The sequence below is a fragment of the Saccostrea cucullata genome, unplaced genomic scaffold (genome assembly GCF_032062105.1).
Source record: "Saccostrea cucullata isolate Sc308-1 unplaced genomic scaffold, CSIRO_AGI_Scuc_v1 ctg864, whole genome shotgun sequence".
Taxonomy (NCBI): Eukaryota; Metazoa; Mollusca; class Bivalvia; order Ostreida; family Ostreidae; genus Saccostrea; species Saccostrea cuccullata.
In genome coordinates, this window is record NW_026941528.1 from 60,352 (window position 1) to 132,440 (window position 72,089).

Genomic DNA, 72,089 nt, shown 5'->3' on the forward strand with positions numbered 1-72,089 from the left:
TAAAATATATCTGTAGTATTTGAACACATTATAATATACTGTGGAATCATCATTGTTCGTGGGGGACCAATGTTCGTGGCTTTCGTGGGTAACCCTGACCCACGAATTTACATCCCCACGAACGTATATACAAACTTATGTTTTTATTATTTGTAAAAACTGATATCGTAAATAACAGTTACCCTTGTGTCCGTGTGATCGCACACAAAGAAGACAATCTGTATGGGGTTATTGACACAAAACCAAAATAAAAAAAAACAAAAAAAGCATTTAGTATCAAAGACATCGTTAACTATATACAATAAGTAATAGAATGATGAATACAAATGTAAAATTTAAGTAGTGTTTACATTATAGTCCAACACGCTCAAATGCCCCTTTTGATGAGGTCAATTTTCAGTGCGATTTTGAAGTGGGTGTTAATTAGCCAATTAGCATGAATTGGTTTAGAGACTTCAAAACATGTTCAGTGTACCACTGGTGTTCTTAATTATCATAATATACTGTGACATCACGTCTGTAATTTGTCGGTGCAAGCCGCCAGTATGTTTTTGTAACTTAAATAACCAACATTGACGGGTTTACCCTTTGTTTTAACTTTGGAGGAAAAAAAACGAAATAGAACTTGTTACCAACGAAATTACGTCCCCACGAACCAGGAAATTTTTGGCTACCCACGAACATTGACCCCCACGAACAAAAATGATTCCACAGTAATATGCATTTTTTTAATTAAATAATCTTTGGTACATGCACTTTTATTTCCAAATGAAATCTCGATATTAATTTAAAAATGCTAATGGTAAACCTAAAATGGCATTGTTATTGATAAAGTTCAGAGCAGCACTATGTGAAGTAATTTAAACAGTTAAAAATAATGTTTCTAATAATGGGTCACTAATATTTTTTTTATTCAGATATTTTAAGAATTTAACAGCATTTTTTAGCATGTTTCATGGTAACAACACCTTAAGTAGGTTAGGATAGAAATAGATGTATATATACCGGTAGTTACATGTAACACGGTTCTAGATCTTTTTTTCATTCAATTAATAGATGGGATCCTGAGGATTAATGAATTAGATTTAATTTGGTTGTAACAGAATTTTTTTTTAACTATCATTAGCACATACAATAATATCTAAATCAATCTTTGTTTTTATATATATTTGAATTTATAGTATTTATATTATGATATCCTAATAATTTTTCAAATGGGTAGTGGTGATTTCAAACAGTCAAAAATAATTTTAAAAAAAAATCGATATGAAAATTATTGAAAATCCTTTTTACTACTTATTCTAAAATTGTCTCAAAATGCTCAACACAGGTGAAGTTTGACATCTTGGTATTATACTGTGTATTAAATCACTTCCTGTGTATAGGAATTAGGAGACAGATGACCACAGGTAGAAACATGTAGCTACATGTATCCCCCAAGGCATTCACCCCTGTATAACATAATCCCTCCTTCACCTGGAATTTACCAGCCGGTAAAAAAACTCCGCCTTTAACTGCTGATGCATTGCATCACAATGACTACAAATCATGGCATAACTGAGCTATAAGTGCAAGAAGTGTGTTATAAACGATATGTCTTTATACGGAAATAGAATACAGTATATTTCAAACAAGAAGGATATGGATATAACAAGCAGTATTCAATACAGTACCGACCAGACCCAACCTGACACAAAGTAGTCCCAGAGCAGTCCCGGGGACTGCTTTCTGGGACTGCTAAAGCAGTCCCACAGCGGTCCCGCAGCAGTCCCACAGCGGTCCCAGCAGTTCCAGCGGTCCCAGAGAGCAGTCCCAGCAGTCCCAGTGGGCGGGGTTTATTAATATAATGGGCGGAGCTAACTCAGAAATGAGAATTCCAATAAACAATGGAACTATAAAAGGTAGTAGAAATTGATTCTGGGTAGTATGCCAGAAATCCTTATATGTACACGAAGGTCATTTATGAACAGAACATGTACGCACATAAAAATTAAAATAATTATTAATAATATTTATTGGAGGAAGAAGGCTTTCACACTTATATATACATATGTGAATTACACTGAACATGAATATTTAATCACAATTTTTGGATATAGTAATAAATAAATTCTTTTGTGATTGATATTGGTTCTCATGTTTATTTTTTATACAGAAAATTAAAAGTGAATTAAATATTTTCCACCAGAAGAAGCTTTAAATAGATCTTATCATTTTATGGCCAATTTAGACTATTGGGATACTCTAACGTTAGAGTTTTCTTAGGTATTGGGGCTTTAAAAAATCTTTGTTAATTTATTATTTTTCAGTCATGATTATTTTTACTGCCATGTCAATTTAATTATTGTTAATGCCTAGTTCTATAAAACTCAGTTTTAAGTGTTTACAATTGCATTCTTAAATGTTAGAGTGTACATCTGTAAATCACCAGAATGGAAGCTTCAGATTATGTTCAAAATTAATTAATCCCGAAAGAAATTTATGCATTTTTATTTATCACATTTTTTCGCATTAAATAAATTGAAATTAGGGTCATTGTTTACCAGCATGTTCAATGATGTGTAACACTGATACAAATACCCAAATAACATGTACTGATTTTTCTGCCCAAAGTCGATTGAAACAATGGGTGTTGATACCATCTTATAAACATTAATCGGCCAGGTAAACACTAGCAAAAACAAAAAAGAAATAAAACACATTTCCCGGTATTTTCATTCTTAAAAAAATAAATATACATGTATTCTTTTAATAACTTGTTTATTAATTAAAAGCTACCGGTAATTCATTAATTCCCCAATGATTATTCACATAGTTTATGTTACGGGAGAATAGTAGCATAATTTTATTTCATGGTCATTTAATAAATTGTTGGGTTTTAATTGAGAGCTACATGGAATACTCTTTTTTAGCGTCGTCCTTATAAAATATGTAGCATTTTAATAAAAAAAATCTTATATCTAACTGTAATGATTATTTTTAAATAGTACCAATGCAAAGTTTGAGTACATGTTATAATTTAACATTTAATAATTAAGAAAGGCCCACATGAAGCTATTTTTTCTCATAAACTTGTAGTTTATTTTTAGGGATAAAAATTTTCTCACGAATTCCTTATTTATCAACTTTATTATTTTAAAATTTATTCTAAATACACATTAATTCGTGTAAATAAACAGTCCCTGAAAATATCAATTAACTATAATAATCTCTACTTATTAAAAGAATGTTAGAAATCCTTGCTTATTAAACAGTTTAAACTCCTCTCTGCTGCAAGTAAACAATACAACAGGGAGCCTGTAAATTCAGAATACACAAGGGGGCGGAACTATCATGTCACTCAGAACCTTTTTCACACATGAGTGAACAAAGCAGTCCCAGAAAGCAGTCCCAGGGGCAGCTGGGACTGCTTTTTATAGCAGTCCCAGAGCAGTCCCATAGCGGTCCCAGAGCAGTCCCATAGCGGTCCCAGAGCAGTCCCACAGCCGTCCCAGAGCAGTCCCACAGCGGTTCCAAAGCAGTTCCGGGGACTGCTTTCTGGGACTGCTTTGGTGTCAGGTTGGGTCTGGTCGGTACTGTATCACCGACCTCCGAAACATCAGAGGTGGGATAAGGTATCATGGAGAAGTGAGCATCTCCTGCTGACCGGTCACCACCGCCATGTGCTCCTTGTCATATGATCATATGATCGGAAAATAACGGGAAAATGCATCGTCAATTCAATGTATAAATAATGGACTAGCAATAAGTAAGAAAAAAACGTCAGTCAGCATTTGACTAAAAGCTGTTTTTGTGAACAAGGTCATTGTATTGACCGTAGAACTTACGAAATGATGACTTTCAACGAGATAATTCATATTCTTGTTTCATAAACTTGCTTGCAAATAATTTACCTCGTTTAAGAAATTGTCCTTTACGTAGAATGCTTTTGCGTATCAAATCAACTGAGATATATACACTCCGTATGCAGGTGATATATTGCTGCATAAGTAAGGAAAAGTGACGATAGAAAAGTTAAAGTTATCATGTCTTTCATATAGCATGGTTATTAGATTACGATTAACGCGCAAGGAATAATTTTCATGAAGTGTAGATCACATTTCCTGTTTTACATCATAAAAAGTTTTAATAGGCAATTCGGAAAACAATCTAATCATGACAACCAAAAAAGGTGGAAGTCGTTTTCATTTAAAATATGGAGATAACGAACAGTATTCAAGATCAAAAGTCCATAAAATAATACCAAACAGGAGCTTACATTTTTCAGGGACTCCACATGTTTTAGTATTTCCCTTCTAAGTGTTAACATAACTTATTATAATGTTTATTCAGTTATTAAGTTAACCCAATTGACAGATCAATTAGCCGCCTAAGAAATGGGAGTCCTGGACTGACTACTGAACAGGCGAAGTTTAACAGACCTATTATAGACTGTAACTCTTGTAATGTTATACATTTTTTAGATTGATGACTTTGTATTACGTGTCTAGCTTTTAGTTTACTTGTCTTGTGGTAAACGTTTTTCCATCAAAATAGAATCCAACTCAATACCCAAAAATATAAGCGAAGTGCAGGGAAGGACGGTTTTTGATTTCTTAATTGGAATACCAATATCCTTGAACAAAAACATTATTTTGTTGAGATCTCTATAACAAATTTTTCTATCTTCTGGGCCAACACCTAAAAAATCATTTAGCAGATGAACTAGCCTTCCACTTAAACTTAACTAGTTTTCACATACCCAATGTACTGCAGTACTGAGTTCTTCAAATAACTGACAAGAAAAACTAAGTCTCATTAGGAGAGTTTTGTCAAAATAGTATTCATGGTCTATAGTAATACCCAACAAATCCCAAACTGCACAATGAATTGGAACAATTTTATATGCATTCTAAATATATCCAGTTTAAACAACCCGCAATTTTCCCATATGTGCACATTAAACCTACTGCATCTTCTACCTCCTGATATTGAACAGATATGAATTTATTCTTAATACCATCATTGACCGAACTGCCCTCAGGATAAGAGAGGTGATGTATAACTCTATAATCAACAATAGTCTCCCCTGACTTTTTGGGAACTAGACCTAGCGGTGAACTCTGAAAATTTTGTAATGGTATTTCCTTAATTGGAGCTGCTACCCAATTGTTGTCTATCTCAATTTGAATCTTTTGTTTCAAAATGTCCAAATTATCCTAAGCTGGTTTTAAATTATCAATCTCTCTAAAAATTCTTTGACCTTCAAAAGGAATTTTAAACCCAACTTTAAGACCTTCCACTAAATATTTCTGCTTGTTTCTATCATAACCCTTCAACCAATAGTCTAGCCTGTCTTCTTTAATTGGGGTAACAGCACTATTTTTCATTAGCAGATTTGAAGATACCTGTAGTTTTTCTTGAGTGCTTGGGCTTTCCCAGAGTTACACTGCTTTTTTGTGTGTGTTCCTCCACACTTTTGACAGGCATGTGTGTAAGGGCAGCGTTCTTTACTGCAGAAACCCCTATTGTTGAAACTATAGCAGGGGTATTTTGGTGTTGTGGAGCCTCGAAAGGATTGAGATGCTTGAGGTGAGGATGAAGTAAACCTTTCATTTCAAACAAAACTAGAATTTATACCCTCTTTGGATTTACCCAAACTGATAGCCAAGGCCTCACTATGGATTTCTGAAATTTAACTTGTCCCAGGGGAAAGATCCCGGGTTAGTTGCTCGCCACTCCCTAAAGTTCTTATCATAATATATTGCTGCTTCATCCGCTACCTTCTTCCGTAATTTTTGTACCATATCCCCATATTTCATTAATGCTGGGGCTTACTGTGTAGACTTTTCAGTATAAATACCCACGAAAACAAAGAAGTCCTGATCCCATTGGGGAATTGCTCTTATTTCATAAGTTTGCTTTTTGGACTTGATTTCACATTCCCCATCCAAGTTTTCATTGATTTCAAAACCTTTATAATTATTCTTATTTTTCAACCCTAACAAATTTCCAAAATCAACAAATTTATTTCCCCAGATTTTGTTTTTCATCTTAGAATCTACACCGAGACCCAATGGCCTTGTGATACTGAGATTCTTAACTTCAGCGTTAAGTGATATCTCCTTAATGCTGTTTGTTCATTAGTACCTGAGTAACTTGGTAAATTGCCATCTCCTGATTGGCTTGAATGATTATTTGCTTGTTGGAGTGTCACTGGGGACTTCCTCTTGTTGTGGATTAACTGGCTTTGGAACTATACCCAAAGCCCGTAGAGCTGTTAATTCTGGGACTTACTAACTCTTTATGTTCATCCTTGGTACTACTTGCATCTCTTTTTCTTTTCCTTGCTGGCCTCTAACCGGTACTCATCTCTGTAAATGGATGATAGCGTGTATGCCTAATTTATACAAATCATATCAAGAATTCAACCTATCTATGACTGATAAAATAATCAGCTTTTATTTAATGTGGCAAAAATATTGTTAATTTTCTCATACAATGTTATGTAATGTAATGTCATGTTAGCCCACAACAGGCAATAGGGTAAAATTACCCACAGGACCTCTATGGTAATTCTTTATACAAATTATTGTTTACATCTTTAAAAAAAATCTGTATTATTACAGTGCACTGGTGACATATAGCTATCGCGAAACCATTGCATCATCACTAATTGCCCTACTGAAGCATAGCGATAGAATTATCGCATTTGTAACTTAATCAAACTGTCAAGATTCAGCACTAATCAAGACGTGTTAAAATTATCACTAATTGCCCAAGTGAAGCACGGCGATAGAATTATCACATTTGCAACTTGATAAAATTATCAAGATTCATTAATACTTTAAAATACCACTAATTGTTCAGTAATGTGCCAAAATTACTACTAATACTTGAACGTACATGTATGGCAAAATATCACTGACTATTCTGCAACTTATGCATAGAAAAGTTTCCAGACTTGCTCTTCTAAGTAGAAATAAAAGCCTGATCACAAGGGTCTCTTGCTTTATTTCCCTCTTTTGGACTGGCTCTCTACAATGCATCTAATATATAAATTAAACAGATAACTGCTAAAGGTATAAAGTATAAAAATGCGTCATATATGAATAATAAGGTTTTTTTGTTTTGTTTTTTTTTATTATTCATACCAGGGTACTTAGGCTAAAGTACATATACATGTAATGCCTGTTTTATAAACTTATTAATAAGATGTAAATTAACTGTAATTGTTATATGAATAAATGACATACAAAATATTTATCTAGCTATCACTTGTGCCATGTATCACAGCACCCCTGATTGCCCTGTAATATTTCACATAGCCAATATGGTTCATATGTACACCATCACAAAAGTTATTCACTACAGAATTCTTCAAGCCCTTCAACTTCCAGTACAAAACCTTCCTTCTGTTTTTAACTTCTTCTTTTAAAAGTTTATTTGCTAAGACTATTAACTTATTATATAAAACAACTCGGCAGTGTCTAATGAAATATCTTGGTAACAACTGACACACATATATCTTATTTAATTGATACTGGTTGAAAAACAAGTCACATGTCGCCATTATTTTTGAAACAATCTCCCTCACCAAGACCTCGTCATGCATCCTGCGGCTGGAAGATACCGTTTTTTGCAATATGTAAAATTAGCTTCTGTGGTCGGTTCCTTTGAATATCCTCTTCTAGCACACTTATGTCCATACTTCCACCTATTCTGACCCCACTTATCCCAATGAGGGAAATCGTTACATTTTGTACATTAAATATATTGTTTAAATGTTGTCTCTGATTCCTCGCATTATGATATAAGTGTCGAACGTGTGAATCACCAAATATTAATACAGGCATTTTAATGAGGGAAGAACACAGTATAAAACAATGATCGTTTCGACAACACAGGTTACGGCTGAAGAAAAATTGGCACGTAGGCCGACCACGTGTGCCACGACCGAATTTCAAGTCTCGTCTTTGAACACTTACAAATGCGCTGAAACCCTTGGAAATCCAAACGATCACTCCACGAGAAATCCACCAAGTGTATTAACTGTGCACTGGACACGCCGTAAGCCAACTTACTTGTTCAAAATTAAAATTGTATTTTCATACAAATATGGCGCCGACACAGTTTAAACTCAATCTGATACTGAGGATTATCCAGAAAAAAAAGGCACAAAAATATTAGAGTTATCTCGCTTGTCTCACTTTCAATACACAAGAAATGGGCATAAAATTATTTATGAACATAAATAGCATATACGCAACTAGGTTATAGTCCCTGAAACGTTCTACTTTCCCATTTTTCCGTTCGTTCACCGTTCGTTCAGCGTGCGTTCACCGTTCGCTCTCCGTTCACAGTATTGCGTTCACCGTTCACCGTGCGATCGCGTTCACCGTTCACTAAACTTTCACCGTTCGCTCTTTGTTCCGTTTACTTTGCCTTCACCTTGCGTTCACCGTTCACTTATCGTTCAGTCTTTATTGTCATTCGGAACTCCGAAGTGAAAGGACTTTTTCTTTTTGATGGTAAGGATTTACGCGTTTTTTAATTAAATAAATATCGTGTTTGAAGAATAATTATTTCATTGCAAAAATTATCTACGGTATTTATATTTTTATTGTCATAACTCAGCTGTTATTTTATTCATGAAATTTCCCTGGAAAATAATACATTAAGTACATGTACCTACTGTACATGTATGTAGAACGATGCTAAAATATTAAATTTTAAGAAAGGCAATGTACAAATATTTTACGCACGGCAAGGATTTGTTGTAATGTTAAAGACGACAAATCACCAATGGATGTATAATAATTAATGCAAATCTTTTACAAGACATGAATACACATAAAAATTATTCCTACAGTAAAACGTGTTTCAAACTACACGTAGGTCTTAGAATTATGAACAGTACTGCAAATATTCAGTTAATGAAATATTTTTAGAGCTAATTAAATTGATAGTGTGGTTTCAAATTTTAGAAAACACCAACTTTTTAAAATAATCTTTCATTAGAGATGGAAAATTCCTTCCTTCACCGTACCAAAATATATGTTTGCCATTCAGTATAATTAAGCTCCCCCCCCCCCCCCCCCCCCCCCCCCGGTGCCTTTTCTCCCGAAATAAAATTCTTAGTATTTTCAGTACATTTTACTTAATATCAAATGTGTATTGTTCAGGATATTTTAATCAATATTTAATTTGCATTGTAACACAAGAAAATCAGTCTTAAAACCAATATCAAACAGTCATTAAACAATATTATTTAAGAATAAATTTGCTAAATACATGTAAGACTTATTTTAATATTTTAGATTATAAATTATTATTTTAGTTAATTCTCAGACTTAAGAAAACGGATTTGTTTTTTATATCAGAAGGTGTACATGTAGGTGGACCGTAAAATTTGATTGAATTGGATTTCATAAAATGCAGAAAGTGGAATACGATTGGGAAAAAAACGCAGCATGAAATGACTTAAATTACAAGTTATATCCATGTTTCTATTGATTCAATGCTTGCAAATCTCTAAAAATGATTTTACCGATTATTTATCAATTTTTCATTTGCAGAAATTTTAAAAATTAAGCTCCAGAGCTAAATACTGATAAACTAATTCCCGAAAATTATGTCGTGTGCATGTACATTCACCGACGAAATATTTATGTGAAGCTTTAAGAAATGTTTATTTGTAAAAAAAAAAAAAATATATATTTATTTTTGGTGTATTTAAAAATTTTCAAAGTATCTTGACCACAATAAACAGTAAACAAGAATGAACATCAAAGAAAAAAAAAACCCGTTAAACATCTAAAGTACGGTTTATCACAATACGGCACACTATTTGACGAGAACATAATACTGTACGACTTACTATATTGTTTGTATACAAGCGATAATTAGTTCGTTCATGTATGTACCGCGTACAATGTAATTAATTCATTCTATAAATAGTAGTTTTATCTTCTGAAGTCCACATTATTTTATCAGTTAAAAGAATAAGCATATTTACTATATAAATAGATTAATTTTATATTCAAACTACACGCGTTCGGTATATAACAAATACACATGTTTTACGGCAATTAAAATCATGTTATAAAATAAAACATAGGTACAAATATGTACAGAAAAAATGTTTTTATTATTTTTTTTTAATCTATTGTTAATTTTTATATTAAAGCACCTGGAAGTAGAATTATAGAATAATAGAATATTTTCAATGCAAGGAAAAGATCGGAGACATTCCGAATAAATCGTTCATCTTGTGTTCACCGTTCGTTCACCGTTCATTTTGCGCTCGCGCTCCGTTTGCGTTCTGCGTTCACTCACCGTTCACAGTTCACATATCGTTCACCAAGTTGCGTTCAGCGTTCGCACATCGTTCACTCACCGTTCGCTCTGCGTTCGTTCACCGTTCAGGTGGGAAAGTAGAACGTTTCAGGGACTGTAAGGGCTACCCAAGGTAGATCAGTGTTTGCAAAGCCTAGGGAATTCGATTATGAAGTCACGGTGAAATTGTACAAATGAATCTCGGCGAATAAATAATAATTTTCTTTTTCATATACTCTTACATACTTTGATTTCTCATGATAATTGTATATATTAATCAATGTGTAACTTATCTTGTCATTACAACACTATTCGAATGTAAAATCAAAGCCAACTTGATCTCGCTGTACTAACAGATATGACGTCATAGGCTAGTTTGACACGCAGTTTCTCTGTACTTGAGACGCAGATAAAGCTATTAGCTGAACTGATGAAAATTAAATCTAAATAAGCTTGATATCTGACTATAATTGATTCATATTTTTGAATGTGTTTATCAATAGTTCACAGTCTTATTTAATTGATAACTATTAGGTCTCTTATAAAGCCGCAGTCATGCACTTTTATACAATAACGTACTACAATCACATGTACAACACCTCCAAATCTCAAAAGTTCAGCCATATCTGCTTGATTATGAATTATAATATTTTATACACATGTAGCTATTGTCCCTACTATTTTGAAGAGTGCTGGGAGCAAGTTGTGCGCTGTTGAGTTTTTTCCGTAGTTTTACATTTCTTCAATGCGTATAGTGTAAATGCACATAGTTTATCAAAAGTCGGCTAAATTTTATATATTTTCCGGGCATGGAGAAGTTGCTCCCGGCACTTTTCGGGTTAAGAAATTTGTCTTAAAGAAAACACAATCAATTCCATAGTGAAAAATTATCCGTATATCGTTGAACTTTTACGATCTTTGTATCCGTACATATTTTTTCTAATTTTAAACATGTCACGTGACAAACAGCTGATGTACGTGAAGTCGCGTTGGCCGAACCCGGTTGAGACTCCATACATACATATGCATTAGTATAGTTCCCATTAAATTAAAACTCATGCTAATAAAATAATATCAACATTATTTTGATTTTTTCGGAATATTTTAAGGCATATTTCCTATGGGCGGCCTTAACCTAGCTGTGTATTGCATGCCCAATCGTCAGGGACTAATATTTTGCACGACAGATAAATTATTTAGAAAACAAGCTTAAGGAAATATTTCATTTGATTTCGAATAATTTTCAACATATTTAAAATAAACATTGTGTAGAAAAATGGATAATATCTATAAGATGAGTTATTATATAGAAATTGATATCATCTTATTTTGAAATGAAACATGATGCAATTCAATTTCTTGAATGCAGTTTAAACAAAATTATTTTTATTACATTAATAAATGTATTATTTCTATTTTTTAGTATTCTGTTCAATGACTCTTCTTGATTTCCTTCTTTGATAAATAATATGTATTTTTTTAATTATAGTTCACTTTATTTCCCTGCCTACTAATTCGTTTTTTTTTCCTTCTCTGATGTGCAGTTCAGTCACTGATTATCATCATTTCAACTAAGCAGGGTTAGTTATTGCATTGCTGTACCCATGCTAACATGTTTAATCATTTATAAGGGGTGCCAAGAATGGTCGTTCCAGGATGAAAAATATTCAAAAATTTCAAAGTATGGCTTCACTGAGGAAAGGAATTTTCAATCTGACAAAATCACAAGAGTGTGCTTTAGATTTATAGCAATTCAATTCTTACAGGGAATTAAAGGATTTTTCTTCCATATGAATATTTATATAAAATCTTTAAAACACCCGAAGGATAGAACTGATGGTCAATTTGAGTGAACAAAGAGGATAATTTACTTTTGTTTCTTAATAGCTTATTTTGGATCAGGCTTGCTGGTGAGCGTTGGTATGAGACCGAGAGATCACTTTTAAAAGAATAGGTGTGTCAAATTGAAATTTTTGACGGATTTTATATCTTTTGCATAGCATTTCAAAGGATGTTGAGTAGTTAATATGTGTCACACATATGTGCCATCCGTATTTTTTCTGAACAAACATCTTCTGTTTTAACACCAGTTGAATCCTACAAACTGCCCTCTCATTATATTGGTTAAAGTGATCATAGTACTACAATTACATGCATTATAATGTACCTCCATTCCATAACGATAGAGAAAATGATGTTAATCAAGCTAATTCCGTATAACATGTGGTGTATATCCGTAATCAGGAGCATGTACAGGATGAAAAACATCCGTGATGAAATTTCGAAATTGTCACTCTGAGTACGGCAGATTTTGAATAGATAATAGCTCCAATTTGATGTATATCATAAAAGAGACTTCTGTAGTATAACATCCGTAATTAAGATTTTGATTCATTAAATAAGATTTTGGTTTCGATAATATAAGCTACTATTTTGAAACAGCGCGCAAAAATTAAGATATAATTTAAAAACACAAATAATTTTTTTTTTGAAAATTTATTGATATATTGTATCTAATCCATTGATCAAAAACATGTTGATTTAGTTCTTTTCAAAACTGACTTCGAGAATTTTGAGAAACAATTAATGTTTTACAGAAACTTGTAGATCCATTGTTTGTCTTTCAAAACATTTTTATCTTTATTTTTTATCTTTAATATCGTTAAGAAAATACGATTAACTATAACTTCGAAATAATTTTATACTGCTAATATGAAGTGATTTTTTTTTGGGGGGGGGGGGGGATTAAAATTATGGATTCTACAACAATGATAGACTTCATATAAAAAATGAAAATAGTCTAGGTTTGATGTTGACAGGAATAAACAGGACTCAGAAAAAAAACATAAAGATCAGGGACACATTTCTTTATTCTTTTAAATTACTATTCGAAAAAATCCATAATATATTGTTGGAATTAATAAAAAAAAACAATTTTACTCTATGTAAATAATAAATAAATATTTATAGCTATTTACAAAACGTAAAATGTAAAAAACATATTTTTAAAGATTACCTGCAAAAGTTCAAATCAAATTTATGACTTCGATTGGACAAGATTGGAGAGACTGCAGGTTTGATATTAAAGTATTCCTGGGGATATCAATCATTCAAATAATATAACGTGTATTCTTTTTTGACGTTTATAATTTTATAAAGCTTAAAGTGTTCCAGCCCAATTCATACGTGTAATTTCCATAACTTTTTCACTGTAAATCTAAAAGCAATTATTCTATGGAATGTAGTCTTATATCTGTATTATCTTAAAGAGTTAAGGTACTCTTTTTTTCTCTTTTATTGATAACAAAAAATGATATAAATAACACACAGATAGACTACATTACACATTGACATTTGATGTTTCTTTTCACATAGAATAAAGAAAAAAGAAAAGCATTGACATTAAAATTTTGATGATTCTTTTCACATAGAATAAAGAAAAAAAGAAAAGCTGTATATAATATGTACACAGATAAACTGTTTCTTTTCACATAGAATAAAGAAAAAAGAAAAGCTATAATCAATTTGAGACAATAATTAAAATGATAATTATACTAATAATGATGATAATAATAGATAAGATATGAGAAGCTATGACAAATGTGTAAATACTTGGATAATGGAATTATAAAGAATATAGTATGTTCCTATGTTAGCATGATAGGCCACCTTCCCCACTTTCAAGAGTCCATAATGCCCTCATGCTAACACACAGACTCCACAACTGGTTTTGTGGACCTGCTGGTAATTTAACATATATTTACATTTACAAATTAATACAAATTTTTTCAGCAATTTGTGAATCTATACATTTTCATATGAAAATTCTGCAATATACTGATATGTATTTAAAGATGATTTAACAAAATTAAACAGGGAATCTTTGTTACAAGTTGTATCTGTCAATTTACACTTCATCTTATATTTAAAAATTTTTAAGGCAATGTAAGATATCAATGTATTCATGCCGTTGGTAACATCTGTGTTTTCATAAAAACCCATTACAGTATGCTTCCAACTTATTTTGAAACCTAAAATTGTACTTATTTTGTGCCATATAAAATTTGAGTCATTACAGTTAAACTAGTTCTAATTGTAACGGGGACCGTTACAGATGTTCCCCAAACAATCCCCAACTCCCTTTTTGTGCCAATTTCTTTTAGAAAAATTTTAATATGCCCAGTATCGCAGGATTTCATAAAAGAATTTTAAAATTTACAAATTTTAAAATTTATCAACTTTTAGTCATTTAACGCATTGCACGCAAACGCACGTGAATGCACATGCAAGGTGATCATGGCATGTTGTCTAAACCATTAACATATCTTTATATTCCAAGAATCGATAAAAAGTCAGAAAAGTCAGAAAAATAAAAATGTTACCGTTTTTCAAATATTTTGTTCAGTTAACGCATTGCGCTTGCGCAGGTACATGCAAGCGCGTCCTTGCATTCAATTTTGCTAATAGTATCATGTAGGAATCTATTATACCTATTCATATTCTAAATTTCATCCTGTTTTGTTGAAAATTAAGAAAGTTATAGGCATTTAAAGTTTCAGCCAATCAGATTGCAGCACACGTGCATGCGCATGCTTTCATGACTATTCTTATATATCATGCTGTAGATCTTCATAATGTATGACTATGTTCAAAATTTCAAAGGATTATGACAAAAAAACAAGAAAGATATTGAGACTTTAGTTTCAGCCAATCAGAGCGAAGCGCACGTGCATGCGCGTCAGATTTTGCTTTTTTGACCATGTCGTCTTGTTGATACTACTTATATATCCATGCAATGTGAGTTTCAAAGAATTCTATCAAGAAATAGAAAAGTGAAGGCTTAATCCATTATATTGGTAATTTCACGTTGCACGTGCGCGCTCTTGCCAGCACACGTGCATGTAAGAGCTTTCATGATAATTCTTATATATCATGCTGTAGATCTCCCTAACATATGACTATGTTCAAAATTTCAAAGGATTTTATCAAAAAACAAGAAAGATATTGAGACTTTAGTTTCAGCCAATCAGAGCGAAGCGCACGTGCATGCGCGTGAGATCTTGCTATTTTGACCATGTCATCTTGCCTAAGCTACTAATATATACTTATATTATGAGTTTCAACGCATTTCATTAACCAGAAGTCTCTGTCGAGACTGTAGCTCTACTGGTTTGTACTTATCAAAAACCATTGCACTATTTTATGTATCTTTGTGTAGTCTACTTGTGTGCCAACCTATTTTGAAATCAAACTAGAACTGTAGAAGGAGTAGCGTTTTTAAAGAATTTCACAGAAAATTCTATTTTTAGTAACCATGGCAAAACCGTTCATCAAAATTAAAAACTGATGCACTATTCTATGTATCTTTGTGTAGTCTACTTGTGTGCCAAGTTATATTGAATTCAGACCAAAACTGTAGAAGGAGTAGTGTTTTTAAGGAATTTCACAGAAAATTCTATTTTTAGTAACCATGGCAACACCGTTCAACAAAATCAAAAACCGATGCACTATTCTATGTATCTTAGTGTAGTCTACTTGTGTGCCAAGTTATATTGAAATCAGACCAAAACTGTAGAAGGAGTAGCGTTTTAAAGGAATTTCACAGAAAATTCTATTTTTAGTAACCATGGCAACAAAGTTCATCGAAATCAAAAACCGATGCACTATTCTATGTATCTTAGTGTAGTCTACTTGTGTGCCAAGTTATATTGAAATCAGACCAAAACTGTAGAAGGAGTAGTGTTTTTAAAGAATTTCACAGAAAATTCTATTTTTAGTAACCATGCCAACACCGTTCATCAAAATTAGAAACCGATGCAATATTCTATGTTTCTTTGTGTAGTCTACTTGTGTGCCAAGTTATATTGAAATCAGACCAAAACTGTAGAAGGAGTAGCGTTTTTAAGGAATTTCACAGAAAATTCTATTTTTAGTAACCATGGCAACACCATTCATCGAAATCAAAAACTGATGCACTATTCTATGTATCTTAGTGTAGTCTACTTGTGTGCCAAGTTATATTGAAATCAGACCAAAACTGTAGAAGGAGTAGCGTTTTTAAGGAATTTCACAGAAAATTCTATTTTTAGTAACCATGGCAACACCGTTCATCGAAATCAAAAACTGATGCACTATTCTATGTATCGTAGTGTAGTCTACTTGTGTGCCAAGTTATATTGAAAACAGACCAAAACTGTAGAAGGAGTAGTGTTTTTAAGGAATTTCACAGAAAATTCTATTTTTAGTAACCATGGCAACACCGTTCATCGAAATCAAAAACCGATGCACTATTCTATGTATCTTAATGTAGTCTACTTGTGTGCCAAGTAATATTGAAATCAGACTAAAAATGTAGGAGGAGTAGCGTTTTGAAAAATTGTTTACAGACAGACGGACAGACAGACGGACAGACAAACAGACAGACAGACAGACGGACGGACGCCGGACGCATTACTATCACATAAGCTCTTCTGGTCTCTGACCAGTAGAGCTAAAAATTGAAAAAGTTACGGCAATACACATTATATTGGTCATTTCTCGTGTTGCACGTGCACGCTCTTGCAAGCACGTGCTCGCAAAATGACCTTCGTTTGGCAAATCTACACAACATGTCTACTGACCCTAAAAACATTTTACCTTAGTCGGATGTGTAGTTTACTAGATCATTCGTGGACAAAATTTTCCCAGGAAGAAGAAAAATAATAATAATAATAATAAGAAACAGAGTAAAAACAATATGTTCCCCAACTTCGTTTGGGGAACATAATAAAAGATAATAAAAGTATTATAATTTCTACATCTCCACAGTTAGCACAAAATTTTTGCACATTTGGATTCCACTTGCTCACACTCAGGTTATTGTTTAATAATTTATGAAATAATTTATAATTAAGGTGCAATATCTGCAATTATGCGTGCTGCATTTAAAAATTACAAACTGTGAATGCATGTAGTTGCCATGGAAACATGGGAAAAATGAAAATTCTTTTATAAACTGATTTTTACAAAACAAAAAATAGAACCGTGAGGTCTGATACGAGTGGATGGTTGTCCAAGCTTAGCCAATGGGTATTGTTTAGAGAGGTAAAAACGAACGGGGGACATACGCTATTGCTTGCAATAGCACACTTTTTAGTTGTTCTTGATATTGTTAAATTAAACAAAACTTAGAATATTTTTAGTGGATTGATACTCCAAATATATTCATGATCAGGACCTCGTAGAAATAAAACTTACAACATCTTTATGTTCGTCAAGCCAGTAAAACTGCTGGTTTTAATTCTACTAATATCGTTCCTGGCCAGATTCCTAAAAATAGAAAAATTGACCAGTAAATATTAAAAGTAAGGTTTTCTATGCTAAATAAGAGTACCCTAACTTAATTACCTTAATTACCTTAAAGTGAATTTCTTTGTGCTTTCTATATTTATATTTCTTCACTTAGGGCGGTTATGTTAGTTTAAGAGTCCTTGTAAAATGTGCTCTATAGTTAAAACTAATGTCCAAATATCTGTATCTCACTTCAATTCTCAATGACCGTGTAGTGTAGGGCAGCGCCACGAGAATTCCATCGGCATCGAAAGCAAGTTTTTTGACTTGCCTACATAGCCAAGCGGTCTAGCGCACTGTTCCTGCACTGCTACGAATAAGATTCCGAAGGTCGAGAGTTCAACCCCGGGCTGGTGCGGAAGTGGGTCTCTACGTAAATGTGAATTTCTTTGTGCTATATATATATATATATTTGTTGATTTTTTTTAAGAAAAATGGATTTTTTTTTTATTTTAGGAAAATAAATAATTGCAGCTGCCATTCCCTGTTTACATTTTTTTTCAGGGATCTAACTGAAAACAGAATAACCACAACAGATGATGATATGTTCAATGGATTGACGAACTTTGAATATTTGTAAGTTTGTTACCTAGATATATATAATGGAATAAGACTTCTCCAAACTATGATATCCCCTGTTGTTATATATTATATTTTATTCAATTATTTGACAAAGTTATAGAAAACTTTAATATCGATATCATTATGTGATTTATTTGCATATCAATTGTACAACTATAAACTATAAAAAGGTTTTTAAAACGAAGCTTCCCAAACCCATCTTAAATTCCGTTTGACATTTTTAATGTAGAAGGAGTTATTTTCCTGATTATTAACACTTCCTTGTACATTTCTTGAAGAATGTTCGGAAATCGATTGCTTTTGATTGGACGTTGTGCATCTTTTCAGATATTTGGCCAGGAACAGAATTACTACGATGAAGAACAGCATATTTACCGAATTGAGGAAGTTATCTTACTTTTAAGCTTTTTCTTAAACATTTATATCTTTTTGGATTATCAATCCACAAAAGTATAATATTCCGTGGTTGATTCAATAAATCAAAGAACAAAAAATATCGTCTTAAATACTTTTTCGTTAAAAAATTAACGTTCAACCAAACATGAATAAAAAGCATCATGATGGAATGCCATGTAATTCACTTGATATTTTTTTTTTATTTGTGACAAGCATATACATTAAACTTTTGTCAGATTCAAAGCTTTAAGTAAGTCAATGTGAGTTATGTTGTTCAGATTGACGGATAATTAAGTTGAGGCTGACAATGTTAAAGTTTGATATGGATATTTTACAACCAAGCTTTATTATTATCCCTGCGAAATGATCAAGAATAATTCTTGAACTTTAAAGAAAAGTTCATGAATTATATTCTTGAATCAGCTCATGAATTGTTCATGAAGATCCCATGAAGTTAAAATTGGACACTCATGATTTCATGGATTTTATTCATGAAAACCCAGTTCAAGAATATTCAAGAACTATTTGTTGTTCATGAACAAACTTGGATTTTTTAAATGCCTGCAAAATAATCAAGAATAATTCTTAAACTTTCAAGAAAAGTTCATGAATTATATTCTTGAACTTTCAAGAAAAGTTCATGAATGATATTAATAGGTTCAATGCATTTTCATGAACTATTCATGAATGATTTGTAAAAGTTATTTAGGAATGTTCATGAACTATTCATGAATGTTCTTGCTTTTTGTAAACAAAAATGTAATAAGTTATGAAAAATGAAAAACTGTAAAAGAAAATATTTTACTAGCATCTTGAAAGATTTCACAGAATTTTTGTTTTCCAATCATGGTAACGAAATCTTTGTTCAAGTAAACAACTCTGGAAAGTGACAACGATAATAAATAAATTATGTAGTTCATTCCTAGTAAAATTATGAAAAATTTCAATTCAAACTCGACTCTTTGCAGAATCCTTAACCTTAGTGGCTTACTTGGTCAAGAGGAAAGTGGCTTTCTTATTCAGTGTATTTCAAAGTGTATGCCTAAAATGGAATGATTTTTAATCCAAGTCTCACTGTCTGGCAGAAAAGTGTGTTCAGCAATTAGGGCATCAGCTAAAAGGGCTTTCAAGGATTTTGAGCAGAGGTGGTCAAATAAAAAAATCTTATTGGCTTTCCCAGGAGTGTGGAATTTTCAAAATTTCATCACTTGGATCCTTTGATCGATTACGATTCATATTTTCATTCCTTTCTTTTGTTTTTCTTCAAGAGCCTGGATTTTTTATATTCTTTTTTTGGAAGCCAGAGTTTTTTAATCTTCTGATCTCAACTCATAAACATTATCTGTGAACTGCTTCTCTTTTCCCTACAAGAATAAAGATTTTCTGAAAATGCTCATAAATGTGAAAACTTCATACTTAATTGGTTTTTTTTTTTTTTTTTTTTGCATATTTGTTTCATTTAATTTTACATCATAGGCACTGCCATATTTTAAAGCATTCCGAGCGGGAGTTTAGCCTGTTTCCCTTGCCCGCCATGTTCAAGATGTTATAGGTGAACAGGATGAATGTTTCAATCTTTAATTATTAAATCATCATAATGTAACGTAATTTGGTTGGATCCTTACTCATAACAAAGTTTGACAAAATTTTCATTAAAAAGGACATAAGTGAACTCTTACAGATAGACAGTAACATCTTGACAAATATCTCACAGATTCAGCGATTGCCTTTATTTTTTTGTAACTCACCACTAATATCTGCAGTTATGAAGTAAACTGATCCTCTGGATATTCTTTCTTCGTATTCTGTTATTTTCTTCAAAGGTTGACAAAGAATGACTAGATCTACGCTAATAATCATCCAACTCTACCGATTTACTTTCCAACGTCTCGCGCGTTTCAAAGTTTGTGCCTTTTAAAAAGTGTCATGCAGAGCTAATTAAGAAATAGTTTCGAATTGCCAAGATTTTTGTTAAACAAAAAATAACAAACACTATCTGAATGATTGTTCACTGAAATTAATTTTTTTAAATTAATATAAGTTATATCATTTATTGAACTGGATTTTTTTTACATTATACCTGTAGAGCCATAGTTTCGTATTCAAGTATGGCCGCCTCCATATCAGAGGACAACAAATATCTCTTGGAACCACTCGCCCTCAAACTGAGTACCCTGAGCTATGAAAGTGTATAGGAGAATAGACTACAAAATACGAATGTGGTTCATGTCATAGCTTCTTCACAACCATGCAGTCTGTGCTGTATCATTTCATCACGATGGACAGAAAAATGTGACTTTATAACTGCAACAAAATATAAAGCTTTTCGACCCAAGAATGGTACCGTACAGTACGGACAAGAGATATAATTTTTTAGTTGTCAATAAATTTATGTTACATTTTTACGAAGATTATGAAATTTTTCCTAGACTGTTAGTCTGTTTCATTTTCTTACAACTTGTTAAAAGTTTGACAAATAGAGAAAATTCGGTCGAACAAAGTTGTGTCGTGAAAAATGAGATAATTTAAAGCACAATATTAATATAGCTGGCCTGTGAATTTAAATGATGAAGAAACATTAGTAATTCAATATGAGAAAAAAATGTTGTCAATATTGATGCAGTATTTTATAAATTAATCATAATTTAATTACATTCTCCCTTCTAGACAGTTCATAACAGAGTTTATTATCCTGAAGAATCTAAGTTATCAATTACATAGAGTAGAAAATAGTGATTTTAACCTCTTATGATCCCATACTTTCAAAATCAAAACAAAAGCATGTTATTAATCAAATCAGGGGCTTGTTCAACAATTGCATATGCATACAAAAGTTGTATTATGGGAGTAATAAGTGTTTTCTGGCGATCGTTTGTGACAATAATTTTTACATTTTTAGTCTTCATGAAAATTCATGAACATTCATTACCTTGAACTATTAAGTTTTTTCTTTAAACTGAAAATTACCAATATTCATATTTGTTCATCATTTGTTCATGAACTATGAATTATGAATGTTTTCATGAATTTTATTCATGAACTACTTTTATGAACCTGTTAAGAATCCTTTAAGAACCATTCATGAACAATTATGAACAACTCATAAAGGTTCTTAAAATCATGAGTATCATTTCGCAGGGGTAACACCTTCATCACCTATATGTGGGGTCTTTCTGTCATTTAATTCGATACGCAAGCTATACTGATGAACAATGTCTAGAAAGAGGTAAATTGGTAACAAACTACATGTAGTTGTTAAAACAAGAAAATAAGCAGTCCCCGTTTACATTCATCTTTTCGTTAGTTTTACGGTTGATACAATATCCTTGTGAGGAGTTAAATGCTGACTAGTGTCTTCAAACTAATTGTTGGGCCATCATTTACATACTTAATTGTTTCCGGATTTTACCGCTATTTCCCAATCATGGCAAGTAGGCTATAAAAAAAATGGAAAAAAGAAGGCATTTTCATTTCATTTCTGTAATACTTCTGAATACAAACTTCAAATGTATGTAGGAATAAACAGTTGGAACACTTTACATGTTGATAAGACAACAGAATAAAAGAAATAAACAGTATAATACAACAAGTGAGGAGACCTTTAAGCTTTCGTAGATACGCGTTCCAGTAAAACTCGGTTAGCATGAACACGGATATTGCGAATTTACGGATATAGCAAATTTGTTTTGGATCTCCAGCTATGTAAATTTAGCAAATTTCTTATACGGATATAACGAATTACGGATATAGCGAAGCAATTTCATAGGGTCCCAGTGACTTCGTTATAACTGAGTTTTACTGTATTCGCTTAATTTATTCTAAATAACTGATGATTATATTAATTGAACAATCTATGGATTCAAACGAAGTTAATGTTGGATGCATTATTCAGATTGTCTGATAAATATGCCAAGGATTTACGCATTTAGATTATTATAACCTTGTTTACATCATGAGCCGATTACTTGTAAAAATTATTCAAGTGATCAATTCTGATGAATAACTATTATGTTATTATGATTTTTCCTAATGAATAAAGTAAAACTGTTATGAATAAATGAGGGTGAAAAAAACTTGATTCTTCGATCACATTTTTTTTTTCAGGAATTTAGGCGACAACACCATAACGACAATAGAAGACAGTGCCTTTAGAGATTTGAAAAATTTAGGGAGACTGTAAGTTCTTTATTTAAAATATTTTTGGAATTATCATAATTATTATCCAAACTATAATATCCCAGCTTTTATTTCATAAATTTATTTAACAAAATTAGGGAGATTGTTGGTTCATTGTTAAAAAATAGTTTCGTATTGTCAATCATCAAATTCATAATATCTCATTTACAAAGTAATAATTCCATGCATGAAAGTATCGTCTTAGTTATTATTTTTTACCCCATGCTCAATTCTTTTAAAGTGTAAATAATTTCGAATGGAAATCTCTGATCGACTTTGATATGTTATCAATTCTGTCAATATTTGCATAGAAAGTTAAATAATAAATGTTCCTGACATAATATTTGAATGTTTATTTTCTAATTATAATCCATGTGCAGCTAGGTTAAGTACTCCCTTAGGTACATCGGTTTATGCAGAGCTTTGAGAATTCAATTATGACGTCACAGTAGTCACAGTAAAACTGTTAAAATGAATATCGGCAAATAAATACAATTTTTTTTTTCATACACTCTTACATCCAGTCATTTCTCAAGTTCAAGTTCATTCATTCACTCAAAACCATTCAAAATACATATTGGCCGAACTCGGAAGAGACACCATACATGCATATGCAATAGTAGAATTTCAATTAAATAAAAGCTAATGCTAAAGAAAATAATATCAACTTTGTATGTATATTGATTTTCACAGATTACTTTAAGATGCATTTCCTATTGGCGGTCTTAACCTACCTGTGTGCTTAATCAAATCAAAATATTTATTTTTTACACATGGAAATCACATTTTGCTTATGTATATATTGCCTTGTTCAATTTTTAAAGACAAATGTATATTGCATTTAAAAATTAGTAATTAATTATAATTTACAAATTAGCAGTTATAATTATACTCAGTTTATTGAAATAAAAACGGCCATTTCATCAGATGGATTGAGCTTAGGTCTGCCATGAACGTTCAGTTTTTTAAAATTTTATTTCAGGGATCTGAGTAAAAACAAGGTAACTACCATTAAAAACATAACAATAAGCGGGTTGACAAATCTACAGCAAATGTGAGTATCTCAGAGGAGGATAACTACAATAAAAACACCACAATAAGCGAGTTGACAAATCTTCAACAATTGTAAGTACATTGCAATAAAAACATCACAATAAGCGGGTCGACACATCTATAACAAAATTAATGTAAGTATCCCAGGATAAGAAAATCACCATAAAACATCTCAATAACCGGGTTGATTAATCTTCAACAAATATAAATATTAGTGTTGGCAAATCGGACGACTTTTAGTAACCGTTACTCGCTCAATCTTCCGATCGAGTACCCGCTTACTCGGATGATTCAAAACTCATATATCGTTTATCTCATCCTACAGTCATCGGTAGTATTTAATTTATTAATTAGAATTAATATATTGTGAATGAACTTTATTTATAAATTAAAGACACACTCGCACGCTCTATATTGAAAGAATTTTAATATTAGCGTTAAAAAAAAATAATTAAATCAGAAGAAGAAAATCAAATATTCGACATTTCACGCTATTTTACAATGGCGTCCATCACATTTACTTTTCGAATCTTGATATATGTCGTAATCAAGGAGAACTATTATTTGCAAATTTGAAGTCACACACGTACATGTAAACTTCAATTCAAATAAATTATATTTTACAGGTATCAATTCAACTGTTCTTTTAAATACTTCCAAGCTATATGTTTTTGGCGGCACTTTGTTAAAATATGTAATTATACACGGCAGGTCTTCAAAACTTGTATAACCGTGTTATTAACTGTGTAACTTGTATTAACTGTGAAAACTAATCAAAATAAATCGATCATATTACGAAACACTAGATCATGAAGTCTAACGATAGATTAGAGAAATGCTTATGCTTACTTATAAAAAGAAATTAACATTTATTTTTAGTTATTTACTATATAGGATGTATTTCAATCCGAGTAACCGAATAGTAGTTTAACTAACCGGTACTCGCATCGTTCGACGGTTAATCGGTTAACCGGGTACTCGTAGCCAACACTAATAAATATCTAAGAAATTGGTAACTACATGTACAGTAAAACATTACAATAAGCGGGTTGACAAATCTACAACAAATGTAAGTATCTCAGAATAGGATAAATACCATCAAACATCACAATAAGCGGGATGACAAATCTACAAGAAATGTGTATGTATCTCAGATTAGGATATCTTAGCTTGAACTAAAAAAACTTATTATAAAACAAAACATCGATTTCTCATAAAGATGGACTGGTATTTATGAATTCAGATTCCTGTTTTCATTATTTTATCCAGGAAATTACATGATAATCCTTATCACTACGATTTTGAGTTATTAGGCCTGATCGATTTCCTAAATTCTGGACGTGTCATCGTACCCGAAAACCCACGTTGCTTCACTCCTGGGAATTTGAAAGGAACTGAATTGGTCACTCTGTCAGCTGCAAACTTGGCCTGTCCCAAGATAACCAATTCTTCACCTTTGAAAGAAGATCTGTAGAATATCATGGGATAAAATATCGTAAATCTGGAATTTTTATTGTAGATAATTTTTTAGCAAATTTGCGCGTGCATTGCATTCGCAAAAAATATCTTTTTTAAAAATAAATTAACATGTGAAGATTTTTTTTTCCAAGAGCTTGTGTCATTTTTTTAATTCACTGAATAGGCGTCGGTAAGCTCTGGTCATTTTTAAAAGAAACCTGTTTATACTAGCCTCCTAAACTATAAGTAACAGCTTATTACCCGTGCATGTAAATTACCCTATATAAAATATCGTCCGATGGTTCGACAAGCACTGAGGGTATGTCCCTTTTTAATTATTTTCAATTATTTTGCCAATAAAGAGAGAAATGCTATGTTATCTAACCGTATATCAACACGAGCGATAACTCGAACTCAGTGCATTTACTAGAGAGTTCCATAAGTAAACACGGCGTGTACATTTTAGGTTAGAAAAAACCAAACGTTGAGAAAATAAGCTATATTCATTTGTATTATATTTTAGGTTAAAACGCATACACAAGCTCTAAAATCTTTGTTATAATTGATTTAGAAATTATTGTCAGTGCAATTCCTTTTGTATTTTTATGAAAATTGTTTCAGAGCAATTCTGCAATTTCTTTCCACGTTTCGAGTACAGTGGCGTGCCAAAAGTGAAGATAATTTTATTTTTTTCTCTATATATTTCATTGAAAACAACATTTTGTAAAATCATAGGTAAATGGTCAATTTTTGTCCAATTCAATTATTTATTTCAGAACTTAAACCAGAAAATGTGTAGTTATCTTTCTTTAAAATATCATTACATGTTTAATATGTAGTAAAATATAGTTCATCACTAAACATCAGTTCTAAAATTCAAGATCAATGTTGACTATATAATTCATTGTGAATATATGACTTAAAAATTCATGTCACACTTGAATTACAATATTTTTAAATTATCAATGCTTATCAGACAAAAACTATTGTTGTTTTTGACTACAACAATTTCTTGGATTATCAAGAAATTTTTGATAAAATCTGTCAAGAAATGTTGTCATACCAGCAATTTTACAAAATATTGTTTTCAATGAAATATATAAAGAAAAATTAAAATTATCTTCACTTTTGGCACACAACTGTATATTGGTGGTATTCTACATGTAACTGTGCATATTAAATTTTAAACATACCCTGATGTGATTTTATTTTTAGCGTCAGTGACAATTCGCAAAATTTTGAAGCGTAAAAATTAATGAATATCTTTTTGACCCAAATTTGCAAAATATAAATCGACGTAAAAATTTCCAGATTTACGGTAGTCATGTTTGTTTGGGGTATAGATGTGTAGATTGTAGGATAAGATAACACCTGGTCTAACATTCTTTTATTTACAAATCTGGTAAATCCTAGATAAAAAAAATAAACATAGAGGAGATTAAGTAATAAAACTTCCACTTTCATTTGTTAATACTTAAGAACAGATGATACAAACAAACTTTTGTCAAAGAATTCGAAAAATACAACTTGAGTCATGTTTAAATGAACGAAATGAAAAACTGCCACCGCGTAGTTTTAAATTTTTTATTCAAATTTGCACAAAAATGGAATTTAAAGTGAAAAATATTTATATAGATTAATAAGGATGGTTTCAGAAGGGCACACTTTTGAACATCACAGAAGGTTTACAATTTCTTTATATTCTAGAAATTTATAATTTGTATCATTTGCAATGAAATTAAGCCAAAAGAGATGTACCAATCCAGGCATCCATTTTTGTTTGCATCATTTATCCTTAAGTAAGATGTATTCTATAAAGGTCGATAAAAAAACAAATTTAAAGATCCTATTTGAACTATCTCAATTAAACTTGAGAAGGATCTTAAAGGCAATTACGTCTAGAGTGTCTTGAACAGACCTATTCAACTTTTTGTTTCTCAAAAAAGAACTCAAAACTAACCATTTCATGAAAAAAAAGATTTAATAGTAATATCAAAGGTGTTAATTGATGGATTATAACAATTCCTTTTGTTCTTGGATTAGACAATTAACTGTTGCCGTTCAGGGGTTTTCTCCCTTGAGACAACCTGTGGGTCTCCCAATTCTGTATATTGAACAAAAGAACTATGAGTCAGGATTAAAGTGTATAAAAATTTATTAATGCTTGTTGTATTTAATTTGCACGATCTCTTTGAATAATTATCCCTATTTCTTACTCCCGTAGAAATATTGTTTCTCTCCCAGAATGGGAATAAAATATTCTTACATGGGAGAATTCTGTTTTAAGGAATTGTATATATAAATTTACAAAAGCATAAAAGTATTTATCTTTTCCCAAAATATTGGGAGTTCTTTGCTATACGATTATATAGTCAGGTATAGTTATGGGAGAGTTATTTTACCTCCCACTAATTTTCTCTCACAGGCCAATTCAATATAAATAGTAAAAAGTAACAATAAAATATGATACAAAATTCATCAGCTCCCAAAAATTAATTTATTAATTATGTCATGATAATTACCCAACAACTATCGCTCCCAGCCATGCTGGCGATACGATGATAGCAGTCGTACTTAACCTATTCTAAACCTATTCTGACTGTCTGTCGATTTGCGCTGGCTTGTATTGGCATCGGGCTCGATTGTCGTGACGTCACGACAAAGTGAAAATACCCGCCATGCTTGTTAGTTGATATGCTGCCATGCCGATCGAACTGACGAAAGAAATACGCACCCTAGGGAGCGGATAATTACCAAGGGAAACATTCATAATACTTATCGGTGATGGACTTCGTAAGCATAAACAACACAATCATAAACAGTTAAAGCGTGACTTGGGAATGTAAGATGTCGAGGAAATTCGGGCGTCACTAATATTACCGACCTCGTCCCAATTCTACACTTGGTAAATATAATGTTGTTGATGAAATTAAACATACAATAAATTAAAGATGAATTTGTCATTTTATGGACCAGTATATATTGCAGGGAGTTTTTGTTTAACTTGTACTATGTATTTCCACAGAAAATGTTACTTATATAATAACGGGAATAATTACGGAACCGTAACATAACAAAAGTAATAATTTTACATAACTGAAATGAAACGTTAATTTTTTTTTTTTTGGAAGATCCATAGGCCAACTGTAGCGATACACGCCAAATATTAGAACATACAGTTTTAGACTAATTCAGTTTTATTTATTTTAAGCATTTAAATGTTCATTTTACTTCTTGGTTTATTTAGATAATTTTAAGCGAATTAAAGAAATAGAATATAATTTTGTATTTCCAGTACAGCCTAGGTTAAAGAAAGCATGTTAGTATTTAGTGGTATTCCCCAGTCAAATCTGGTACATACTTTATTTAGATTAGCAGAAACTAGGAAGAAAGGGAAAAACAATGAATCATCCACTTTTGTAAGCTAAGATATTTTATTTAGTCTTCTGCAATGAAAAAATTACATCCTCTGTCCTCAAGTATCTGAAATATTCGAAAGGTAAAGGTAACGAACATAATTGAAGGAATAAAAAAAGATATAGGCCTACTGAAAAGTTAAAGATTTTTTTTTGTTTCACAAAGCATTTTTGAGACTTTGTTTTTATTATCATATATATTAGTTTATTTCATATAATTATGGTCTGATATATTGTGCTTAAGGATATCGTATGAAATATTGATACTTGTAATACAGTTAACTTGGGTTATCTATTTTTTTTTTACTTCGTCGTGCAGTAAGCGTCATGCAATGTTTGTCGTGTGTGAACATTTGAACATTTTCAGTTTTTTAATTATTTGCAACTGGTAAACTAATTGAAAAAAAATAGCATTAAGCAATAATTGGTTAAAGGAACAAAAATCATTAATATCATGGTCTCTCCCCCCCCCCCCTCCCCCTTGGGTCTGAAGGATGGAGCCAAGACCACTTAATTAATGCAATCTTTTTTGGCATGAATGTGATGAACATCAAGTACTCAAATTGTTGGTGTAATCGAGTCGAATCAGCATTGATTCCTCTAACGAAATTTTGAAATTTTGAAATTCATGGACCCGAATTAGGGGTTCTATTGCTAGAGCAGGCTATATGGATTTCATAGTGAAAAAGCATTATTTCTTTGATTTTTTTTTCTTTACTCTTGGGTATTAAATAAACCAACCAAGTACATATTTATGTTGAATAAGGCTGCCTTTTTCAAAAAGTTGTGAATTTAATTGCTTTTGGTTTACAAAGCAACCGATTTCAACTGTTACAAAGTTGTTACAAGATACTCAGGTCACCTATAAGGCAAGTGGACCTCTTTTTTGTAATGCATGATGGATAAGTAGCTTCTTAGGCATATTGTAAAAGGACAAGATAGGGTAACAACCGAATCTGGCCCCTTATTTGATATAAAAATCAAAACACTGGTAAAATTTCGATAGTTTGTAGTTAAGAAACTAAAATGATTCTAACTTTAAGAAAAGCACTAATTTTGATTCAAAGCTTACATGGAAGCCACTAGAGGGTGCAGAAATAGGACATTTTCTCGAATGTTCTCAATTCTGGTGGAATTTCATCATATTTGGGATACATTTCTCTTCGGAAAACAGAGAGCACAAGCTTGCCTATCTGAGATTTTTACACATATACTGCATCTGATATTAGTGTATAAAATATATAAATTGGTAGATAGGCAAGCGTGTGCTCTAAGTTTTCCGAAAGAAAATATGCTGTAAAAATTAATGAAAACTTGCATAAAAATGAGAAATTTTGAAAAATGACCTATTTCCTGACCTCACTGTGACCCCTGTATATTCTAAATCTTAAAACCTACACTCATTTTGTGGCAGGGATGAAATGTAGGTTTTCATGGATAAACTGTTGGATCATTCAGAAAGACACCCAAAATCGGGGGCTAAATACTGGTCTTACCCTATTTTGTCCTTTATCGACAATACAATGTATATTTTACTTTTAGAGTTGCAATAAATTAATTATTTAGGTATGAAGAATAACTTCATGAAAATTTATTACAAATGTAAAACTAATTTGTTATTGTAGTTTCATGAATGTAAATGAAATATGAAAATGTCAATTAAGTGGTATTACTAATTTCTTTACAATACAGTAAAACTCGGTTATAACGAAGTCGCTGGGACATGTGAAATTACTTCGGTTTATCCGTAATTCGTTATAACCGTACAAGAAATTCATTTCATTTATACTGCTGGGGATCCAAGATGCCTTCGCTATATCTGTGAATTCGCAGCATCCGTGTTTTTACTTAACGAGTTTTACTGTATCATAGTAATATTGATGTAATTATTTATTCTCTGTTCTCTCTAGCAAATATTTTTTTTCTATTAAGTACCAGTCCACATAAAAATCAGACAAAGGGTGATATATGAGGGTTCTCAGAATTTGATGATTTTTCACTCATAGATTTATTTTGAAGTATGAACAATGTATGTAAAATGAAAAATGTTTTGAGTCTTGGTAACCATGGAAACCCGGCCAAAGAAATTTCCTTAGCAACGGGCGGATTTTCAGTGTTGAAGGACAAAAAATCACCTATCTTTGAGGCTTAAAATAACACGTAAATACCATGAGAATTATTCTTACTTATGAGTGTAATAAAGATACACATTTATTGTGTTCTAATAATGTAATAAAAAATATTTAGGTCTTAAGTCAGTTCCGTGGTAGACATTGGAAGGTACACATGTTTTACAAGTTTTGCTGATTCAGCATTTTTCGTGATTTTGGCAATATTCAAGGCCAAATTTCAAAAATGGCCAGATTAATACAGTTGTTGCATGTATCTCACATAAAAGCAGAGGTATTTCTCTTTTAGAATTTGAAGTCAATTCCATGGGCTCTTTTGAAAATCGAATCTGTTGCCTAGCAACAAAAATGGGCTTTTTGATGCATAAAATGAGAAACAATGTAAAAAGTTTAGGGAAAAATCAAATGAACGGTTATTGATGATAAACGAGATTCCAATTTTAAAATAGTTTAATTAAATTTAGACTCAATAGCACATAATTGAATATTGCATAATTCTTTATCTCCATAGCAACAGCAGGTTCTCCATAGCAACAAGGCAAAGAAAGGTAATTTTGGCGTGTATTCTTGTAATCTTATTAAGGCTTATTCAAAATAAGTAAGAAAAATCCGGTTGAGCAAATTGACAATGAAATGTTGGTTTTAATATTGTTATTTTTTATGCGCCCGGATCGATAGATCCAGGACGTAGATTGTTTTTGTCCTGTCTGTCTGTCTGTCCGTCTGTCTAGCTGTCTGTCTGTTGTTTGTTTGTCCCGAACTTTAACCTTCACCATAACTTTTGAACCATGAAAGATAGAGACTTCATATTTAATACGCATACTCCACTAATTAAGCTCTTTCAAATGACACCAAGGTCAATGACCTTGTGACCTTGACTGTGGCCTATATGCTAAAAATAGCTTTTTTCTGCAAACTTTAACCTTCGCCATAACTTTCGAACTATGAAAGATAGAGACTTCATATTTGGTATGCAAACTCCACTAATTATGTTCTTTCAGGTGACACCAAGGTCAATGACCTTGTGACCTTGACTGTGATCTTAATGCTAAAAATAGCTTTTTCCGAACTTTGTTGCCGCCGAGCGCATAGTGTTTCACAAACACATCTTGTTTTTTGGTACTTAATCAACCCAAATGTCAAGGGTTCTGTGTACATGACAACCAAATTTCCTATGTCTCCTGTAAAACAGATTTGACTTTGAGATTGTATTGTTTGTCATGGAATTGGATATTTAAGTAATATGCTGATAATTGCATGTTGATAGTTCGGAAAGACTTTAAAATATTGTATCAAGTTATTGAATATTGTTCGATGACTTATTTCCATAGCAACAACACCACTCCCCTAGCAACAACACAAAGAAAGTTTGACCTTTATTCATGTTACCTGTAAATCTTTATCTAAATCATGTCATGAAGAAAAATAAATGATGTTGAAATGTTTGTTTTTCGAAAGTATTTTTAAACTCATTTAATCCATAACAGCTACATGTATTTCTAGCACATAGCAAACAATGTTACATTGTCAGTATGGGATACTCTGTAGTCGTTATTCGTAATATTGAAAGATTAGGCACTTGTCACAGATTTCTCAGAAGGTATTACATTGTATGAATTAATTCCTCATGAAAATAAATAGATAAATAAAATGAATAACATCACTATGGAACATTTCCCATGATATTTCCAATTGAATAGGAATATCAGGTTTTAATTATTCTATTGATACTTGTCATAGATTTGAAAGTTTTTTTTTTCCAAACGAAAAAAAAACGTTTGCGGTAGCTCAAAGGTAGCACCTACTGTGTTCCACAGTGGGATTCGAACCCACGACAAAAGGATCAGCTCCTTACTTCGTGACTCTAGGGAAGACGCTCTAACCACTGTTCCATGAGGGCGACACGGCACATTAAAATAAATCAAAATAAGAAAAGTAGCATCGCAGTCAGTTACGGTTATTTACGTAAAATTGAAGTTTACACCATTTGAAAGAAATATTGCAAGATGTCCAAAGCTAGATCAAATACAAATGAATTTAAAACATGGCTAGTTACACAATTAGAAACTTTATTTTTTGTTTGTTGTTTGGTGAGATTTGCATTGATGTAGTGCAAACATATTTCAAAAATTATGCAAACGATGGTCAGATGGTCATCTTCATGTATCTGGTTAGTTCATATCTTAAAATCTAAATATTATGCAACAAAAACAAAACAATTGAGATCGAACTCATCCATGTAACGCAGGGCCCATGGGCCACATCGCTCACCTGAGCACTGTGGTTAGGAAAAATCAATTCAGTGAATGCGTAAGTAGTCCCGATCCTAAAAGGGGGGGGGGAGTGATTTGAACAAACTTGAATCTACGCTAATTAAGGGTGCTTACTTATTTTTTGACTAACTGTGGCTTTATTCAGGGACGTAGCAACCAGGGGGGCAAGGGGGGCCTGCACCCCCCCCCCCCACTTTTTTCCCCAACATAACCTTTACTATAGTAAATGTTCATTGATAGGATGCTTGCCCCCCCCCCCCTTCCCCACTTTATAACCATAGGAAAGTGATATCAAGGATTGTAGGGGAAAAATTGGAAGTGATAGTAAGTTGGCCCACGAAATAGGATTTTCGAGTTTGGACAACTTTTAATTTTTTTTATTTTTTTATTTTTTTTTTGCTTGTCAATTTTTTCAGGTAAGTAAAAAAAATTTTCTGGTTGGCCCCCCTACTTTCAAAAACGATGCTACGTACCTGTTATTGCAAATAAGTTATGTACTTTTGTTGCCCACCCAATCCTGGGGGTCATGATTTTAACAAATCTTTATCTAAACTACCTGAGGATACTAACATTTGAACAAAACCAATCAAGATTTTTATATATTTTTCCTATATATTCCTATGTAAAACTTTGATCATCCAGTGTGGCTGTACCCCCGGGGGTCATGATTTGAACAAACTTGAATCTACACTACCTGAGGATGCTTCCATATAAACATGACCAATCATGGCTTTGCTGTTATTAAGAAGAATATTTTTCCTATTTCTTTCTATTTAAAACGTTGGTCGTCCATTGTTGCCCCGCCCTACCACCGGGGGTCATTACTTGAATAAACTTGAATGTACACTACCTGAGGATCTACATAACTTTCATCTTTCCTGGCCCAAAGTTTTTACATTAATACATTATTAATTAGATTGTTTAGACAAGATGATATGGTCATTACGCACATGCATTCACATGTGCACGCATGCAATGCTAAAATTTGAATGAACTTGGTACACTTCTGGGGAAACGTTGTTTAAGTGTCAAATGCATAAATCGTTTGTCTTCTTTAATGAAGCTTAGAGGGAATATGGCATCAAAAGGGAGTTAGGGAGCGTTTGGGGAACATCTGTAACGGTCCCTGTTACAATTAGCACTAGTTTATATTGATATGGTGGCAAGAAGTATAAAATTCAAGTCCACCCCCCTTCCCCAAGTAAACTTTTGAGTGCTGAGCTGATTTGTTTTTACCTAGCCCATGTGCTCAGGTGAGCGATGTTGGAGGTTGCTCCTACTACTTTGATATGGGCCTGTTCTCTGGGTAATAGCGTTTGAAGCTCCAGAGCTACAGATTCCTTGTGAACTGAATAAGCGTCAGCTTCCCAACAACAAGTTAAAGACACAGGCACCTGACGTTACTTATTTTTCTTTTAATAAAAAAGAATATACACGTACCTAACGTTTATTATTAGGTATGTGTATATTTTTTTTATTAAAAGAAAAATAAGTAACGTCAGGTGCCTGTGGTTAAAGATACAAGCTTATAAATATCTTATCTTTTGAAAAATGGAAATTATCTCAAATGAACACAATATATGATAGATAAACATTACCAGGGTTTAGGGTTTTATTAGGTCTACACAATTTCTTGTGCTTGCTCATTTCATATTCATGTTTTTGTTCACTGCATTTTATTTCCAGTATTTTGCATAAGATTTCCGACATGCTTAAAATTTCAATTCCGACAATTTTATTTCATTTCCAACATTTTTTGTATATCTTGGATATATGCAGGATCCCTTTCTGACAATTTAATTGCTTGCCAAACAGCTGGAAATAAGAATTTTAAATAAATTTATTTCATGTTCAAAAAATAAAAACATATTTATAATTCAATACATACTTATACAAGTAGCAATAATACTTATATTAATATCTTTCCCTGTGTTACATGTACAGGGGTAATTGTGATGTCTTCATATTAAAATCATTCTACTGTCTTTTGAGAATTCCTTCAACGATGATTGTTTTTCCCTATGGCTGTGTAAGAAGCGGTGGGGGGGGGCTATTTTGCCGATACTTAGCTATAGAATACGATTGAAAACTTCACTACAATATATGTGCCCCCTAAATAATAATGATATCTGGAGATCTTCTATTTTTTGGTTTGTTTGCCAAGGAATTTTCGGTTGTTGATAGTGCCCAAACTGAAAATATATGGTTGTAACACCCATCCCACCCCCGAAATTGCTTACTAAGGGTCTGTATTTACCAGAAGTGGTTTCTGTATGCCCTTTAATTTCCATCTTTGCATATTTTAGTTCAAACTTATAACTGCACTTTAAAAGAGAGATGTGCTTCTGAGAATTTCAGATCATCTGCGTCTTTCAGGTGACCTATTGCTATCTCTGTTCGTTCGTCGTCGTACGTCATTCGGCGGTCGTAAACATTTGAACATTTTTAGCTTCTTCTCTGGAACCACTGAACCAATTTCAACCAAATTTGAAATAACCCATCTATGGGTAAAAGAGGAACACAAGATTGTGAATTTCAGGGTCCCTTGGGCCTGAGGGGTGGAACCAAAACCAATAAAACTAATGCAGTCTTTAAAAATCTTCTTTACTTCTAGACATCAAGCAGTGAAACTGTTGGAATGATTGTTATAAGCATTGAGTCCTCTACACTGCACCAAAATAGTAAAATCTTTGCCCCAGGGTCAGGGATTGTATATGCTAGGGCTGGGCTAAATAGACTATATAGTGAAAATGCATTATTTCTTTGAAAATCTTCTCCTCTGCTCCTGGGTAAAACTAATTAAGCACATAGTTAAGATGAGAAAGAATTCCTGTTCTACAGTAGTGAATTCCATGGCCTTTGGACAGAGGTTCTGGTGTTAGGATGGGGCTTAAATGATTATTAGTTCACATGAATTAATTCTTTGAAAAATACATAGGGACTTAGCCTTTTACTAGTATAGACATTGAACATTGCTGCGTAGGTTTAGCCCCCCCCCCCCCACTTTCCACAGACATGTTGCAGAATAGGTTTAAAATTAGGAATTAAAAGTGGTGCTGTTGCCCCCCCCCATGTCATGGCCTTTGGTTTAAAACATAACCCAAAGTCAATTGCAAAACTCATTATTTTGGATTTCAATGATTTATTCATGATATATTCTGTAATATTTTTCATGAGTTAAGTCTTTTTAAAAATCCTAGCTACTTTCATTGCAGAAAAGGACTGCTTGAAAAATGTCAGAGATGAAAACTTAAAAATATCGGAAATGAAAACAGTTCCGGAAAAATAAAATGCACCGTGAGTGTCTTGAATCTAATCCACAGTATCGTACAAGTTACATCAGAACATTATCTATGGAAAACATCCTTAATTAGGTTTCATATGATTTTTGCCCGTTCACACATACAAGAAATTTTGCCCCGTTTTAAATTCGCCCAGTCACAGTTCTGTTCAAGAATTTATACTGTGTTTTTTTTTAATCGCCCCATTTTAAATTCACTCACATGTAGTTGTTGCCATGACAACAATTGATGGAACATTTCATATATTTTTTCACCACTCTCCATAAATACAATCATCAACACATTAATTTAATATTCATTTCCATGACGAACACTGATCCAAAAGTCAAATCTCTTTACAGGAGGCATAGGGTACATTGGTTGCCATGCACTGGGAATCGTTGCCATGTGTTAATTAAAGACGAAAAAAAATTAAGATTACCAACATTTCATTGTAAAATTTGCTCATCCGGATTTTTCTGACTTATTTTGAATAAGCCTTAATAAGATAACACGAATACACGCCAAAATTACCTTTCTTTGCCATGTTGCTATGGAGAACCTGCCGTTGCTATGGAGATAAAGAATTATGCAATATTCAATTATTTGCTAGGGAGACCGAAATTAATTATACTGTTTTAAAATTGGTTTCTCGTTTATCATAAATAACCTTTCATTTGATTTTTTCGTAAACTTTTTACATTGTTTCTCATTTTATGCATCAAAAAGCCCATTTTTGTTGCTAGGCAACAGTTTCGATTTTCAAAAGAGCCCATGGAATTGACTTCAAATTCTAAAAGAGAAATACCTCTGCTTTTATGTGAAATACATGCAACAACTGTATTAATCTGACCATTTTTGAAATTTGGCCTTGAATATTGCCAAAATCACGAAAAATGCTGAATCAGCAAAACTTGTAAAACATGTGTACCTTCCAATGTCTACCACGGAACTGACTTAAGACCTAAATATTTTTTATTACATTATTAGAACACAATAAATGTGTATCTTTATTACACCCGTAAGTAAGAATAATTCTCATGGTATTTACATGTTATTTTAAGCCTCAAAGATAGGTGATTTTTTGTCCTTCAAGACTGAAAAATCCGCCCGTTGCTAAGGAAATTTCTTTGGCCGGGTTTCCATGGTTACCAAGACTCAAAACATTTTTCATTTTACATACATTGTTCATACTTCAAAATAAATCTATGAGTGGAAAATCATCAAATTCTGAAAACCTTCATGTATCACTTTTTTACAGTTTTGTCTGATTTTTATGTGGACTGGTACTTAAAAAGTATAAATTCTTGGTTAGTTTTTTTTTTTTGGTTTCTTTATTCCCAAATATTTTTTTATTTATTTTTTTATCTGAGTGTAAAGTTGAGTTCATATGTCAGACACTTCTGTTTCATATTTGGATATTTTATTTGAAAAAAAAAAGCGTTAAAAGTTACCTATCAACCAAGCGCCATGAAAAGCAAGATGACTCTAACTCCATCACCTGAATACGGAGTTAAGCTATCTCATTTGATCATGACAAGGAGCACACGGCGGGTGTGAAATGTTGATTTTAAGGGAGCCAAATTTGACTCTCATCATATGTAGTTCTTTTAAACCCCGTAGCTACTCTGACATACAAGTATTTCTAAAGACAAATGTCCAGTTACATTTGAAAACTTTGATTAAAATTCCCATCATGGACAACAGCATAATTGGTCAATATAGGTGGAGAATCAAACCTCTTAGACACTGTTGGGCTTGGTATTTGTCCCAATATAAAGCAAAAAAATATAATAATAGAACTGCTTTAAAATATATGGTACATATAAAAACTAATATAAAGTAATATAAAAACTATGAAAAAAGATTGATGTCAAGTTTCGTCATAAAACATATAGAGATAAAGAACAATATTCAAGATCAAAAGTCCAAAATCAATATAAATGGTAGCATGGCAAATACGGACCTTCAAAGCCTCAGAGGTGGGATCAGATGCCATTGAAGAGTGATGAAAAATGAGCATCCACTGTTAAACCAACCAAATGTTCCTTGACATTATCGGAAAATAGCGGAATAAATTCATCGTAAATTCAGTGTATATGTTAATATCGGGTATCAAAAGATTGAGGGGAATTTTGAAGCCATCTATCCTTCTGTGTTTAATTATCCAGAAGTGAAAAAAAGAATTAGATAGATTACATGATCAGTACGTTCTGGTTCCTGCTGACAAAGCAGGTAACAATATTGCATTCCTTTGTAAGGCTCATTACATGAATTGTATTTTGGAAGAAGTTGGATTTATTTTTAAAAGTGGTAATGCTTCTTATACTCATACTATAATTTCTAAGAAAGAAAGTCTTCAAAATCGTGTCAGTTTTAAATGTTTTCAATATTCTACAGAGCCAAAATGAATTTGAACTACTCTATTTATATTTTGGATTCCGAAACTTCATGAATATCCTTACAAACAAATATACATTGCGGTTTCCAGAAAATGTTCAACCAAGCCTCTTTCGCTTACCCTCACTAAGATATTAACAGTATAGAAGGAAAAACTTCAAGTGTACTGTGCAACAATATATTCAAGAAGTGGTGTAATCAGATGTGGATACTCAAAAATTCCAAGAAACTGTGGGACAATTTGAAAGCATTTTACCAAAATCAATCGCGTCTTTTTCAATTTTATACACAACCATTCCCCACAATAAATTAAAGTCCAGACTTTTTGATATCATTGACAGCTGCTTTTTCAATAAAAATGGAACTCGTGAATTCACTAACCTAGTCATTGTTCATTTGCAAAACGATTTATTAAAACACATTCTGATTCCACACGAAAGTACTCTGAATTTGAAATCAATGAGTTGCTTGAGTTTCTGATTGACAATATCTATGTGGTTGTTGGAGACCAGGTATTCCAATAATCTATTGGAATCCCCATGGGTACCAATTGCACTCATTTATTAGCAGACCTATTTATTATATACATATGTAGCAAACTTGTGAAAATCTAATGCGTGAAAAGAAGAAAGCACTAGCTGTGGTTTTCAATTCGTCATTTAATTCGATATATCGACGACGTATTGGCAATTAACAATGGTCATTTCAATTCCTACGTTGATACGACATATCCTGTGAGCTTGACATAAAAGATACTACAAAATCTGACACATCTGTTTCATACTTGGATATTTTACTTTATAAAGAAGTTAATGGTAATCTAACAACCGACCTATATGATAAAAATGATGATTTTAACTTTTCTAACGTCAACTTTCCTTACTTATGCATCAATATACCTTCATCAGCTGCTTACGGAGTGTATATAATGTCACAATTGTTTCGATATGCAAGAGCATGCTCTACATATAGACAATTTTTTAAAAAGAGTTTAATCATTAACAAGCAAATTGATGAAACAAGAATATCAACAGTCTCAACTAAAGTCATGAATTCGTAAATTCTATGGTCGATACAATGACTTTGTCAGCAAATACAAATAATCATTGAGACAGATGCTGACTGATGTTTTTTCATACTAATTGTCAGTCCATTGTTAATGCACTGAATTAACGACGGATTTTACCGTTATATCCCGATCATGACAAGGAGCCCACGGGGTTAATACCGGTTAAAACATATAACATTTTGTATAACAAAACTTGCCTACTTCATAAAAAACGTATTATTCAGCTTGACGTTACTTTTAAAATATTTCTCAATCTGAAGCCTTTTTTAGGAGGAAATATTGTCTCATTTTCTCATTTTCTACTTTGAAATTAAATTATAAGGAATGAAGCTAATTTCAACTGATGTTATCCGATATTACAAAACTTGGGGCAGTTTACGCTTTCTTATAAACCGCTTCGCGGTTTATGAAGCGTAAACTGCCCCAAGTTATGTTATATCGGATAACATAAGTTGAAATAAGCTTCATTCTTTAAATATTTCGGAGGTATCTTCACTATTTTGTATTGTTTTATGGACTTTGATATTGTATACGCTTTGTTATTTCCATATCCTTCTAAAAAGGTCATTGTATTAACCATGGAACTTACGAAATGATGACTTTTTGCAAGACTGGTGATATTCTGGTTTCTTTATCTTAATCGTCCGTCCATAATTTACTTCGTTTAAAAAATTATTCATACTTAGAGCATGTGCAGTATAGTTAAAGTGCGCAATGAAAAAAAATCTACAATATTTTGTAATTTAAAATGTATTCATAATTAGGAATGCGATTATTCTTAGTACATTATTTATATTTCAAATTGATAGTTGTAATGATGGTTAATAATTACATATTGTGGTCTATTAGATTTTATATTTAGACTTGTCACATGATACAGCAGTCATGTGATTTTAGCACATTTGCTTGCAGTATTGATATTACATTAAAATTGCTAATGCAAGGGCATAACCAAGTTATAATTCTAAATTTAGTTTATAAATATCTTCAACGGGCATTGTTGTTTCTGAAAAGTTCTGCAATCCTATTAAAATTCTGCAGTTTTATTGTTAAAATTATATTTAAATTACCGAATGCGGTCAACGGCATGGACTTTTGATATAATGAAATCATGCATAAGATTTCATCAGAATTGCAGAACTTTTCAGATACCTCAATACTTTGTTGAATTATAAAAGCTTACTATGATCCATTGATTCAATTTGAGTGTATGCCATTGCACTAGATAGATTTATTAAGACCCCCCACACATAACCCTCCGATGTGCTTTTAAAATACAAAGATACGACAGTGTCAATGAAATATGTTATATCAGAAGGACTAGGAGATAACGAACAATAATCATTATCAAAATCCACAAAACAATACAAAATAGGAGCAGAGCAAACACGGAGCTCTGAAACATCAGAGGTGGGATCAGGTGCGACTGAGGAGTGGACATCCCCTGCTGACCGGTCACACTCCCCGTGTGCTCTTTGTCATGAACGTAAAATATATTTAAAAAATCTTGAAGAAGATATTGAATCCTAGTTAATGGCCAATAAGATATCTGTAAATAATATTCTAAATGTATTTAAATAAATAATACATTTTTCTTTGAGAAAATATTGCTTGATATGCCTCCCACTGCATACAAACTACGCCACATTTTACAAAATGACGTCGCATTGACAAGTGTTTTGCCATCAGTGCATTTTTTTATAAATCGCTTAGAACCTAACTAACTACAAAACAGCATGCTGTAGTAAGTTTTGTTGTAGTTTGATAATTTCTTACAGGTTGAATTTGCAAAACAATTTTTTGGGGGGTATTTTAAAGAAATGTATGACGTATACTTTGTATGATGTCATAGTTAAATTTTCCCGTGCAAATTAGACCCTGTCCGCTTTTTGTAACTTTAACTGTGCTGCGTGCTCTTGCCTATCCTATCAAATGAGAAAGCTAAACTCCGTTTGCAGGTACTGAACTTAAAGGGGGACTAATGACCAAAAAGTCATTGTGTGAAATTTTCAAAACTTTTAATTTTTAGATATTAAAATCAAAACTTTTTATGCTTATTTTTACACAGGAACACGTGCAAAAACAATGTGAAATGCTAAAAATAGATTATTTTTAGACATCATTGTTCTACCCAATATATGCGTTTAAAAGAAAAAAATATCATTCAAATAACATTCAAAATGACTAGGTATTTAATTTATATGACTTGTATCTTTAAAATGAAGGCAAATTAATTGTAATTCATCTGGCATTAAAAATTATAATTGAACACAATGTAAGTATCACCCCGTTTTTCTTGTCATATTTTTTTATAATCCCGACATGCATAACAGCTAATATCTTAAAAGTCTTTGTGTGAAAATATAGTAAAACATTTTTTTTCAAAGAAATAATTCATCTCTTTATTTTTACAAAGAAAAAAAATACTCTATGATAAAACAAACGAGAAATATGACGTTCACTTTGTTTTTATTTTCGTACTCTTGTGTCATAAATATTGACCTTTCTGCACTACAAAGGGGTAAGTAAGCACAGACACACATCTGAATATAAAACTATTTTGCGAAAAACGAGTACTTTGTTTTGATTAGAAACATTTTAATCATCCCGTCAATCATTCTGTTTCCCCCCCCCCCCCCACCTTCCCCCGTCAACACCCAACACATATTTAACTTAACCTAGGAATGACTTTATACAATAAAATCTACATGTACTATAAATCAATAAGCAAATATAGGTACAAGTACATTTCTTAATTTTTTCTCTAGTTTTATCAGGAAATACAATTAATGGTAAACATAAAATTGAGCATAATTCTGTGATTTAAGCCGCTTTCTTTGCTGAACTTTTGTGTTTTCTTTTTGCACTTAAATATCAGCCTATCAACGAGGCATTTCCTCACAATTGACATTGCTATGAATGATTCAAAGGAAGAAAATTCTAATATAAACAAACTCTATAAATCAAATAAAACTTATTATTGATGATTATAATTTCCTTTTGTAAATTGTGCATGTACGTTATTGATTATTAAAACTTAACAATATTATGCCTATATCACAGTTGCAAAAGTCAAAAGGTAAAAACAATATACAGTTATCGAATAGCTACGATGGAATTAGGAAATTTATGGTTTTCCTTGGCAGGAAACTGTTTCCCGAGGGGGCCAAACTGCCGAGGTAAATAGTTTCCTGCCGAGGGGAACCATAAACATGATAAATTTGCTATTTCCCGAGTTCATATTCCATAACTGTTTTATTATACCGAAACAATCATATGTGATTTTTTGACCAGATATTTCGATATTTTAAAAAACACTGTAGAGGCATAATTACAAATGCATGCGGTTTAACACATTGTATGATAAGTAATGCATCATGTCCTGAAACAATTAAATTATTTTTTAAAAGTATTTCACTGACATTTCGAAGAATTATTGTTGTTTCCATTTTGCTAGAATTCAAGTATGGTTTTGACATCGCATCTCGAAATGTTTTGACGTCATAGTTACATTGCTAATAACATGACGTCACAGACTCGAGATTTCTTGAACGCTCCGCCAACTTAACACTTTGGCTGGGCAAAATTACATATAAATATTCATGAAAAAGTAGTCCAAAGTAGTAGATCTGATTTTTCCAGGGAGTATTCCTCAGATGAGGGCAATACTGTATACAGGGTTATTTTCGCCCCGCTTTATTTTCGCCCTTTCACACTTGCAAACAATTTTGCCCCGTTTTAAATTCGCCCAGTCACAGTTTTGTTTAAGAAATTATACTGTATTCTTCAAATTCAAACCTTTTTAATTTCGAGCAATCGAGGGCAGGGCGAAAGGGGCGAAAATTAAACGGGGGAAAATATTTCCCTGTATACAATAGTCTCTTCTCGGGGAAATAGACAGTTTTATGGTATAAATTTCATATAGAGTTTTTACAGTAGATGTATAATAAACGTCACTATTGTGACGTCACATAACGCTGCTTTGACGTAGGTCCTCCTTTAAAGTGATATCTTAATTTATAGAGCTTTTTTGATAATAAATTTAAGGTCTTTTTCAGGTAACATATCCAAATATGAAACAGTAGTGTCTGAAAGATGAACTCAACGTTACACTTAGATAAAAAAGAAATGAAAAAAAAATATGTGGGAAAAAGAAACCAAAAATCTCATCAAGACTGTATTGTTTTATAAAATACATAATTACTGAAGACAACACAGAATATTTATTAATATATATTTATTAATAATAATATATACATTAATATTGTTATGATATTTTGTTGGTATTACCACTTATCTGACATTTTTATATTTCATTCACATTTATGGACATAAAATAACAACTACAATGCATATTTGTTATAATTATTCATGAAGTTATTCTTTATATTAGAATGTTAAAACTCTATGTTTCAAATACACATCGCATTGTTGATAAATTTTACAATATTCCCTAAAGCTACTTATCCATCACGTAATACAAAAAAGAGGTCCATAGGCTTTATAGGTCACATGAGTATCATGTGACAACATTCCAAAAATTGAACTGGGTTGCTGTTTTAATCCAGAAGCAATAAAATTCATAATTTTCTGAAAAGGCAGCCTTATTCAACATAATTATATACTTGGCTGGTTTATTTAATGCCCAGAAGTAAAGAGAAAGATTTTCAAAGAAATAATGTTTTTTTCACTATATAATTTATATAGCCCCGCTCTAGCAATAGAACCCCTAACCCAGGGCTATGAATTTTATAATTTTGGTAAAAGTCTCAATCCTCATTCGATCATTGTAAAAATTTGACTGCTTAATTTCAAGTGGTAAAGAGACACTTTTTTTTAAATTTCAGTTGTTTTGGCTCCACCTCTCAGCCCCCCCCCCCCCCCATTGAGGGGGAGGGGGCAGATCATGAAATTCATAATTTTTGTTTCCTTCACCAATTGATGTTTAATGCTAAAATTGGTTTAAATTATTTAAGAAGTTGTAATGATAATGCTGAAAATGCTGAGATGTTAACACAAGACGCACGTTACATGACGCTTACCGCACGACGACAGATGAAAACGGATATAAATAGGTCACTTGAGTGTACTGTATAACATATATCAATATCCTTAAGCACTATATATATATCAAACAATAACCATATCAAATAAATTAATTTATATGATAATAAAATCAGAATCTTAAAAATGCATGGCAAAAGGAAAAAAAATACTCTTTAACTTTTCAGTATGTTTCTAATTTATTCATTTAATTATGTTCATTAACTTCACCTTTCGTATTTCACAGATACTTAAAGCTATATATGGCGTATCTGAGGTAAAAAATAAAAATACGAGATTAAGCGGAGAATTACACGATATTTGTTATGTACGTTCAAATTAAAATCATAATTTATCTTGAACTTAGATATCCCCTCGTTTCTATTACTTAAATTGACTTTAAATTATGCCTGATATTTATTTCCGAGTCGGAAATAATTCGGTTATTGTTTTAAATTCTGCAATAACTTTGTAACGCAATTGATTTAAATTGCGTAATTTACAGGAAAGTCTTCTTTTTATATAAAGTAACAAAACAAATAGAAAACTCTTTTTAATTTTAGATAGTCAGAACTTATCAAAAATACGCCATATATCACTTTAAGGACAGATCTTTTTTTTTCATTGGAGGGGACTTAATTTAATCTCACAGGCTTTAAAAATGGTTGATTCTTTGATTGTTTTTCTCCTTTGTCTTAGAAAATGAAATAGATTTAGAAAAAAACAGTTGACTTTTCAATAAAATTTACAATTATGGACAAATTAACTTTTTAAAGGTTTCTTGATGAAAACATTTTTTCAAATATGTTAGCTTAGTGATAAAAGTGTATTCTTAACTAGAAAAATAGACCAAGATAGGTATATTTTATGAAAAAAAACGCAATGTGATGAAAAATCAGAAAGATCACATACGATGATATTCACTATTTAGTTCTTCCTTATAAAATTCACCTGGCTTGTTTTTTTTTTCGCTAAGCCTAACCTGAGATGATATCAATTCTCCTTCGAAGAATATCAAAAGGTTCTATCATCTGTCCTTAAATATATGAACACAGGTTTTGTGGAGGAAATTATCTAATACACATGTAAGTTAATGCTAGGTGAAAGCTTTGCTTTTTGAATGTGTTAAAAGAATTCAAAAGAGGAAGCTCAAGACTTTTGACAAGTATAAACCTGTGCATAACATGACTTCATATTCTGACGTCATGAATTTTTACTGTTCGATGTAACAAAACAAATAAAAGTAAAATCAAAGCAAGGACAGGCCCTATTGTTCTATGTATCAATAATAATTAAAACTAGGAAATATGTTATATAGACTAATAAAATGTACAGTATAACTCCTATGATATCTCTCAATTTAAAGTCAAGATCTAGTAAATTGAAGAATCTTGACCTTAACAACTTTTTAAGACAATTACATAGAGCAAGCACTCTGCATTGTTTCCGATTCAACTTGAACCTTTACAAAGAGCAGTTAAACAGATGAACTTTAGATATTTAAACAGTAATCTCATCACCACTTATTCTGCGTCTAATTCTACCATGTTTCTATAAAACCAAATATAGTATATAATATATAGTATGTAGCAGAGTTAATCAGCTATACACGCAGATTGGTTTTATTCCAAAAAGTTGAATATGTCTGATCCTGAGTTATATATCTCACTACTCCTAGACTCAGGATCATAATTGTACTTTAAAAGCAAAAATTTTTATCAACTTTTCATTTCAATGATATAAAATTATTACGATTATTAATTATAAATCCAGAACATAATTAATTGCTATAACCTATTCATAACACCTTTGTTATTACAATAACTATTTTTTTTTATTGTTTTCTATTCTTTTTTGAAAAATTTTACCTTGAGTAGGTTTGTAAAGCCGAATCTTTGGTTTTGATATTTAAAGATATTCATTCTAGACTTTATTCCATGTAAGATCCTTCTCAAGTTAAATAAGGATAGTCGAAATAGGATCCTTATTTTTTTATTGACTGTTATAGAATACAGTGTACATCTTACGTAACTCAAACAAACGATAGTGTTTATAAACTGCGCTATATGTATTCTTTTTTAATTCTATAATTAACCAAAATTGTAAATAAAAGAAAGTTAGACAAGGTTGTTATCTTATCCTTTAATGTTCTACAGATCGATACCTAAACAAACATGATGGAAGTGATCGTTATAACTAGCTCTCTCTTACTGTAAACATATTAGATTTGGCTGTGTATTCTTTTCAGGGATTTTTTTTGGGGGGGGGGGAATAAAACTTACGCTAATTCAAGTACAACGCAAAAGTCTTTCACATTATATATAATAGTGGATATTAGGAACTGTTTTGATTCAAATTTACGCGCTAAAATTTTCAAAAGTCAATATCCGCCAAAAATCAAACACGCTTAATATAATACATTTACAGTATTTCCTACTATTTCCAGGGAATTTATCAGTATTTCCAGAAAATGCACTGATATGTACAGGGTAAAAATAAAATTCCTGCTGTCCTGTTAACTTTCCATTGGTTTTTAGCTTTTTTTCCGAGTTGTTTTGCGAACAAAATGTGCATTCACTATTTCTGAATCTTATAACTAAATCAAGGTTTTAACAAGCAAATATAAAAACAACTGTGCCGTAACCAGAAAGTCCCCTACTTTCAAAGGTGAAGAATTGGTTTCCATAGTTGTCATCTCGGAACAGGTCAAGTTTGCAGCTGATAGGCTGACCAACTCAGTTCCATTTAATTTCGCAGGAGTGAAGCAACATTGGTTTTCATATACACTGACACTTCCAGATTTTAGGAAATCGACCAGGCCAATCAACTCACAATCGCAGTGATAAGGATTATCATGTAATTTCCTGGATAAGATAATGAGAACATTATATAAGACCTCAAAACATCAGGAATGGTATGTAATAATTTTGCTAAAGTTATGTAACTACAACGTCATTTGACAAGTCTAAATATACAATCTTATTGTCTTAATCATGTACATTAGAACCACATTACTTTTTCTGATACAAGTCCTAAAAAGTATCGCCTAATCTTATGAATTATTTTTTTATCTAGAGACCCATTCATTTCCATTTGTCACCTTAACCATACTGCGAAGTTGTAAACAACTGCAAATTTTACTTATAAACACGATGGGACCATGTTTATTATTGGGTGCATTTTATGGTCCGATTTTTATACGCACTTAAAATAAAAATATTCTGAGATACTTACAATTGTTGTAGATTTGTCAACCTGCATATTGTGATGCTTTTATGCTAGTTATCCTTTTGTGAGACACTTACATGTTTTGTAGATTTGTCAAACCAGTGATGTTTTATAGTATTTAACCTATTCTTGGATACTTACATTTTTTTTTAGATTTATCAACCTACTTATTGTGATGTTTTTATTATAGTTATTCTACTCTGAGATACTTACATTATTTCAAGATTTGTCCATCCGCTTATTGTGATATTTTTTATCGTAGTTATCCTGTTTATACTTAAATCCCTGAAAAAAATCAAAAAGACTGTACGTAAATTGCAGATTTAAGTTCAATCTATCTGATAAAATGGTCGTAATACTAATTTTCATAAACAATATACTTTCGTCTATAAAAAGTGGAACAAGGCAATTGATACATGTGCGTAATACCTCAAAGTCGATAAGAAATTTCCATTCGAAATAATTAAGATTTGAAAAGAAATGAAAATGGAGTTTATTGTTCAATATATATTTTTAAAAAAAAATTATCAGTAAAGACGATACTACCGTGCATGAAATTATTTAATCAGTAAATGGAAAATTTCTGAGGTTTGACATCTCAAGACTATTTCTAACAATGAACTTAAATCCCTCTAATTTTATCAAATAAATAAATGAATCAAAACATCGGATATTGTAGTTTGGAAAATTAGTATTCCAAAATTGTTTTAAATAACGAACTTACAGAAACTCCAACTTTGTCAAATCACGGAAGGCTTCTATTGTTGTTATGGTGTTGTCCCTTAGAGTCCTGAAAGAAATTGTGAAGAGTCAATTTTTTTATCATCCTCAAAAATTCAAAGAGTTTACTTTATTCGTTAAGAAAATAATCACAAAAAAACATCGATCACTTCGAAAATTTTTAATTGCATCATAATGTCAACACAGTAACATTAAATCTTAATGTCATATTCTTCGCGGTTTATAAATCTTATACTGTCCAAACAAAGGTTATAGCAGTATAATGTGAGTTGCTATTTAATTCATTTCTTAAGTAACAAAAGTGTAGAGATATTAAGGCTTCCGTATGCATTATACTGTTTGAATTCATTATTCAGGTTCGTGCATACTTTAAATATACATTATAAAGACGATCCTCCCGTTCTTGACATTAATGAATCAGAATATAGATATTATACAATTATGGACTCTTTTGGGGTTGAATATGGTTTGTTATTCAATAGAAAAATATCTATATCAATATGGATATTTTTGTGGTGAATAACAAACCATATTCAACGGCAAAAGAGTCCATAACTGTTTTATTATATAGTCGGGATTTGAATAAAAAAGACAGTGAAGGCTGTATGACGACACCATTTTCATTTGCGATCTTCCATTGTTGAAAATGAAAAAAATCTCCAGATTACTCTCAGTAACCTCCGTGTTTTCCTTTCCGAATTTTGCTATATGTAAGACATCCAAATGTTAAAAAATAATCCTGAAAAAGGTTTGAATAATTGTTTTTCTGCTCAGATACGTAGGTCTCTGTGGCCGGTGCAAACATTGTTTACAACGTTGTTTGACGTTATGATTGTGACGTCACAATGCCTTGCATGCGCAGTAACCCTCCGGTGAATACGGCCACAATTGTTTACAACGTTGTTTGAGGTAGCAATTGTGACGTCACAATGTCGTTGCACGCGCATTGACCCTCCGGTGAATACGGCCTAAAATCCGGTGAATATGTAGTGTTACGAACTGTTTGCGTTTGTATAGATTATATAGGGGCTATAAAAAGACTATATAATAAAAATGATCATTCATGAAACACAGAAGTGTTTATTATTATAACGTAAATGATTCCTACTAGCTTCAAAACTTCAATTCATTGCATTTAGACGGTAAACACTGTTATGGTATTTTTCACTCTTTCAATTTATAATAATTAAAAGTCGATATTTTATTCTTGGCAGTGTTGAATCAGACCACAGTATACTATACTTTGATCAATAGATACTCTAAAAATATATAAATGTTAAGAGACCCTTAGAAAAAGCTTACAAGTAAAATAACTTCGTCAATCCAGTAAATATGCTGTTTGTGATTGTAGTAATTCTGTTCTTGTCCAAATACCTGAAAAGAAGTACAGAATGAAAATCAAAAGAAGGTGATTCCCAAAGAAAACAAGAGAAATTACTATGGAAATAACTCATCTAAATTCACAAAGCCAATACATGGTATTTACACGGGATTGGAACTGGTTTGGGAAGTTTTCGTTTTAAAGTTTACGAGGGCTGGTCAATAAATAGTGTCCCCGATGTTTGGAAAGAAGCAAAGGACAAAAGACACTCTTCAAAGATTTAGTCTTAATGATTTAACGTAATATTCACTTTTATTTAAACCACATTTCCGTAAATTTTTCATTCAATTTCTGATTGTTTTTAGAACTCATATACTGGAAAATGACAGATCTTATTATCTCTTGCAATGTTCCTTTCTTCCTACTTAAAGGTGTTTTTTCAAGTTTGGAAAAAGAAATTAAAAGGCTGAAGATCTAGCAAAAATTGTTCATGTGAAACAAAATACTTCTGTTTATCCCAAGAAGAAATTTGAAGTAGTAGATTCCTGATTCTGGTCAATTCCTCTAATTAACCTTTCAATTTTTGCAAAATAAAATTGCCTTCCATACTCTTTCAGATATAAAACTGCGTCCTCGAGCACAGATTTGAACAACAAAACCGCTAATATTAAAGAAGATTGCATATAAATTTGTCTTTATGCTCTTGAAATTATTTGCTCTTCTCAGTCCCTTGCTGTTTTTGTCTACTACATCTTATTGTAATTTTTTTTCGGGGTTTTTAAGCAATAGATTTGAGTTTTATTTTATGTTTGAATTTCAATCAAACGTGGATAACTACAATTACTTATATTTTAAAATAATTGTTTAGATATTCTTACACGATGTCGTTTTCACACATTTTTCAAAACATACGATGACCTTTGAGTACTCAGTTTTTTTTTACTGTCAAACCTTTCTTTAAAACAGTGTGAACTACTACCAAAATGATGTCTATCAAATAACTTCTGTCTTAAATTCAATCATACATCATCAGTGATTATTTGCTGAGATTTTGCAAACAGTACACAAGTTTTTAAAATTAATATTTTTGTTGGCTAGGACGAAACCCATTTTTACCTTCCCATTTGTCTATGAAACAGACATTAGTTGCCGTAGATTTTTTCACATTTCAGTGAATATTTTTTGGATTCTTAATGAGTTTTACAGCAGCTTCAAAGAAGCGTTTAATTTCACTCTAGTTTACTTATTCTTTACAATTCATTTTTAATTCAGTGTCTCGAATAGCCCTTGTTCGCCAGCTTCTCACAATGAAACTATGTGATGAAAAGTGGTCACATAATTTGTTATAAATTCATTATAGATTCAATAATGCGAAAAGGTCAAGTTTAATGTTATATAATATCAGTATTGGTATTTTATGTCATACAGTTCAGGACATTATTTATTGAACAACCCTCGTATATTTTTTACAATTGATATAAAAAAAATACATAAGGAAACTGAAGTGTCCAAAAGTTTGTCAAATTATTGAAATAATATGAAACAACAATAATATTTTAGTTTGGAGGGAGTGATTTTCCAAGATATATAATTAAAAAACAAACATACAGATATTTTAAGTTCGTCAATCCACTGAACATATCATCTTCTATTGTGGTTATTCTGTTTTCGGATAGATACCTGAAAAAATGTGCAAAGGGAATGTCAAGTGCAATTATTTATCACCCTAAAATTATATATAAAAAAAGAACCTTTTAAGAAATATGTATAAATCACGTAAATACTTCTTACTATCCTTAAAGTACCAACACAGGTATATCAAATTTAAACATGTTCAGCCTTAACTTATTTATTTGTCAGTCTCAATTACGCATCGACTGGTAAGGGTAACCGGTGAGTAAAGTGTATGTGGGAGTCTTTCTAAACCACAAATCGTTATTGAAGAAGAAATCTTAGGCATAGTTTAGTTTTGAGGATTAATATCCAAAAAATAGTTTAAATCAGGAATTTTCAGTCTCTTCAATTCGTCAAGTCATGATTAAAATGAATCAACACAGAATATCAAATATAATTTTGAGGGTTTATATTTCCAAAATATATCTTCAAATAACAAACTTACAGATTTTTTAAATTTGCCAGTGCGCTGATTGCATTTTCCTCTATTGTTGTTATTCTGTTTTCACTTATATCCCTGAAAGAAATTGTGAAGAGGGATTATCAAGTGCAAGTATTTTTTCTCTAAAAATTGATAATAATTTAAAAGAATTATTTAAGATAATGATTATATAAGGTATTTATCACGGTATATTTAGTTTTATTGATGATGATCAGTTGTTGAACTGTTGATGACTCTCCATGTCCCTATTTCGAATTTTTTTTTTTCTAATTTGTATCTGCATTAAGTCCCTGTATCCCGAGTGAATTGGAAATTTTGCTCTGATCGATATCCTAAAATTACTATAATTTTTATATCGATCAAATTCATAGCAATATAATCAATAAAATAAAAGAAGATGTCATAAATAATCTTAAAACATCTATGCACAGTATGAAATATGGATATACTTAAGGAGGTACTATAATTTTTTTGATATAACAAAATGTAATACCACTTAATAATTAAATCACAAGTGTAGAGACCTAGAGGCGTCTGTGTGTAGCCTGGATTTATTCATTCGTCAATATCAATACCGAATCCCATATAATATTATTCTTTTAAATCCCCATCGTTCAATGTATATACTTGTCTGAGGAAACTTAAAGTTCGCTAAACCTCTTATATAATAACATGTACAAGGTCGACTATTTTATAACCTTTCAACTTATTATTTATACACATATTTTGGATTTTATTTACATATATGCTTTTGTAGTTTACTTTAGGTACAATAATGTATAAAAATAGTCCGCATGTGTTGAGTACTTGACGCTTCTGTGATTACATACATGCGTCTTGTTCGTTATTCTGGCTGGGACAACAATAATTTGAAGAAAAAAATATTATGTTTTTATGTCGCCCCGAATGAAGTCGTGGACGACATATTGTGATTGTATGCATGGTTTTGATCTCCAGGCCGTTTCTCTGAGATGGCTGGGACAATACTCGTGAAACTTCCCTCAAAGGATTATCACTGGTTGAAGTTGTGTTGTGTGGTTATTCTGTTTCAAAATGGCTACCATTGTCATGGAAACTTGCAAAAGGCGACGGATTTTGTCCGAGAGTGTTCTCTCTGGTCCCTTGGAAATTCGTGATGAAACTTTATTGATTTAATAATTAATAATTGAAATTTTGCATGTTGTATTTAAAAATTGCAAGTTGTCAACAGTTGCCATGGAAACAGGGGAAACGTATAAATTCTTTAACTTTGATTTTTAAATCAAAGTACCAAAGGACTGATGCGAGTTAATGGTTGTCCAATCTTAACTTACAATAGCAGACTTTCTAGTTGTTCTTGATATTGTTAAATTGAGACAAATTTACAAAATATTTCTGGTGGATTGCTACTCCAAATATATTCATGATCAGGACCTCGTAGAAAAAAAAACTTATAATATCGTTACGTTCGTCAAGCCAGTAAAGCTGCTGTTTTTAATTGTAGTAATATTGTTCCTGAACAGATCCCTGTAAATAAAAATATTGAATAGTGAATTTCAAAAGCAAGTTTTTATGCAAAATATGTGTTTCTGTATTCTTTAAGAAAATACAGATATGAGACGGCTACCACTACCACTGTTTTTAGTTGTACAGTGGAAAGGTTGTGGAATTTCGAGGAATTTACGCTATATATACTGCAAAACGTTAACAAAGAATGAATACACGTTATATTGTTTGGACTATTGCTATCCCAGGAATATTTTAATATCAAACCTACAGTCATTCCAATTCTGTCCAATCCAATCCATAAATTGGATTTGAACGTTTGCAGGATTATCATGGTAAAAACATTTTTGAATATCTATCAATATTTAATTGTTAATAACTAAGAGTAAAATTGTTTTTCTTATTAATTCCAAATATATATTATGAAATTTACGAATTTAAAGTTTAATAAAAAGAATGAAGAAATGTGTCCCTGAAATTTAAGTATTTCTAAGTCCTGTTTATTCCTGTCAAGATCAACCCAATTTTTTTTTTTATTAGATATTAGGAAGTCTATCACTGTTTTAGAATTCATACTCTAAGATGCTCCCAAAAAATTATATTAGCAGACAGACGAGTACAAAATTATTTAAAAGTAATTGTTCATTGTATTTTCTAAACAATATTAAAGATAAACGATAAAGATAGAAATGTTTTGAAAGAGAAAGAATGGAGAAAGAATGGAACTACATGTTTTTGTAACGTTTCATTTATTGAATTCTCAAAGTCCGTTTTAAAAGAAGTAAAACCTGTTTTTTTTATTAATGGATAAGATACAATATATCAATAAATATTCAAAACCTTCATTGTTTTTTTTTTCATTATATCTAACATTTTAAATGCCAGGTCGTTTCAAAATAATAGCTTATATTGTCGATACCAAAATCTTAATTAATCAAAATCTTAATTACGGATGTAATAGTGCATTAGCCTCTCTTATGATTTACATCAAATTAGAGATATTCTTTTTACCTGATTACTTACAATCTACAAGTGTCGTTGGGGAGAGTAGAAGGTACCTCTGTTAGTTCTTTACCTCCGCATTTAGCTTGTTGGCCAGAGCCCCCAATCGCCTGTTGACAGGTGCAAGGCCTACAGGCATCAATCATTGTTTTAGATAACAAAGCACAGAAAATGAACGCCTACAGTGTCGAATTCATCTTTCAAATTGGTATGCTGTGTATACGACTTTTGTCAAACCCGGCCGTACTCAGAGTAACAATTTTAAATTTTCTCAAGGGTGTTTTTCATCCTGTACATGCTCCTAAATACGGATATACTACACAGTCAATGAAACTGATTTTGCTTTGTTTACACAATTTTTCTTTATCGTTAAGAAATGATCTTAATACATGTATTTGTAGTTCTAAAATCACTTTAACCAATCTAAGCATTTACAGGAAACCAAATACAGACTACATTTGTTTACTTAGTGACAATTATTGTTTTTTGAGGATACAAATATCTAAAAGTACAGTGCTAACCAAATTATCTACATGATTTCTGAAACCCCTTAATCGATCGTCTTTTTTTCCTAATCCGAATTTCCTCTATTCCTCTGAACATGGTTCAAATGTGAGATATATACAATTTCGATAGTTAACAACTGCTCAGTCATATGAATAGTAAGTTCCTTTACTTATTTCAGTTTCAGACACATTTCAGTTAAAATATATAACCTAGAAAATCTTAAATATTTATGTGTCATTGTCACTCCATCAGTTGAAATAGTAAATACATCTATTTATGAAGAAGGCTACGTACGTGTGTATCACCATGTCAAAAAGGATATTAAAAGTGTCATGTGAATTCAATTTTATTTACTTTAAATAAGTATTTATACATGTATTTTATTTGTATCTACTTTCATCCCAGTATCTCCAAAAGATTTTTAAATTTTAAAACACATACAAACACACACATACGGCAGCGACTGTACATGTAGACAAGAAATTTAGCTGTGGGCTTCTAAACTTGAAATGTTAGGAGCCCCCATAGCTATTGGAAATTTCAGTTAAGTTTAAACCCTGAACGGTGGCCCAAAATTGGACCAATGTAAGCTTGCTATCTGAGCTGACAATATTCATTTCAATTGTTTATCCACCAATTAAGAGCCCTCGTGGGCCAAAAACGTATTCGTTTAACTTTTGTTTTTATTCTCTCTAGGATGTCATTGATTTTGGTGTAACAAGAAAACAGATTAGCACATGTGACATACCTGTGAATTCTTTGAATCACGAAGACTATATAAATCTGGTGAAATGTTTAAATGAAAAACAGAAAATTTTCTTCTACCATGTGTTGCACAAAATGAAGATGAATGAAGTACCAGTTTCCTGTTTCCATACAGGCGGTGCAGGTGTTGGAAAAAGTGTGCTCACAACAGCTCTCTATCAGGCTTTGACTAGATATTACTCCAAGAAGATAGGTGAAAATCAAGATGATATCAGAACATTACTATGTGCACCAACTGGAAAGGCTGCATACAACATTGGGGGACAAACAATACACTCCCTGTTCTGCATTCCACCTAACCAAAATCTTAGGTATAAACCATTAGATGTAAAGCAACTAGACTCTTTCAGAGCGAAATTCCGCAGCTTACAAATTATATTCATTGATGAAATTTCAATGGTTGGAAATAAGCTTTTAAACTACATAAATCTTCGACTTCAAGAAATATTTGCAACCGAATAACCTTTTGGAGGTGTTAGCATTATTGCAATTGGAGATTTATTCCAGTTTAAACCAGTGTTTGACAGCTGGGTTTTCCAAAACCTTTCTGATGACTATGGGCCTTTGGCCACAAATTTATGTCAAGATTATTTAAGGCTGTTTGAATTGACGGATATTATGAGGCAGAAAGATGACATGGAATTTGCAGAATTATTAAATAGGTTGCGTGAGGGACTGCAAAACGAATCTGATGTAACGAAACTGAAAACAAGAACATTGCCTCAAGGTGCAATTCTCTCTTCCTTGCCTCATTTGTATACCATCAATGAGCAAGTTCGAGAACATAACATGCAGGCTTTCACAAGTGCAGAATCCACTAAAAAATTTATTGTTAGAGCTATAGATACTGTGAATGGTGATATAGCTGACGATATCAAGCATAAAATTTTATCAAAAGTGTCAGATGACCCAGCAAAACTATGGGGTTATGCAATAACTTGTTAGTTTTTGAAGAATTGCCAGCTGAAATTTGTCTTAATATTGATGTCGAAGATGGCCTCACAAATGGAACAACCTGCATTGTAAAAAAGTTAGATTTTCGAGTGGAAGGATCACAGCGTTGCAGCATTATTTGGGTTGCATTTGAAAATGAAATTGTAGGATCAAAAGCACGCACAAAATATGCACATCTTTTTACTCCACAATTGGAAAGGTCATGGCCTCCTATCTTAGAGGTGTCAAGAAACTTCAATGTAGGACAGTTTCTGTCAGCATATATTATCAGAAGACAGTTTCCTTTAAGATTAGCTTGCGCTAAAACTGTCCATAAATCTCAAGGAGCTACGATGGACAAAGCAGTGTTGCATTTTGGTAAAACAAAAAAAGAACATATGCACTATGTAGGCTTAAGTAGAGTCAGGAAACTCCGGGATGTTTACATTCTAGAGCTGAATGAGAAAACAAATTGTGTGTCACAAAAAGTTATTGATGAAATGAATCGTTTGCGTTCAGAATCAGTTTTACAGTCATGCATTCCTCTTCTTGGAAACTTGAATGATGATGTAAAGATAGTTTATCACAATTGCAGGTCACTGCATTTGCATATTAATGACATGAAGGAAGAGAAAAACTTACTATCAAGTGATATTATTGCTATCAGTGAAAGCAGACTTATGGCATCAGATGATGCTGAACTGTATAATATTCCAGGATACAATGCCTACAGATTTGATGATGAGACATATACTGAGGGTGCTACTCAACCCTTCAAAGGACTCGTGGTTTACTCAAAAATTCATCTCCAAGACATAAAAAGATTATATGCTTCGGGTGTTGAAACAGTTCTGTGTCACTTTGTGCACAGGAACAAATTGGTGCAAGTTGTCTTCTGCTACTGCTCACCCCGGACAGCATCCCAAGGTCTGTTGTGTGAATATCTTGAACGTTTGTTTGGAATTCTTCAGTTTGAAAATCCTTTCATCATTATGGGTGATATGAATGTTGATTTTTTCTCTCAAAGCAAAGTAACAAGTTTCATACAGAATTACTCTGTTAAACAAATTGCACACTCTGTTACTACTGATTATGACTCCTGTTTGGACCATATCTATACAAATATTTTGACAAGTTGTGAAATATCCAGTGCAATATTGGAATCTTCTACTCTGATCATAAACCAATCGTAGCATATCTTCCTCATGAGGAACATTACTCATTAAATACTTAACAAAGATGTACTGCAATCAACAGGTCTTAAGGTGACCTCAGTATATTAGATACCAGCTGGTTTTATAAAAAAATATATATATAGTAACTAATGAAAATATTTGGTCCCCAGGCAAATACCTCGTGCGCCAATTAACAAACTTGCATTACTTGATTAATAAAGGCATGAACATTGCTAACTATAATACATGTACTTCTTTTCTGCTCTTCAAGAAATGCTGAAATGTTTATAGTGCAGTGATTTTATGATCACAAAGTCTTTTAAAATGGTCATCAATTTTTTGACATAGAGAAATTCTAGGCATCAATTACATTTTTTAGGTGCCTTGGCGAGTAAATAAGGGCCCATTAGAGATTTCATCATATTTCGTTTTTGTCATCTCATAACCTGGGTGTTTCTAGGTATATTCATGAATTATTGCAAAGCAATCAAAATACTTCATACTTTTCAGAGAATTTTCAATAATACGATTTTTTAAATGATTTTCTTTTTAATTTAGAGGATAAATGTAAAAATAAAACAAATATTAAGAGCATACCGAAATCTAGAAATTTTACATTGATTTTATTTGCAAATTCGGGTCCAAATGGTGTTAATTAACTTTTATGTTTCACAATTCTACAATTAACCTTTGCTTTGCTCACATTTTCCTATCAAAGATTTATTATAAGAAAAATATTTTTGCGAATGCAATGAACTTGGAAATTTGCTGAAAACTTATCTACAGCATAAATTTCCAGATTTACGGTACTCAATTATTAAAGGTCACGCCACTATTAAGTTTACATTCGGTTTTAATAATAAACTCTCCTTTTCAAAGAAATCCACAAATGTAAATATATCACAACACATTACAGCTGAATTACAAATAATCCTTCACTTCTAAATATTTCTTTATAAAAAATAATATGCAAGTTTTGAATGCTAAAATTATTGAATTGAAATTCAAGTATAAGAAGATGTATTATAGCTGACTCTTACTTTCAAATTGTTTTCTTCATATAAATTCCTGCACGGATCTACAGGGGGGAGGACCCCCCCTGGAATTTGCAAGGTTAATAAATTTAAATATTAAAGCAAGAAAAAAAATTACATTGGAACCCCCTAGAAAATGTGAATCCCCAACCCCATCCCACCCCCACCTCTTGGTAAGAACTGCATAAAAAACCTGAATCCACACCTCTATTTTAATACATTACAAAAGTTAACATTTTCCTTTGTTTCTTTTCAGAATCGCTCATCAAAGGCTTTCAGAGCTGAGAGACATGGTGAGCACCACAGCAACTCCTTACACAGACAGTATCACAGTCACAGTTGTGAAGAAGGGACATATAGCAATGTTCACTGACACAAATGGACAACAAGGAGAGCTGCTCAACTTCAGCATTGCTGACTGTACTGGAACCATGCTGGCAACTTTGAACGACAAGACAAAACAACAAAAGATTGTTGAGGGTAAAACTCTCATGATCAGGAACTTCATTCTGAAGGGAGGCAAGGTTGCCATGTCTACTAAGACAACCATCATGGGCCGCCCAAAGTTGGAGATTCCGCAACCCATTATTGACAGTGCTGTCCAATTAATCATGCCTTCCTCTCCCGAGAAGAAAGTCGCTGAAGGAAAAACTGCAGACCTGAAAAGCATCTTTTCTGTTAAAGGACAAATTATCAAGGTAAAAAATTGCCTATCAGTCTGTAACGTTTTCAATGTATAATGTCCATTTTTGTACCTAATGAATAAATGGTACAATGTTTTCCATCATGGTGGCATTTTGAAGATGTTTTCAAATATAAATGCTCCATCAAAGCAATTTACAAATATGATTTAATATTGTCCCATTAATTTCACTTTGAATTTTACATTGAAATCTCTGGACAGCACATGTTCTTAAAAGATATTGTAAAAAGTAACTTGAAATTGAAACAAATCATATGGATATGCATAAACTCCATCTATATTAAACTATGAAATAAGATGATTAATTCCATGCATAAATTCTGAGAAATAAAATATTTTCTCTTTTTTATCAAGGACAGATAACTCTTCATAACCTTTTAGTATGCAAAATTACCATCTCCTTACATGAAATCAGTTACGTAATATTGTTTATTTTCCTCTTATAGTTATCTAGCATTGTGTTTCTAACTAGTTAAACTTATTTCAAAATCCCCTAATTATGCATTAAATACCTTAAAATGTCAAGCAGTATAATGCAGGTAACTATGTTATTTCAAGACAACTTAAACATATTATAATCAACACAAAATTTGTAGGAATTCTGTTGTCCGTAACAAAACTAATATACATAAATTTGCAGCCTTGCATGGAAAAATAAATTGCTGTTAAATTTTCAGAAACTTCCACTATACTAATACTTTGCTTGCCATGCATCTGTAATGTAGATTTTTTTTCTCTCCTAGAATGAGGCGACAAGAACTGTGAAGGTAAATGGGCACTATACTTCCATTAAGACCATTACCTTGGAGAAAAATGGCGCAACTGTTGATGTGACACTTTGGAGAGAGTTGTCCCAACTTATCGGAGACTTCCTACAAATTTCTCACTGCCTTCTAAATGAATGGCAGGAAGTCAGGAGTTTAAACACAACTAGAAACACAACAATTGAGGTACATTTAGAACATTCATTTCCGTAAATATAGATTAAAACCGTTCTTTTTTTAAGCATCTCCTTTACAAAAAAAATATTAACCTTTGAACATGATGAAGTCCTACTGTATAAAACTTAATTTCTTATATAAAAGTCGGGGGAAAAAAAACGGATCAAATTTACTCTAATTTAAAGGGAGGTCATTCATACTTCAACTACTTGAGCATGACTGAAAAGATTCAATTTCATCACTTATTTCTCCAGATGTAATTTAGTTAACAGTATATTTTGAAATGTGAAAATAATCCACATGGGAAAATCTTAATAAAGATACTGATTGCAGATTCTACAAGAATTTTTATAGACAGAATAACTTACAGCATATTTCTCTTATTTCAAATTCTACATCACCAACTTATATGGATATCACATGAGATATGAAACATTCTCCAAAATTGGAGCATTTCTTATTTATACACTGAAATGATCAAAAAAAGGCAATGCATATTTGATAGTATAGTGGACCCTCAGATATCTGAATGCTTCAGTATCCGGACGATTTTTCATCAGAACGGAATTTTTTATTGTTATTTTATCTTGTTTAAATGGTAATTCAGATATCCGGATGCTTCACATATCCGGACAAATTAACTAGGAACGATAGCGTCCGGAGAAATGAGGCTCCACTGAATTTAAAACAGCACATCTAATGCTATAATATTAATTCATTATTGCAGCAAAAATCTTAACATATATGTTTATTCATATTTGCAGAAAATCCAACCCTTGGAGGTGACATTTACAGGAACTGTGGAGGCCCTTAGTTTGGCAGAGACAAGCTGGGAAGTTTGTGTACAAGAATAAAACAAGGTTACAGAGACATAACAATCGAGAAAGACATGTTCAAGAATGCTTTTGGTGAGGAAATTCGTGACATGGCAGAGGTGGACATGGAGAATTTCCTGATTAAAACATTCCATTCAAGATCGAAGCAGTCATGCTGGGATCCAGACTATTGAGTGTTGATATTGCCTTAACACAGAACATCCTTCCTAATGAGCAGAACCCACTCCCTATTGAGGACATGGAATAAATTTTGTAAAGTCTGCTCAACAAGAAATACAAAAATACCAATATTGGTCAGTTGTACACAAATTCCTTTGAAATTGACTGTTCTAATAGTGTGTTGGTTTTAGAGACATGCTGTATGTAAATATTAAAAGTAAAGTAGTATGTAGAATTTTGTAGCAGGATATGTCATTTCACTTTGGATTACAATATTTGTGATTTTTTACCTAACAGTAAAAAGGTTATTTCAAGGACTGTTATTAATGTTATGCAAGCATTGACCTAAGCCAGTTGATCAATATGCAGATCATTATTATAGTGATTTACTATGTATTCAGATTCAACGGAAACTGAAATATTGATGATGTCAAAGTATAAAAAAACTAGGTTGTATGAACAAGAATAAATTGTGAAGTTATAGTATTTTGCCTGTATTGTGCCATGACTGCTCCTTGTTAGATATCAGTACTTCTGATATTTTACTTCATGCTGAAAGAGTAATTTTAATATGTATTACATGCATGACAAAACTAGTCTGCTTAAGGTGGCTCATTACATCCACAGTTTATCTTTTGGATTTCAATACAGCACCATTTATAATGTAGATGTCAAATATCCAGATGGGGGTATTGATATCATAAATATTTTTTATAGAGTTTTTTACTAATTTTCTCCTAGAAAACAATCAATGTCATTATCTTTTTAATCTATGCATAAAACATTTAAAAATGTGTTCGGAAGAGACAAGGAATGTATTTCAATGAATTACATGTGTCAAATTGAATGAAGAAAGTTTAAACGAAATGAAAAATCCAATTTAAAAAATATTTGGTATAAAAAGTCAACTTTCAAGAGTTATCTTTTCTAATTAGCAAAGACTCGAAACACTATGGAACGTTTGACATTACATCTAAAATTCAGAATAAAGCTTTAAATTGCCAGAGTATACATTTGAATCAATAAACTAAACATATAGATTAACACCAACATAGTAAATATCGCAATTAAATAAAATTTTAATTTCAACAAGGTTGTAGATTTTAACTCGAATTTCTGTCAGTGATTGATAGAGTTCACTGCATGCATGTCTATGAAATTGACATTACTTGTCCGGCGAAGATTTGACTGTTGCTTTCTTTTGTTTCTGCCCTAAAGCAATTCTTCTTGGTTTATGCATAATGAATCCGTTACTCTGTTTTCACTGTTTACAACACCGCATGTTTCATCTATTTTTAAAGCGTTTTAAAGGTCAGGGTCATATCATAGAGGTACCTATACAACTCGTCCCCTGAGCAATCCGGTCGACACAATGGAGGTTTATTTTTTTGTGTAGTACGTCATCAAAACGTGGTGTAATGATCCTCCTTAAATACAAAAAATGATGTATATAGTCACGTCTTCCCAACATGTTAAGAGAATCTGGGAATGTTCGATTTTTTTGTTTCAATAATGAATGTCAACATAAGTCATTTTGTCGTGCACATCCAGATACAATGGGATTGGCCTTCAGAATTACAAAAAAATACCACAAATGTAAATATATGGGTAATAAAGTTATATTTACCTTTTGTATGTACATACTCATGTAACAGTACAAACCTTCTTAATTTTGGTCACAATGCTTCTGATATATACATAACCAATTACTGAAAAGGTCATTTCAATATGGAGCTAAATCATATGTTTATTATTTTCTTCCTTTGGCCATTTTGTACTGTTAAAGTAACATACAGTCTGAGTGAACAGGTGATGTTAATGTACTTTTGAGTTGAAATATATGTATAGGTAGAAATGTACTTGTGTTCTGCATGCTTTATTTGTAGGTAGGAATAATGAATATAGTAGTATTTTGTGTGTATTTTAATACCAAAACTTTGCATCAAACACTAACATTATTTTATTTTGTAAAACATTGAATGAGCTGTTAAATGAATACCAAAAATGTTACTTTCAAATGTCAACCAGCCTACTTTTACCATACATTCCTCATAATCTTTATACTTGTTCATTAGACCAGTTTTCATAAAATTTATTCAGTATACACTGTAAAATGACTCAGATACTGTGAAAAAACCTCTAACAATATAATTATTTAAGGTGTAACTTTGTGGATTTCTTTACGCCCATGATTTCCTTCTCAATGAGTGTTTATATACATGACAGAGAAATTGTCTTCATTAAATATGACAGAGACATTGTATTGATTATGAACTAATGCTTTTAGAAATAGAAAATGAACTTAAAATTATTGCCTGCTCATCTACTCTCATTATAGGGATCATGATACCTAAAATCATTTTTTATTTAGCGTTTCTTATGTACAATGGTGCTATTACTACTTTGAATTGACTTTTCAACTTTTATTATATACGCTAGTGCTTTGGAACTTAAATTACAAACTATTGTATTTTCTCACATTGCATTTCATTTATTTTTGATAAGATAAATTCTTATCTCAGGAAAATTCCAAATACAGATTCTGAACTCCACTATTCCAACTTTTCTTTTAAAAACAGTAGAATAATACTGCTGTTTTCTAATCCACATTTGTAACCTATAGAAAAAAATTGTTAGAAATATATGTGATATTTGTCAGTATTTATGCATAACAAACATGTTATTTTTTGCATCTCCATTTCTTTAGAGCTTAAATGTGCATAATCATAGTCAATTGTATATGCAGAGGCAATTATCCATCCTTAAAATATTCTTGGTGCATTAACATTATTTTTCTTATACTGCTATTTACAATGTAGTGCTCTCATTTCAAACTGTATTTCACATCTTCATGGTTTGAAATCATTCTTCTTACGTGAATTAATCCTTGTTTTGTTTCCTTTTTTAAACAAAGACCTGATTGGAAATTTTGCCGCTTTTCTTCACACATTGTCAAAAACATTTCTTTATTTTCGTATTGGATACTTCCTTATCTTATCTCTTCTTTATGTATTTTTTACTTACTTTTTCTGTGAATATTGATCTGCCTTTCACAATGCATTTTGTTAATTGCTAACTTTACCTTCAGTTAATTTGTCATTAAATTTTTAGGTGTACATCATTTTGAACTTATTAACTTGTTACATATACAGTAGAAAGAGATGAACCATGGAAACCAGCAAATAAATATAAATTTCAAATTCTTGTTGTTTATTATTCAATGCAGTTATACTTAACAATAAATGTATTTTATTTATCCCATACAAACTGCTGAAAACTGTTCCAGTTTGACCGAAAACTTTCGACAGTCTATTGCTGTATACAGAGTTACATTTTACCGTTTTTTTAAATACCTTTTCAGACTTCTAAGCACGTTTGCCACATTTCAAAAATATCCACTTGCAGTTCTCTTTCAGAACTTATTCCTTCTTCCAATTTCCCTGTCTGACATTGACTCACTTGTGTTATTTCGAGAGGAGCACAGATATAACTGGGGAGAAAATTAACCTGTGTACAGTTATATGAAATGCCTACAGTAAAATTGGAATTACACTACAAATTGGCATCTTTATTGCAAATAAATGCATCTAGAAAAATTTTACCCTCAGGCAATAGCATACAAAACAAATTCTGATTCAAAAGGTACAATTAATGCCTGTTTGGAGAAGATACATTATCTGGAAAAACAAATATAAAACTTAATGCCAATGAAATTTTATAAGTAGACACAAAATTCCATAGGTACTGATACTCAGTTCCATACATAAAAATGCATTACCAGCTTAGCACTTCTCAGTACTTTCAGTACTTTGATTCTCTTATAACACCCTTCGTCATAGTCACGCATTTTAAGGCATATACCATTTCCTATTTCTAACGCAAAATCATGCATTTATACTTTCCCTGCAATCACGCATTTTCAAGCAGTTTAAAAAGTTCATTAAATCTTAAATTAATTGCCTAATTTCAAATATTTTATTCTCGCTTGAATCTCATGAAGAAAAGTTTTTTTTTCTAATTAAAATTTTACGTCACTATATGATTTACGCTAAACTTACTCTAAACTTTACAGAAACTTGTACCCCGCTGTAAAGTGTTTGCGGGGAAATGGTAACGTAATATTTCTATGACGTGGGGATTCAGTGTATGTTACTTAAAAATTCTGTAAGTTGTAAAGTGTTAAAACATTTTATTCTATATTAATGAAAATATAGGTTTTTTAATACATAGTATCATTATTTAAGAGCCGATAAATCGCAAGCAAAAAGCGAGGGGGGGGGGGTTCATGACATTATTATTTTTAAAAATTGAACGTGAAAACATTTTAGAATTCGCCAATATAGTAACATGTAAACTCCATATTTAATTTGATCGGGTGATTGTTTCAATCACCAAATAAAAAAAAGAACGAAATAAAAAAAACGTAATGTTTCACTAAACCATCTTACGTTTTAGTGCCGAATTATTGTGGGAAGTTCAGCAGTAATCTAACTCAGTAATTATATTTTTATAACTTATTTTTCAGGGTTTTTTTCCATTTTTATTCGTACCATGGAGTGTTCATTTCGATTTGAGTGCATAGAAAATATATTTAAGTTTTTACAAATATCATGAAGAAAACATCTCCACTTCGTTGAATTAAATGTTTTGTTTTATGGACTTTGAGACTGAATACTGGTTTTATCTTGCGCAAATCTAAAACATTCATCCTTGATTTCAAATTTTATAAGAATTGTTCAATATAAACACTTCATTAATTATTTTTACGCATATGCTAGTAAATCAGTTGAAAGAAATAGTTCTCAGATATGTATACAGCAAAACTCGGTTATATCGAAGTCACCGGGATCTATGAAATCACTTCGTTATATCTGTAATTCGTTATAACAGTATAACAAATTCATTAAATTTATATAGCTGGGGATCCAAGGTGAGTTCGCTATAATATATCCGTAAATTCGCAATATCCGTGTTCGTACTAACCGAGTTTTGCTGTAGAAGTATACATATCAAAACGGACTTATTTTAATACATCTAGCAGTGACGCCGCCCGTGTATAAAATAATGCACTCTAAGGTGTAATTAAAAAGAAAGAAGAGAAATCATTTTTTAAATCTTTTTCTTTACACTTTTAGGCAAAGAATTTACAATCTTCTTTGGAAAACAAGTCACTGATACATCAATGGAAACGTGGATTCAACCTGAATACTAGAGTCAATGGTTATCTAAATATTACGTTATGAGGCGAAATTATATTTTGAAGATAAATTAGTTATTTTTGTTAAATAATTTTTATAAGTGTATCCATTCTAAATATTTCTTAAGGATTGCGATAAAACGTTGTTTAGCAAATTTACTAATGCTTGGGAGATAAATCTTGCATCGCAAAATTTCGCAACAAACCTCTGTATATTTAGCCAGAAAACTACCATCAAAGTGTTTTTTTTTTTTCTCCATCGATTTTATTTTAAAAAAAAAAAAGATGAAATATTTCTAGATTTAGTTAAGTACGAATTATAGTCCTGTTAAAAATTTATTAGAAATTACAGTTCTTTGTGACCTACATTCGGTGGAATTATAGGGGAATTCAAAAACATAAAACACAAGGATATTTTACTAAATAATTTTTCAAACAAATTTTCAATTACATTATTCCTTTTGGACTACATTGATAATGTTTTTAAGAAAATATCACATATTTCTCACATTCGATGTGCCGCCTATTAATACAATGCTGTCTGGTTTTTCGGTGGACTGTCTCTTAATTTTTATTTTGATATTTACAAGCTTAAGTAATAGCTTGATCTACGTCTCAAGTACAAATGTCTGTGACGTCATCTCAGTCAGTACAGCGAAATCTTGGTGACTTTAATTATTCATTCAAATAGTGTTATATTGACATGATAAGCTACACATTGATTTATATTAATTTTTACAAAATTTACGAGAAATTACTGCATATAAGAGTGTACGAAAAAGAAAATTATTATTTATTTGCCGAAATTCATTTGCACAGTTTTACCGTGACGTCATAATCGAATTCTCAAAGCTCTGCATAAGCCGAGGTACCTAAGGGGTCCTTAAACTAGCTGCATAAGAATTGTAATTTAAAAAAAAAAACATTCAAATATTATATCAGGAATAATTATTGATTAATTTTCTATGCAAATATTGCAGAGATTGTAATATCTCAAAGTCGATAAGAAATATCCATTCAAAACAATTAACATTTTAAAAGAAATGAACATGAATTAAATATGTCAATATTATATATTTTAGAAAATAATTATGCATGTAAATAAAGGCAATACTATCGTGCATGAAATTATTTAATTTTTAAATGGGATATTACGGATTTGAGTATCGATATTTCGACAATATTTTTAACAATAAATTTACAATCCCTCTAATTTTGTCTCATAAATAATTGAAATAAAACCTGAGATAATATAGTTTGGATAATTACTATTCCAAAAATGTTCTAAATAACGAACTTACATTGTCCATAAATCTGTCAAATTACTAAAGGCACGGTCTTCTATTGTCGTAATGATGTTGTCGCCTAAAGTTCTGAAAGAAATTGTGAAGAGTCAATCGTTTATCAACCTTACATATTTATTACAGTTTTAATTTTATATAATTATTTATTTTAAAAAAGTTAATCATAAAAGTATCGATCACTTGAACAAGTATTACTTATCTCATACTGTGAACACTGTTTTATTACATCTAAACGTGTAAAACGCCGACGTATTTATCAGGCAATCTGAATAATGCATCCCACATTAACCTCTTATGAATCCATAAATGGTTCAATTAATATAATCGTCACTTATTTAAAATGAATAATTAAAGCGAATTACATGTACACGTATCTAGGAAAGCGTCAAGGTCTCTTCATTGGTTGCATTATATTTTTATTGTCTTATATTCTGTTGTCATTTCAACATATAAAGTGTTCTAATAATTTATTCGTACATGTATTTGAATTTTGTATTCAGAGGTTTTACAGAAAAAAAGGGGCATTCGTTCTTTATTCCATTGTTTTTATTGCTATCAGCATTATCAACTGAAAAGAATATTGATGTTGAGATATTAAACAAAGCAAAAAGAAATTAATAAATCAATATAATGATTTTGGTATGTGAAAATAAATTTATAGAGATTTATAGAGATAAATTGGGGGAAAAGATTATTTATTACAAAAAAGGGAAAAAATATTGAATTTACTTTGCGGGGGTGGAGATTCTGATGATTCTTCACTTTACCTGGATTTATTAAAGGGTGTTGTTTCAAGTATTGATTTTAATTCTGTAAAATGAGAGACTGCAGCAGGTTCAAAATTATTTTGTTAAAGGGAATAGGGAGACACCAGCAATTAGATCCTAAGCCTAGTAATAGCGGTCTACTGTCTAAATCACCAACAGTAAGATCCCAGGCCTAGTCATAGCGCGCTAATGTTTCCATTACCAGCAGTCAGATCCTATGCCTAGTCATAGCGGGCTACTGTCCTCACTACCAGCAGAGAGATCCAAAGACTAGTCATAGCGGTCTTTATATACTGTTAGATCCCAGGCCTAGACAAAGTTGGCCACTGTTAAATCATAGGACTAGCCATACAGGTTCTTCTGTCTCCATCACCTGCAGTTAGATCCTAGGCCTTCATGTAGTCATAGCAGGCTACAGTAAGATCCTAGGCCTAATCATAGCGGACTACAGTTCTTTATTAGGCCTAGTCATAGCGGACTAGGGTATATTTTTGGATACCTTTGTTTTTCATTAATCTGCCAAAAAATCCCCCAAAATAATGCATATGCGCATTCGGATCATGAAACTTTTTTTTAATATTATATTTCAGCTGGTTGATCCCAGTCTTTACCCCCTTTTTGACTATATGCTTATGAAAATTGCACTGAAACTCAAATTATATTGTTACATCTAATGCGCTGAAAGAAATATCTCATTAAACTGGTATATATTCATTTTTTAAGTTTGGAAACGGCGGATTGGAATTTCAAGATTATGAGGTTCAAATCTATCTGGGAGATCCTACGTTTCCACAGAATGAAAAAAAAATATTTAAAGAGTTTTTAGCCATTGTGATTTAAATTTATAGTTGCTTCTGCTTCATTCCAATACATAGGACTAGTACTAAATGTATTTAGGAATGGAATATTCATACAACAGATAGCATGAGGACAACCGTTATCAATTATTGAAGTCAAATCAATATCTTAACTTCATACTCTATAAGCACATACTTTTTATTTCAAAGAGACCTATGTTGATGCTTTTTATTAATGAGGAAAAAATATCAATGCTTATTTAATTCATACTTATTTATAACATTGATGTAAATTGATATTTTCCTGTATCAGAACAAACTATTTAAACAAGATATTTTAATTTTTGGGGGGAAAACCCATTCATTAAAAATATATTTTAAACATAAAATACAACGCAACTTATACTCGTAAATCAAAAGACATAATTTCGGATTATGTTTTGTTAAGACAATTTAAAGTTAGGCCATGTATTTTGCTCGTAACGCGTCATTTGATTCAATAAACAAATAATCTAAATTATAAAATATGTTTTGACTACGTCTACAATAACTTACGTCAAAAATGTATAACTATCACTCCACTTAACGCTACGTTTGAACATGAATAAAAATTTCGTGTTTGATATACACACTGAAAATTAAATTATAGTGATTGAATAGCAACCCAACTTATACTGCTTTAACCTAGGATGGATCAGTTAACGCTTTTTAACTGCTTCGCATCGTAGTGCTCAATATTCATGGGATTTTTTTTCAACGTTAATTTCTAAGCTAAAAATCTTTAAGTCGATTCTTGGCATTGTTAAATCAAACCACAAAGTACTAAACTTTTAAAGAATGATACTCCAAAAAAGAATTAAATGGTAAATGACTCTTAGAAAAATCTTACAAGTAAGATAACTTCCTCAAGCCAGTAAATATGTTGTTCTTGATCGTAGTAATTCTGTTCCTAGCCAAATATCTGAAAAGAAGTACAGAGTGAAAACAAAAGTGAGTGATTTCCGATCATTCTTTACGAAACATACAGAAAAAAAGGTTAACTAGATATCATTGAGATGGTGGCCATCGCAAAGGGCCCGCTTCCATCAATGAACATGAAAATGTAAGGTAGTTTAAATTGGTTTATTTTGAAGAGGAACATTTGTGTACTACAGTGCAAATGCAAAGTCAAATCTTATTGCTACTCGCTGTTCCATTACGTCCTCCAACGTAATGGTGTTTTGCCTTTTTTAATCAAGCCCATATGTACGAGGGACTTTTGTTCTAACTTTTTATTTAACGTCATATTATTATCCAAAGAAGATGGGCGCATTTGGCGAGTAATCTGCAGGAATAATTTGTACGAAACATTTATGGTTTAAATGTCCATGATTTGGTTGGGTGAACATAGCTGGTCAGATTTTTCAAACACGTCCATAGGTTTTTTTTTCATTTAGTTTGAAAGACCGTGTGAAATTGTAACATTTATGTCCGTTTTTCCTGGGGGTACTGTAACATATTAATGTTTCACAAAAAATAAACACCTAACATATTTAATGCATAGATGCATGATACATGTACATTATAGAATAGAAGATTAGATTCTGAATTGATTTCGCTCGAGAACCAAACTGAACCAAAATTTATCTAATTCAAAATTTAATTCATAAATACATAAAATGAAACTGACAAAATAAATGGTTGCTTGCATGAAAAAAATTAACGCCCCATTCCAGGCTCGAACCAAAAACTTTTCGCTTCTAGTGTAGTGAACAGGTTACCCAACTTACTGAGCTATCACCGCTACACGTATTCCGAGAATTTTAAAAGGACAAAGAAGCACCACATTCGCACATTTGGATTTTTTTGGGAAAAGTTAATTTATCTCTGGGTCTTCTCTCCATTTTTTAAAAAAGTGTATTCGTTTCTTTGAATTTAAATACACACGAATAACGTTTCAAAATCATGGAGAGAAGACCCAGAGATAGAAAAAATGTAGAAAAACGTGTCGAAAAATGTACCTTTTTGTACCAAATGTCTGATATGGCCAATTTTTTTTTTTTAGCTAATCAGAGCTCAATTTCAGCAAAATATTTTCCTTTCCTGTTGCACATGAACCCGATAAATAAAAAAAATGTTAAAATTCCATGTGACATGTCGATAAAATTTTCACTTTT

The 72,089-nt window shown here is 31.7% G+C and overlaps 1 protein-coding gene and 1 long non-coding RNA gene across 3 annotated transcripts; one reads left to right on the top strand and one right to left on the bottom strand.

The window, feature by feature from the left end:
- The first annotated feature begins 22,729 nt into the window (after window positions 1-22,729).
- On the top strand, window positions 22,730-44,012 carry LOC134258008 (uncharacterized). 2 transcript variants are annotated; one of them, XR_009990057.1, is made up of 3 exons: window positions 22,730-22,800; window positions 23,783-23,801; window positions 43,938-44,012. It is a non-coding gene; the product is annotated as an uncharacterized LOC134258008 (long non-coding RNA). The 2 variants fall into 2 exon arrangements; XR_009990056.1 differs by lacking the exon at window positions 43,938-44,012 and adding an exon at window positions 25,123-25,356.
- A 3,506-nt stretch (window positions 44,013-47,518) lies between these two features.
- On the bottom strand, window positions 47,519-54,961 carry LOC134258007 (platelet glycoprotein IX-like). The gene is made up of 3 exons (XM_062740569.1): window positions 54,837-54,961; window positions 48,875-48,940; window positions 47,519-47,786 (listed from the first exon to the last, which is right to left on the bottom strand). The coding sequence occupies exons 1-3, from the start codon at window positions 54,959-54,961 to the stop codon at window positions 47,519-47,521; spliced, it is 459 nt and encodes a 152-aa protein (XP_062596553.1).
- Between the last annotated feature and the right edge of the window lie 17,128 nt (window positions 54,962-72,089).

Excerpts from the sequence above, each read along its gene's own strand:
- LOC134258007 (XM_062740569.1), bottom strand. The coding sequence starts at position 54,961 with ATGATTGATGCCTGTAGGCCTTGCACCTGTCAACAGGCGATTGGGGGC. Across the intron at positions 48,941-54,836 it reads CCCAACGACACTTGTAGATT|GACTCTAAGGGACAACACCA; the intron begins GTAAGTAATCAG and ends AATTTCTTTCAG. Across the intron at positions 47,787-48,874 it reads TTGACAAAGTTGGAGTTTCT|GAAATTACATGATAATCCTT; the intron begins GTAAGTTCGTTA and ends TATCTTATCCAG.